The 52,007-nt window shown below is 49.2% G+C and overlaps 4 protein-coding genes across 6 annotated transcripts; 1 reads left to right on the forward strand and 3 right to left on the reverse strand.

Annotated features, from left to right (window-relative positions):
• Nucleotides 1–285: 285 nt before the first annotated feature.
• On the reverse strand, nt 286–8,893 carry LOC108923176 (voltage-gated potassium channel subunit beta-3-like). Its single transcript, XM_018733777.2, has 14 exons — nt 8,846–8,893; nt 8,516–8,559; nt 8,345–8,382; nt 8,142–8,221; nt 7,998–8,042; nt 7,778–7,822; nt 6,937–6,980; nt 6,531–6,617; nt 6,186–6,271; nt 5,243–5,363; nt 5,002–5,096; nt 4,751–4,871; nt 4,573–4,661; nt 286–687 (listed from the first exon to the last, which is right to left on the reverse strand). The coding sequence occupies exons 1-14, from the start codon at nt 8,848–8,850 to the stop codon at nt 598–600; spliced, it is 990 nt and encodes a 329-aa protein (XP_018589293.1). The 5' UTR covers nt 8,851–8,893; the 3' UTR covers nt 286–597.
• A 2,699-nt stretch (nt 8,894–11,592) lies between these two features.
• On the reverse strand, nt 11,593–15,510 carry trappc1 (trafficking protein particle complex subunit 1). Its single transcript, XM_018733776.2, has 5 exons — nt 15,448–15,510; nt 14,705–14,803; nt 14,372–14,442; nt 13,979–14,117; nt 11,593–12,373 (listed from the first exon to the last, which is right to left on the reverse strand). The coding sequence occupies exons 2-5, from the start codon at nt 14,801–14,803 to the stop codon at nt 12,245–12,247; spliced, it is 438 nt and encodes a 145-aa protein (XP_018589292.1). The 5' UTR covers nt 15,448–15,510; the 3' UTR covers nt 11,593–12,244.
• Nucleotides 15,511–16,840: 1,330 nt separating this feature from the next.
• Nucleotides 16,841–21,396, reverse strand: gp1ba (glycoprotein Ib platelet subunit alpha). Of its 3 annotated transcripts, XM_018733256.2 has the most exons (3): nt 21,360–21,396; nt 20,959–21,126; nt 16,841–19,458 (listed from the first exon to the last, which is right to left on the reverse strand). In XM_018733256.2, exon 3 carries the CDS (start codon nt 19,430–19,432, stop codon nt 17,195–17,197), a length of 2,238 nt encoding a protein of 745 aa, XP_018588772.1. In that variant the 5' UTR covers nt 19,433–19,458; nt 20,959–21,126; nt 21,360–21,396; the 3' UTR covers nt 16,841–17,194. The 3 variants fall into 3 exon arrangements, with proteins under 3 accessions (XP_018588772.1, XP_018588771.1, XP_018588775.1); XM_018733255.2 differs by lacking the exons at nt 20,959–21,126; nt 21,360–21,396 and adding an exon at nt 20,057–20,810; XM_018733259.1 differs by lacking the exons at nt 20,959–21,126; nt 21,360–21,396 and adding an exon at nt 19,527–20,048 and having other exon boundaries at nt 16,841–19,388.
• Nucleotides 21,397–22,987: 1,591 nt separating this feature from the next.
• LOC108922886 (calmodulin-binding transcription activator 2-like) lies at nt 22,988–44,678 on the forward strand. Its single transcript, XM_029257186.1, is given in 25 exon segments — nt 22,988–23,023; nt 23,093–23,233; nt 23,590–23,657; nt 23,960–24,095; nt 24,196–24,267; nt 27,614–27,782; nt 27,851–27,991; nt 28,088–28,797; nt 28,882–29,193; nt 29,238–29,551; nt 30,867–31,123; nt 31,823–31,957; nt 35,589–35,749; nt 36,789–36,967; nt 37,078–37,156; nt 38,566–38,878; nt 39,080–39,363; nt 40,024–40,095; nt 40,097–40,215; nt 40,342–40,567; nt 40,664–40,735; nt 40,983–41,003; nt 42,431–42,624; nt 42,728–42,802; nt 43,806–44,678. Coding segments are annotated over 25 exon segments (4,350 nt in total). The 3' UTR covers nt 43,870–44,678.
• The last annotated feature ends 7,329 nt before the right edge of the window (nt 44,679–52,007 follow it).

Consider the following 52,007-nt stretch of genomic DNA (forward strand, 5'->3'; position numbering starts at 1 on the left):
TAATCTCCGCGTTACTTAAATCGCTGTTGGACGAAGCTCTTCGGAACACAAAGTGACGAAGGCGTGTTCCCTATGAGAAATGCGTGTGCGCATTAGCAGCGTGTTTGAATGCGTAAAGAGGAAACTTCATGAATATTAACGCTCAGTGGAGCTTCCAGTATTCATAAATAAAGCCGACTGGGGACCCTCATATGCAGTTCATGGTAGACAGATGAACCACCGGAATGGCCCCCCAGCAGGACCATAAAGTCCTAACACTGAACACTGTTACAGGTGTGTGTGTGTGTGTGTGTGTGTGTATGTCACTGTTGAACCTGAAGGACAGTCCCCCATCCCCCGTCTCGTTCTAAAAAGGACCTGCAACACTCAATATGAAGTACAGCATGCTTATTAATATTAAACTGCGCCTATTAATATTTTAAATTTCCCTGCAGCGATGGATGAAGTGTTATAAAGTATGCTTATTAATACTCAAGTGCACTTACGAATATTAAAAGGTGCTTATTAAAGTGTGTGTCGCGTTGCAGGTGTGTGTCTGAGTGGGCGAGTGGGACGACACTGGAAGCATAACGCTGGTCTCTCCCGACTGGTCTCTCGTCAGGCTCGCGTCTCCTTTCTCGAATGTGGCTGGTTCCCGAGGACCGAGTCCATCTCATCCACGATCTCGGCTGTCAACTGGGACAAAAGCTGAGGGGGAGAGATGGGGACAGGCAGGGAACAGAGTGAGACAGAGCCGCTGTGTCCTGCTGCGTCCTGCTGCAGCTGTCACACAGCGCAGAGGTGGGGGTGAGACAGGAAAGCAGGTCAGCGAAAGATAGAGAAATTGGTAATAAATGTCCCAAAGAGGGGACTGAATGAAATCATCAACCTGAGACCCCCAGCAGAGTCCCAGTAAGAGGACAGAATGATGAGAAGTGCCATGAGGAGGAGGAGGGGAGGAGGAGCTGCTCCTCCTGGACCAGTGATAGTCATCTTCATTATTGGAGTTGCTCGACTGCGATGCGTAACCTGGTCCTGCAGTCACCCACAGTCATCCAGTCATCAGTGCTCATCCACAGAGGTGGGGACAGAGAGAACGAGGCACAAAAAAGAGCCTTTTAACCCCAGCAGAGTCCCAGAAGATCTTGTGAAGTGCTCACCATTACCCATGTCCACATTAATACTGCGCTTACGGGACAGCACTGTGGCCACAGCTGCTTACACTGTTGATCTACTTACAGTTGTTTACCCCTCTGTATGGCGGTGTAATTTTACGGGAGCAATTTAGGCTAGGTACCTTACTCAAGGGTACTACAGCTGGAGGTGGGACTCGAACCAATGACCTTTAGTTCCCAAGGCAGCAGCTGTAACCACAACACTACCAGCCGCACCCCCTACCTCTATAGAACATGGTATTAAATGCATGGTTTGTGACTCACATTTCTGAACCGCTTGTCCCATATGGGGTCACGGGGAACCGGAGCCTACCCGGTAACGCAGGGCGTAAGGCCGGAGGGGGAGGGGACACGCCCAGGACGGGACGCCAGGCTGTCGCAAGGCACCCCAAGCGGGACTCGAACCCCAGACCCACCAGAGAGGAGGACTGTGGTCCAACCCACTGCGCCACCGTGACTCATTTATCTTATTTTCTCCAGCTTTCTTGATTAACACAGCTCAGTCTGAAGGAATGTGTTTGGAAACACAGCGATACTGTTGCACTGGCGCTATGAGCACAAGTTTGTTGGAGTAGTTTCGATTAGGAATGTCCGCCCCGTACCCCTTAAATTGCGTGGAAGCCGTCGACCCTGTTCATTGTGCATTATATTTTGTGTTGAAGTTCCGTCGCTGCTGTTCGTGGTGTTCCAGGTAAGCGTACTTGTTTTGCTACCGCTTTTTCCCAACGCGCATTCGTGTTGTGTAACTGTGCGGATTGATAGACACAATCGGTTGTGTGTCTGTGTAGTGGTGTATGGCACTGTAATTAATTTGTGTGTTAAATAATATTTAGTGGGTTGTTAGGGTGCACGTTTTCGGGAACATTTCTGTGTCCCATAGCGGGGAGTGGGCGTGACTCCGTGGATTTCTGTGTTTGTGTAGCGTTGTGTGTCACTGTAATTATTTCGTTTGTTAAGTAGTATTTAGTGTTTTGTTAAAATGACTATTCTCCGGATCATTTCTGTGTCCTTTAGCAGGAGTGGGCGTGACTCCGTGACTTCGATTAATCGCGTCTGGTTGGTTGTTTGTTTTGGTCGCCATTGTTGGTGTAGTTTCAGTTTCGATTAGGAAGTCAGCTGATAGGCAGTAGCCCAGTTTAAATAGCAGCCGGTGACCCGTAGGGGCAGTGGTTGCGGCAGCCTCTTGGTGCGAAGACTCGGGGTGCAAAGACAAGGGAGTCTTCCTCTTCACCTGCATCATCTGTCCTTATTTGAATGGCATGCTGCCTCTATCACTGCCCCAATCACTCTTGTCGTGGCTGTTCTGTACCATCCCCCCGTTCCTCTCGGCCACTTCCTGGATGACCTTGACATCTTGTTGAGCTCTCTGCCAGGGGACGACACTCCGTTGATTCTCCCGGGTGACTTCAACCTGCATGTCGACGACATTCATGCAAGCGGCCTTCTGTCGCTCCTACAGTCCCTCGATCTCTCCCTGCCCCGATCCCCTGCTACTCACAAAGCAGGCAATAGTCTTGACCTTGTATTTTCACGCACCTGTGGCTGCATGTCTCTGACCACTTCTTCATTTCCTTTCAACCCTCCCTCACCGCTAACTCCTCGCCCCTTTCTGCACCCGTTGTCACCTTTCGCCGCAACTTAAAATTTCTCTCACCTTCCCGCTTTGCCTCTGCTACACTGTCCACTCTCCCTTCTGCTGCACAATTCTCGATCTATCTACAGATGATGCCACTAACGCTTTCCTCTCTGCCCTATCTTCCTGTCCCCTGTCTTCTAGACCAGCACGCCCCAGTGCCACCCCATGGCTGTCTGATACGTTACGAGCTGACGGGACCAAACTGTGGGCCGCAGAGCGAAGATGTCGTAAATCCAGAACTCCGTCGGACCTCGATGCCTAACAGTCACTCTAAGCTGCTTTTCAATCTGCTGTCTCTTCAGCTAAAACCTCCTTCTTCCACAACAAAATACACCCTGCATCTCAAAAACCACACACTCTTCACCACCTTCTCATCCCTTCTGTGTCCCCTCCCACCTCCTCAACCTTTTTCTCTCATTGCTGATGAATTTGCTTTGTTTTTCAGAGACACTCAAAGCAATCACTGAGAAGTTCTCAGCATCACCCTTCCTGGTTCGCGCTGGACCTCCCTGTGAAGTCATGCTCTCCAAATTCAAACTGCTCTCCGAATCTGAAATCTCTGACCTCCTGATATCACACAGACCCACCCCACCTGCTTGCTAGATCCAATCCCATCCATCGTTACTCCTACAGAACATTTCCCCGCAAATCTTCACCTTCATCTCTACGATCATCAACTCCTCACTCTCCTCTGGCTGTTTCCCAGCTGTCTTCAAAACCGCTCTAATTTCACCTCTGTTAAAAAAACCCTCCCTGGATCCCAGTCTAGTTGAAAATTACATGCCAGTCTCTCTCCTCTCCTTCCTGTCTAAAACCCTAAAGCGGGGCGGCCTGCGATCAACTGTCTGATTTCCTCACACGGAACCATCTCCTCGATGGTTATCAGTCTAGTTTCAAAGTTGGTCACTCCACTGAGACAACCCTTCTGGCCACCCTTGGGTCCTCCTCCTATAACTGTCCGAATCAAATTCAAGACCCTGGTTATTGCCTACAAATGGATCAACAGAACTGATCCCAGATATCTACAAGACTTGATCAACCGCTACACCCCGGCCAGACCCCTTCACTCGTCTACTTCTGCTCACTTGGTGGTCCCGTGCACAAAAGGTAAAGCACCGAGGTTCTCAGTTCTGGCTCCGTTGTGGTGGAACGACCTCCCCCCTCTCACTCAGAACTGCGGAAACTCTGTCTACATTCAAGAAGGGTCTGAAAACTCACCTTTTCTGGACCCAGTTCGCTCAAGATCTCTCCAGCTCATGTACGGTGTGAATGTTCATGCACTGTAACTTCATGAGTATCCCCAGATAAAGCCTTTATTCAGCCACTACTCTGGCATTTTATTTGTTTGTCTGTGTATCTTATAATATTAAATTTAAAAAAAAAACTTGGTAGGAAGGTATCAGGATTTGTCTTTCTTGTGTTTTATGCACCTACTTGAACGATGAACATTGGTGCAGTAAGTGGTAGGTAACAAACTAGGTTTACTTCAGTCACATGTCTGCAGCCATGTCTCTTTTAATTATGCATTAATTAAAAATCATCTCTATGTAATGCATAAACTGTACTTTTGCTGAGATGTACATCGCTTTGGACAAAAGCGTCTGCTAAATGAATAAATATAAATGTAGGTGTGGATCGTGTCGGGTTCGCAGTACGTGTTCCACACCGCCATCACATTCTGCAGCATGCCCCCCCCCCCCCCCCCAACCCCCCACTGGACAGTATGCAACAGGCTCAGCGTGCAGAACACACACACAGAGCTTCAGCGCCCAGTGTCCATACCTGTATGGAGCCCAGATTCTCCAGCAACTGCTCGGTGTTGGACGCTCCCAGGAGGACACAGCTGACACCCTCACTGCGCAGACACCACGCTGAATGACAGCACACCCACAGTTAGGGCTACACACAGAGGAGAGTCATACACACGCACGCACAGACATGCATGTATACATGCACATACCGATGGCCAGCTGCGCAGCTGTGCACCCCAAACGTTCAGCCAGCAGGTGGAGCTCTTTGACTTTGTCCAACTGCCTGCGGCCACTCTCACTGTCCATCCGCTCCTTCAGCCACTGGTAGCCCTGACATGAGGGGGGGCAGTGAACAGGTGTGTGTGTGTGTGTGTGTGTGTGTGTGTGTGTGTGTGTGTGTGTGTGTGTGTGCGCGCGCGCGCGCGTGCATGTGTATGTATGTATGAGTGTGCTGACTCACCTTCAGAGCAGCACGAGAACCCTCGGGGACACCCTCACTGTACTTCCCTGTGATGATCCCACAGGCCAGGGGAGACCACGTCATGGCCCCCACTCCTACCCGAGATACACACACACACACACACACATAGAGGATAAGAAAATGCTATGTAAACTATGAAGTAGAACACACCTACATTTTGTGTAAATGTGTAGCAGTAAAGAGCTCTGGGCTCACAGTCTCAGGATGCAAAGCCACTGACCAATCTTGTGGTAGAGCTCCGGCAGCTGCGCCTCCACCTTGTCTCTCTGGAAGTAATGGTACTCGGCCTGCTCACACACCGGGGGGATCAGGTTGAACTGCCGCGCCACAGAATACGCCTCCTAGTGGTAGCATTGAGGAACAACAGGAGGAGCCTTAGCAGGTCTCTCCAATTTCGAGTGACCCTCAGTGAAGGTCTGACAGCATCGAGAGCATGAAACCATTGCGTAACATTTATTCATTTAGCTGACACTTTGCACACAAGGGAGTTACGCTAATTTACCCATTTATACAGCAGGGCCATTTTTACTGTTAGGAGGAGCTAGCAGTACCGGACTGGCTATGCATTTGAGTACATGCTTGGTCCATTTTCCGAAAAGACTTACAGTCAGGCGGGGCTCGAACCTGCTGTCGAGGGAGGGTGGGCCGTGGTGTTGAGTGGGCGTTTATATGTGTTGTGTATGACTGTCAGCTGGGCGTAGCCAGGGCTTTGGTCTAATGCTTCTCTCCCCAATTTTTGTTGTGACGAGTATTTCAGTGGTTGCAGTAACCACTGTAACCACTGCGGCCCCTGCTGCTGTCGTGAACCTGTGAGACACTTCCCAGTGTGTTATTCACAAGGGGGGCGGGGCTATAGCTGATGAACATGCCGCTCTTGCAATTAAATGGGACGAGAGCGTCTTTATTACCCCATTGGACAGTGAGGAAAGAAGAAAGCGTTTGTCTAGACGACAGCCCTGCGGCACCAGCACTGCACACAGGGGACTCCAGTAAAGTAGGCGACAGAGGGAGAGAACCTGCAGATGCTCACGAGACTCCCAGCTGCAGGCCACAAGGAAAGTGCAAACATGATGTGCAGACAAAAGGTCGGGGGGCTGCTGGTTATGGGTCGCCTCACACCTCAGAGAGCAGGGTCCTGCAAGGGACATGGGACAGACACTCACCATGATCTCCACGGTGCTCCAGCGGGACGTCCCCCAGTACATGGCCAAGCCCTGGTTGATGACGAAGGTCATGGCACGGACCACCTCTGCCGAACACACAGATGACGTAAACTTGGACAGGGCAGTCAAATACATCATGCAAATAATGCAAACATCAAATCAATTTAATTGATTCTAGAGCGTAATTCACCTTTAGGCTGCATGCTTTGCAGTAGCGATCATCTGTTGTCATGCACACTGACACAAGTGCATGTGCATGTATACACACACACACACACACACACACACACACACACACACACACACACACACACAGATGTGCAAACCATGCTATGAAGACCTCACCTTCCATTGGACTGGAGATGTCTGTGCGATTTGCAAAAACAATGTCCACATACTCCAGTTGCAGTCTAGACAGCGATCCCTTTAGGCCTGAAAAGCAGTTCAATGGGCCAGTGATGGGACCACTGGGACCAAGGTTCAATGGTCCGGTGGATTCTGTGCTCCAGTGTATATTTATTCTCCACACCAGTGTCACTTTTGCCTTCCTATAAACAATGGCACTGCATGGTCCTAAGGACAGTGACACCGCTGTTCTCATGACAAGGAACACAAGCTGTGGCCTGTTATCTGTATGAATTCACCATGGTAAAGGCTTTAAATGAAAGCAGTGAGATGGAAAAGGGGCAACTGGATCTTTATAATGGTGGGAGATCAGAAAGGCGACAGTGTGCACTGAAATACACCGTACCTTCGATAATGTGCTTCCTGGAAAGCCCCCTCTCTGTCTCCGCCCTGCAGGTTCAAAAAAGGTACTGTCACCATTTGTAGATTATGCCATTCCCTTAGCAAGGAGATGTTCATTGTGGCACGAATCTTCTTGCTACTTTTGGTTCTTCTCCAGACTCTAATGACCGTGTAACATAGTAAGGTGTCAATGAAGTTCAAACATCACTCAACGTCTGCAGAAGAGCACATAATTCAGAAGTATGCGGGCAGCTGGTGGCATAGTGGTATAAGCTGTTACCTTTGGACCTACAGAGAGCCAAAGGTTACAGGTTTGAATCTTACCTACTGCAGTACTACCCTTGAGCAAGGTACTTACCATGAATTACTTCAGTAAACATGCCCAGATATAAAAATGGGTAAATAACTAAGTAGCAGGGGGGCGCGGTGGCGCAGTGGGTTGGACTGGGTCCTGCTCTCCGGTGGATCTGGGGTTCAAGTCCCGCTTGGATTGCCTTGCGACGGACTGGCGTCCTGTCCTGGGTGCGTCCCCTCCCCCTCCAGCCTTACGTCCTGTGTTGCCAGGTTAGGCTCCGGCTCCTCGCGACCCCCGTATGGGACAAGCAGTTCAGATAATGTGTGTGTGTGTGTGTGTGTAACTAAGTAGCTTAACACTAAGTCGTTTTGGAGAAAAGTGTCAAATGAATAACTGCAAATGTACATGTGGCCTCTTGTAAATATAAACATATTCCTTAAAGGATACTGTACACTGTGTCAAATCACCAAGAAGTTGCAGAAACTCTCACTGACTGCATGTGACAGTGAAACAGCAACACTGGAACAAGCAATGATGAAGAGACACTTACTGACCACCCCAGTAGATCTTGGTGGTCACCACAAAACTGGAGCGCCTAGCAGAGGGCAGGAGATGTGGAGAAAATAGGGAGATCAGAGAGCCTTGGCTGAGATGGAACAGAGAGACCAGCAGATGGAGAGACCAGACTGAGATGGAACAGAGGGACTAGAAGGTGAGGGAGACCAGGAGGGAGGTACAGCTGTACAGATCACTACAAAACAAAGAGGCACCTCCATCCTTTCTTCTTAATGATGCTTCCCAGGGTGAGCTCTGCCCTACAAACACAAAGGTACAGTGAGAGATGTGTGTGAGAGAGGAAGTATGCACGTGTGTGTGTGCGTGTGTGTGTGTGTGTGTGGGAGAGCAGTGCTCACCTGCCCGTTGCGTACACCTCTGCTGTGTCAAACAAGTTTATGCCGTTCTCATACGCAACTGTTACCAGGTTCTCAGCCATCTACAGAAAACGTACGCACACACACACACACACACACACACACACACACACACGAGTGAGGCACCAGCACCCACTGATAGAAAACATGTTAGTGACCACACACTGGACCCATACTGGACTTACCTCATCTGAAACCTGAGCGCCAAAGGTCACCCAGGTCCCTGGGAACACAAAGTAAACGTACCATCATGAGACCACCCCCCCACACACATAGATATGGAAGCACACACACAGAGTCAACCCTCCTGTGTTGTTGTGTACTTGTGTGCTTCGTGAATAAATTGTGTTACTCACCCAGACCCAGACAGGAAACTCTGAGACCTGACTTCCCCAGGTTCCTGAAACACATTCAAAACTTACAATGTATTTCTCAGTGAAAAGAGCTGGTTTGCAACACATCTTCCATGCTTCCTGTCCGTCGACCCTCACTAACCACTGGACCAGAAGTTCCTCACCAGCCATCTTTCTTTGCCTCAGAGTACTTTGCATGAAATGAAGCTTCAGTAACATTTAAACAGTGATCTGTACCATGAAAAGCTGGACCTGCTCCTGTGTGCAGCTACTGATCATGGATAGAAAAGATCTTGAAAACCAGTTCGGTCCACCAGGAGCTCCAACCCTCACCTCATCACTGGATGTATACCCGTCTTCCACCCGAGTTCTTCATCACGTTTCCCCCAGTCCTCCACTGCGGCTCTTCATTAGATTTCCATTTGTCCTCCACTTTGGCACTTCACTGGCTTTCCATCAGTCCTCCACCTGAGCTCTGCTTGGGGTTTCCATGGGTCCTCCACCTCAGCTCTTCATTGGGATTCCATGGGTCCTCCACCTTGGTTCTTCACTGGTTTTCCATCAGTCCTCCACCTCAGCGCTTCACTGTGTTTCCGTATGGATGATGCTGGGAGTGTAGTGAGATGAGAAATGCTTTCTTGCCACACAATGGGTTTTGTAGTACCGGCAGAGCAGTGTTTTAATGCTACAAAGTACATAAACCTTGCTGCTGACCAGGTGTCTTTCTTCGTATTCAGTCCAGCCCTTCTTTCATGGAAACTTCCAGCAGGATGAAACACGCATCATCTCAAGGTGGTTCTACAAACATGGCTGTGCCTTTAGTTCATTCCAGTGGACAGGGACTGCACACTGACACTACAGGGATGTCAGAGTGATTCTACACTGATCATAATGTGCACAGCAAGGGCTCAACGTTTGTTACTGTCCTCCTCTATAAACACCTGACACATATTTATTTAAGTTACCTACAATTATTTACCCATTTATACAGCTGGTAATTTTACTGGAGCAGTTTAGGGTAAGTATCTTTCTCAAGGGTAGTACAGCTGGAGGTGGGATTCAAACCTGTCACCCTTGGGTCCAAAGGCAGTGGCTCTAACCACTACACTACTGTCCCCCACTTAGGGAAATATTAATGATGTAGGAATGGCGGCCGCTGCAGTGCAAGAAGCAGAAGTTCCTCCCATCGGTCCAAAGAGGCCACACCCCTCCTGCTCCATCACCACTCATGCATGACGTCCCACCCGTCCCTGCCCCTGACACCTGCTTACCTGTACTTCATGCTACTGTGCCGTCCAACTGCTTCTTTCATGTGGGCATGTCCCTGGGGTGCGGTGCGCCCACCCGCTCCAGCTCTGGCCTTGGCCTGCCCCTGTTGGATGCCCCCTGGTGGTCCAGAGCAGCCGCTGCCCGCCGAGGTGCCTCTCGCACCACAGAGCCGGTCCTCGCTGCCACGGCTCTTGAGGCTGTGCTCCGTACAGGCGATGGACACCTGCATGGCACCCCCTGCAGGCTCAGTGCGTCCTGGTCGGCAGCGCACAGTGACACACACACACACTCCGAGCTCCCCAAGACGGAGCAGAAGCACCTCTGTAACTGTCAGTCCAGTACGCTTGTCAGTCCGACCACCTTCAGCACGTGCGCGTAATGGCTCTAGGATCTACTGACTGATTGTTAGCTGTAACTGTAACGCAAACGGTCCCCCAGGGCCTCTTCACGGCGCACGTCAAAGCGCGGAGTATGATGTGTGTCACTACAGCTCTGAGTGTATGAGGAGCGCGTGTCCGAGAGACGCTTCCAAAACGCTCCTCCCCTGCTATAGAGACCCCGCCTCCTCATGGCCCCATGTGTGTCCACAGACCACCCCCACCCCCGCGCAAGACACAGTACAATAACTATAGGCTGCTAGAAAGACACAGTAACAGCACAGTAAGTGTTCTCATATCTTGACAATTGTTACATCGAGATGAAAGTCATACTGGACATAGAAACTCTCAATCGTTTTTTTTTTTAAAAAACTCACCTTAATATCTCTTAATTCCACAGACACAAAGTGTAACTCCCCCAGAATTATTTCTGAAGATGATCTCTCACTTTATTCCAACATTATTTTACCATCCAAGAGCACAAACTGCCCCTGATGGAGAACACAAGAAAAGCGTATGAAACGGACACAACACGCTTGCAGTGCGGCCTGTCCTACCCTCTGATGGGTACTAGGTTCGCACCTACAGCCCGACACCACAGTGGCAGTGTGATCAATGTGATGGAGGAGCACCGTGCACCAGCACACTCATCGGCAGACAGGACACACAGCTGGACAAGGTTGTACATTTAGCTGATGCTTTGCTCTTAAGCAACTTATAACTATTTACCCTTTTATACAACTGGGTAGCGTCATTGGAGTAATTCAGGGTAAGTACCTTGCTCAAGGGTGCTACAGCCGGAGATTGGATGCGAACCTGCGACCTTTGGGTCCTAAGGCAGAAGCTCTAACCACAATATACTGGAGTATTCCACAGCCCAATGTTCCAAACCCTTCTGGCTGAATGCAGGGCTCTGTTGAGGCCAGCGCCACAGGGTCACAGCAGGTCTACAAACAACACTGACCACTTGGCACTCAGTTCAATGGTCCATCGCTCCAAGAGAAGGTGATCACAACTCCTTGTGCAAACAGGGCCTCAGTCTGATGAGCAAATCAGTGTCAATCACAGCGCAACCTGGGTTGGAACTGACATGACCCAGCGGGTTTTGAATACACAGCGAGCACCAAGGAGTAACTGACGCAGCAGAGCTTTGCTTGGGGTATCGCACAGGGGATTTTTGAGTGTGGGTGTGTGTGACCGCGTACAGTGGGCTGCTGGAAGAGCCCTGTCGGAGTGTGATTGACTCCAATTGTTTACCTGCCCCTGTGGAGACAGAAGGGGATCTGTCTGTCAGTGTCTGGCAGTAATGCAATGGCAGCGCCACCATGAGGTCACTTCTTCCATGGGTTCTTATCTGTCTGATAACTGTCATTCGCTAGAATCCAAACATGCTTTAATTAATAAAAATCTACAATGACTCTGGGAACAAACTGCTTGTTATATTTCTTTTTTAATCATCACAGATTAAGGGTCTGGATTCATGTTTGTAGGTTTGTGCAATAAAAACAGAACTTTTTTCAGATGCACAAAAACAGCCTCTGTGGACTCAAAAGCAATCCATAAATGGTAAAGTCACGACTTTTCAGATTAGCATAACTATGCATATATTTAGCACAGAGAACAGGAAAGGAGACACTGAATTTACTTATCCAGTGATCCACAGAACTTCATGTGAACAGGTGTCTCGCGTTATGACTGCTGCTGTATGAACGTTTATTCTAATTCAGGAAATGGTCCAAATGTCAGTACAGTATAAATAGAAACAGCACTTTTTTAAAGACACACTCGGCAGTGAGTGAGCGAGTCAGTCTCCCAGCATGCATCAGGACATTTCTCTCACCAGTCACATCACTGCGCTGCCTCTTCACTCTGGTGCCTCCAGCAACATCTCGCCAGGTGTTCAGCGTGAATGTGAACATGTACGTGTGTGTGTGTGTGTGTGTGTGTGTGTGTGTGTGTGAGAGAGTGAGGTGGGGGAACATGTTTCTGTAAATCCCAATGTACATAAAATATTTTTCCATTTGGTTTTCACCGCCTCCTTGCCCTGAAGGTCCGTATGTGAAGCTGCTTTCCACCCCAGTCCTGCTCAGGCAGCGCGTGCACTGAAAAAGGGCAGCGCTCTCACAAAGGAGTCCAGGCGGGTGCTGAAGAGCTCACTCTGTATAGGCTCCCCAAGAGGACACAGCGGGTTCTTCACCACGTACTCCACATAAAGCTGGAGAGAGACAGGATACAGAGCATCGACATTTTCAACAACTGCATCACAGAAATTAACCTGAATACTATTTTGGGTTCACGCACACGATAAAGCGCACTAATAATAGTTAAAGTCTCCAAAACGAAATGACAGCCTGATATATAGCAGCAAAAGCCTGGGGTCCATTTCCCAAAACCATCTTACAGGAAACAAAAAAGTGCTTGTTTTAATTGTTGAACATAAACAAGTGTTATTCACGTATTTGCTGAATATAATAGTCTCATAACCAACTCTGCGCAACTACTTGTCTAGGCAATGGTGGCATCCCATCTGGATATGAAACTCTCTCCTGTGTGGCCTTCCTGCTACTGCCATCAAACCTTTGCAGCTGATACAGAACGCTGCTGCTGCACGGGTTGTGTCTGACTTGCCGAAGCGCTCGCATGTATCTCCTTTACTCATTTCTCTGCACTGGCTTCCTATAGCTGGCCAAGTCAAATTTAAGACCCTGGTTATTGTCTACAAATGCATCAATAGAACTGCTCCCAGATATCTACAAGACTTGATCAACCGCTACATCCCAACCAGACTGCTACGCTCTTCTACTTCTTTTCGTTTGGTGGTCCCGCGCATGAAAGGTAAGGCATGGAGGTTTTCTGTTCTGGCTCCACTGTGGTGGAATGACCTCCCCCTCTCACTCAGAACTGCTGAAACTCTGTCTACATTTAAAAAGGGTCTGAAAACTCACCTTTTCCAGACCCACTTTGCCCATGATCTCTTAAGTTCATGTAAGGTATAAATGTTCATGATGATGCTTGGATCAATCTATTACACAGCTACTCCTGCAATGTAACGTAAATGTTTATATGTATCTCAAAAAAAAATAAACCTACTAGAAAGGTGATTAAGAATCAGCGATATTCTGGTAAAGTTTTATGCAGCTACTCGTGTGATGAACGTCAATGCACATGTAATGCACAAATTGTATTTTCTATGAGAAAAGCATCTGCTAAATGAATAAATGTAAATGTAATGTAAATATATATGTAAAAAATGGAAATATTCAATTCAGTTCAATTGAATTCATTTTTATAGAGCGCTCTTCTCACGCGGTAACACAGAGCACTTTAACACAGGCAAAACGGAAGAAAAACAGATACAAAGAAGACAGTCGACTAATGGCTACCATAATAAAGTACTTTTATAGAGCTATAAGTATACCTACTGGCCACCGGGGAAAGGAACAAAAACTCCCAGCTGAAAGTTGAGGGAGAAAAAAACCTCTGGGGGTTCACGGGCCAGTGGTTGCCCACCCCTCCTGGGCATTCTAGATTAAGGAACAATTGTAAGCCAGTTTAACAAGTAATAATGATATTGTTGCTAAATGGTATCTTGGATCCCCAGCTCAGCATGGAACATCTTGTTCATCATGGCAGTGACATCATCTTACTACTACAAAGGTTGTTGGGATCTTCCATGAGAAAGCAGAGCACAGTAACTGAAATCCTTGTCACCAAGTTGCACCCCTGCTTCTGCTGTCCCTGCTGTGCGTGAGCATGCGTGCGCACACAGAGAGAGAGAGCGAGAGAGCGAGAGAAAGCCCCTAAGCACAGAGCTCCTCACCGTGCTGTAGATCTGGTGCAGGATGTCCCTGCAGTTGGGAACGCCCAGGTCGGTGTTCATGACCACCTTCACTCCTGTCGGTGTCTCGTAGTAGTGGAGCTTGTAGCGGCTTGTCTGGAAGGACACAAAGCCGTCTTTCCTGTGGACACGTACCAGTCAAGGAAGAGAAGAAAACTGACACATTTCCAGAGGGAAGACGGTCACACGGATACTGCACCATTAGGCCTCCAACAAAAATCATCAACACACACACAGCAGAAACAGACCACTTGGGTGGATATGCCAAGATTTTATGTTTTCAAAATCATGCTCTGTGTGTGTGTGTGTGTGTGTGTGTGTGTGTGTGTGTCTGGAACCACCACGGGGTCTGATTCCTGATTTTGGTGAAGATACATATCGAGAGGAGACATCTTGCTGACGAAGGAGCGGATTGAGAAGAGCATTCCATACATGAGCTTGAACTCCTAGGGGAAAGAGGAGAAAGTGTAGGAGCAGAGAGTGAATGCAGCAGGACTCTCAAAAAGAGACAATCACAATGACAATGCATGACAGTAAGGGACACATGGAGCGGTGGATGCGCACTGGAATTCATAGGACACACACACAGGGCGAAGGGGGGGGGAGCGGCTATATGGGACGGACGGCAGACAGGGAGCGGAGGGTCAGTCACGGTGGAAGGAGGGACAGGCGGCAGCCTTTGCTTTGGCTTTGCTCGGCGCTCGCCACCTCGTCCTTGGAGATGCCCGCCTGCTTCTTGCGGTTCCATTCGCTGTAGTGCAGACAGACGCCGCTGCGGTCGAACACGTACAGGTTGTGGACGGTCATCTGGGGACACGGGGGGGGGGGGTTTGAGGAGGAGGAGGAGGAGGAGAGAGCTGTGACTATCAACTCCCGCCCGTAGTAGACTGACTCTGTACTTTGGAGGCCAAGGTTGCAGGTTCGAGTCTAGACTAACGTCGTGCTACTATCAATTTATATAGCGAGCAGAGTTGGAGTCAAACGGCCGGTAAATCGCAGTGAAACTAAGTCACCAGGCGTAACTTAAGAACGGCGCACACAGCAGAGAGTCAGAGAGTACGATTACGAAATCTGCATCTGGAATGTAAAAAAAGTGCTGATACTAGAACGTGACGGTCGGTGCGGTTACAGAGAGAAAGAAGGTCTGAAAAACTGCTAGTAGCGGGGATATGTACTGCGAACAAAGTGCTATTTCATGATTTTCAACACTGAACATTATCGATTATGTCGCTGCAGACACAGTTCTGAGTTTCAGTTTACACAGCGGCGCTCGGCTCGCGCCTCACACTTAAAATTATTTTTATTTTTGAACTCGTGTCCGGGACGCTTCAAATGATCACATTCAAACAAGATCGTGTAAAAATGTATTACATCGACATTTAGGTCCACCTCAAAGTCACCGATCAATCGTGTCTTTTTATAGAGAAGAAAATAAATGCCATATTATTTACCTCAAGTTAACGAGGGGATTCAAACGGCAGCTACCGGTAAAAGCGGAAGTGCTACTTCAAAATAAAAGACCGACTGCAGCCAAACACTTCCTGCTGAAATATTTCAAAATAAAAGACTGATTAATTGAAAAAAGACAAACGCCAGAAATCCTCGAGTTTAGCGCGCGACTACACTTTCAAAATAAAAGACACAAATAATTGCTTTGCAAAATGTAAAAATATGCAGACCAAAGAACAGTTAAGAAAAACATATTCATAGTTACCACGGGCTACTTTTATTTAAACTGCTGTTTGACAATCCAAATAAAGACATTTAAACGGTATTTTAATTAATTCTGAAAAATTTCTGAAGCATATTTCACCAAGATTTTGATGACGTGAAGCAGTCATTTGCTGTGCAGACGAACCCTCGGTTTCCATGGAAACAGAGGGACGCTCTTCCATTGCAACATTCTGTATAGTTTCATGCACTGAAGTACAAATGTGAAATGCTGTGTTAATCACTGCTGCAAAACTAAACTGATAAAAAAGTCTGTTCCTTGAGATCTGTCAGATGTGTGATAGCGGATTTCTGTTAATTCCAGTTAAAATTCCTGGGTGACATAAAAGCGAAAAGACAAAAAGACAGTTTTAGAACTGAGTAATAAATGACTCATGCTTTACACAGAGTACATGGGAAAAGATGAACATACCTTCTAAAATGAATGAATGAATGAATGAATGAATGAATGCAACAATCCTGGACACTTGAAAACTGAGCCATTTACACATGACACGAGAGAAAAACTTAGAAATAATTGCAACACACGATTTCGCTATTAACAAAATCATTTATCTTTATTGCTTTGGCAAAATAAGACACTAGGCCACATAAAGTGAACACAAAATTATAGCAGTTATGATTAAACAAATTATACCCACCTTTAATTCAGATTTTTGAAAAAGCCTGTGCTAAGGATCAATAATGAGAAAATAAGAAGAGAAGAAGTCATCCCACTCATTTGGACATTTAATAATTTTTTGCCCATACATTTTCCCATAAATTGCCTCCCTGAATACCCAAAAGGGTAAGAAAAGTCACAGATGCTCCAATACAGCAACATGTTGAAGGCAGGTGACCAAACCCAAGTTCAAGCCTTTGCTTTTTAAGCATGATAAGATCTGAAATAACACACAATTACATATGTATAAAGCACCTACATACTGAGCCATTTACACATTCCGTGAGAGAACCTATAAATAATAAGATAAAAAAATAGAATAATAAAAAACCTAGAAACAGAAGCTTTTCATTGATATGTGACAGTAAGATCAACACATTAATAATTGATTAGATCCCTTATACACATCAAACACTTTCTAATAGACTTAGATTACAGTGAATGACCTATTATGAACATAAAAAAAGTGGAAAAGTTTTAACTTTTATTTCATTTTTTACACAAAATCGTTTGCCATAGGTCATTGCAAACCTCAATACATTATATGTAATGGTGCATGTTCTTAATTGTAACGTGCATTTCTTAAAGAACTTGTGTTCCTGGCAGTCACGACAGATGTGTACTTTGACACTTATACTTTATGTGCCACAAAACAACCTGATTGCCCAGAAGAGAAAAAAGAGAGATTCTTTATAGTAAGCAGTTATTCTAAGTGCTAATAAGCAGAAGAAGCAGAGTGCCGGTGGAGTGTAAGAGGACGTCCTTCTCTCAGAGCTGGGCAAGCAGCTCCCGTGTGTTGTCCTGCTTCAGAGGAATGTTTCACTGGTGCTGTCGCTGTTTGCTGGTGGAAGTCTTGCACCTCTTGCAACCAAGGGCATCAGGGACCAGTGGTCGTCCACACCCGTTGCCACCGCTCCCTGCTCACCCTCTTGAGCTTTCCACTCCCACTTGCCCACCACCCACTCGTTCCCCGCGTGTTCTGCCCTGCTCTCACTCATTCTCCGACCTTCATCCGTCTTCTCCGCCTGCTCTTCTTCTACCTTCTCCTCCCTCAAAATGAGGCTATACCTCTTTTTCCACTCCTTGCTTTGCTTCTTCTCATGCTCTCTAGTGCTTTGCTTCCAGCTGTCCTGTATCTCTGTCCACCCAGGTGTCTGTCCCTCTTGGCTGATAACCCTATACAGCGTCTTCTGGAAGACTTCATCCTCTGTTGCTCCCCCCTCTTCCCAAACTTCTGTCCCTCTCTGGCTCTTGAAGACTGCATGTTCTGTTTCCTTGCAAGTTGTAACATTTTGGCTAGCAGCTCTTGAGTCCACCTGGCCTATCTCTGTGGACCTCATTGCCCCACGGCCGTCCTCACCGTCGTCAGCTACAGACACAAGCAGCACTGAGCGGAAGACAGCCTGAGCCCCTCCCGCTGGCAGTGAGATGGCACCAGTTCTGTTGGGCGTGTTCTTCTCTTTGCCCTCTCCTGACTCTTCAGCGGGAGTCTCACTTATTGTCTGGTAAACCCTGAGTTGCTTCCTCTGTGCCCTTGTTGACCGAAGGAGGGGCAGGTAAATGCGGAGGTGGCCATGGAGGAGCCAGAGGAAGGCTACACACAGCCAGAGCCCGAGAAAGATGCAGAGGCATAGGTAGCCAAGGAAGAGCCACCAACAGTACACTCCCAGTGGCTGCCCCCCCTCTCTGCTGTCTCTCAACTTGATCTCGTACTGAAGCCCAGCAGAGAAAGTAGGGCTTCCGGCTGAAGGATCACGCAAGGTTGAAAGTGCGGTGGTGGCTGAGAAACTAGGGGACGTACTTGGTGTGGAACTTGAGGTCTCTGTCAAGTCTGTCCCAGTGATGGCATCATAGACCCATGTGGACCACCTCCCTGTGACTGGTTCATACTGAACTTCTCTGGTTGTTGTTGAGTTTGTTCCATAGAAAAACCATGAATACCACAATTCTTTGGTTGTTTTGCTGTAATTCAGATGAGTTGTTGATGAGTTGAAAAAGAACCACGTGTACAGCTGTGTCACAGTCTCGTAGAAAATGTGGCTGGAGGATGTGTGGCTCCAGGGCACTGAAGGAGCCATAGCGCTGTTGGGGATTGTGTTAAGAGCTGTAAGTCCTGCAGTTGATGTGTCTGTGGTCCACATGTTAGACTTTCGGTACGACCCTGTAGATAAGGGTGAAACATGCAAGAAATCTCCACGTGGACCAAAAATATGTGGGGACTGGGTGCTTGCCTCAGTTAGTGGAGAGCACAAGTCCTCTTCCTTCAAATCGATGATAGGTTGGTCATGCAGCTTGCTTGGACTGTAACACTTTACACTTTCCGGGTCGTTTACAATGTTTGGACCTTCACGGATGTACACATTTTCTACCTCACTGTTCAGCCATGCTGAGAGGTAGCTCACCTTGCAGCTGCAGTGCCAGCGGTTCTTAGACAGGTAGACGTAGGGAATGCCTGGCTTAGAGTCAAAGAACTGGTTTGGCAAAACGGTTAAATGGTTGTCCTCCACATCAAAGGTCTTGAGAGCTGTGGAGGGTATCAAGGACAGCAACTGTGGAGGCAAGGCTTGGATGTAGTTCTGTGAGAGGACCAGAATCTCGAGCTGTGTCAAACCACTGAAAGTGGCAGCATTCAAGGTGTGCAGCTTGTTGGCCTGCAGGTGGATCTCCATGAGGCCAGCAGCTGCCGCAAAGGCATTGGGCTGAAGCACTTCGAGCTGGTTACTTGAGAGCTGCAGTATTTTCAGCTTGGGAAGGAGAAACTCAGAGCTTTGCTCCAATGTAGACACCTGGTTCAGGGAGAGGTCCAGCTCATAAAGCTCGGAGAAGTCCTTGAAGGAGGTCCATAACAAGGAGATGAACTGGTTGTCAGTGAAGTTCAGAACTTGTGTGGTCAGCTCTATGGCGGAGGGGACGTTGCTCAGGCCCATGGAGGTGCAGCTCACACGTGGACGGTTGTCATGGTTTTTGTCACGTACACAACTGGCACGTGTCATCGGGTAGCTGTGAGCCAGGAGGAGGAATATGGAGACAAGCAACGGATTCATTTTGCTGCAGATGGCTGGAACGGAAGCTTCAGACAAAATAACACAAAAACACAATTTAAACATGGAGGTAAAATTAAAGTGTTTGCTAACTGACCGCTGACCACGGTTGAGGCATTTCAACAGCTGCTGCACATCCTGACCGTTGACGCATCAGAAATTTGCTCTTCTGATGGCAAACGTGGTCAGTCTGGGCAGCCAGCAGGAGTGTTTTTTTTTCTAATGTAATGTAATATTTAAAATATAAACACAATATGATTATGACAAAGTTCCTGCCTCCACATGTGACAATGTCATTTAATATCAATAAGCGCCAACAACATTTTCCTGCTGTTTTTGCCATTTCAGTTCACATTACAATAATGCAAGATAGAATAAAATAATAATGAAAAAAATGCAATATAAGAGGACAGACAGATAAAACAAGAAAGTAAGCTGCAAAAGACAAATATACCTGAAAAATGAATAATAATAAAAACTTGAGTGCAGTATTTGAAAAAATGTCATGTGTTAAACATTATTTACCTTCCTTTCACCTTCCTACACTAAAAAGCCACTACCAAAATATATTTCCCCCACTAAAGTACTTTTACCAGTAAGTAAAGGAAATTAAAAAATGTCTTTTACCCTGCTTGTCATCAGCGTTTCAGCGCCGCGACATCTCCCTTGGAACCCAAACTGGTCGATCTCCGTCAAGGGAGGCTGTCGTGGTTCAGATATCTGCGAGTGTGTGAACGCGTGTGTGTGTACGTACGCATCCGGAGTGCGGTGGGGGCAGTAAACCATGCAATCGTCCTGCAAACAGACTTCCTTGTGTCCAAATTCAAACCCTGTGTCTATGTGCTGCTCTCTTCAGACACTCCGTCAGCTCCCGGTGGCCCCCAGGGTCCCCTTCTCCACCCCTGGTCTTGTCTTGTGGCTGACCACACACAACGTCCGGCCACTCAATCTGCACAGAGCACTTGGCCTGCGGTGAAAAGAGATGCCCACGGAGGAAACGCAACGACACGTTGATATGGTCACTCAGCAGAACCAGCTGCCACAGCACTGCAGTGACCCTGTAACCGCCTTAAGGAAACTGTCAGCTGCCGTACCCTACGCTCCTGTCCATCGGATAGGCCGAGTGCGTGCGGGAACGGCGTGTGCGTGGAGCACTGCGACCGTGCACTGGAGCAGCGGATGGACGCATGCAATCGGTACCTGTGTTGCTACCTACTGTACACTGAACTTGGTGCTGTTGCTGTTGGAGCTGCACACATGGGCTGTGTGTAGTGGGGGCAGCTGGTAGCGTAGAGGTTACCTTCGACTGCCTTCTATCCAAAGCTGCAGGTTTGAATCCCACCTCCAGCTGTAGTACCCTTGAGCAAAGTACTTACCCTGAATTTACCCTAGTAAAATTACCCAGCTGTACAAATGGGTGAATAATTGTAAGTAGCTTAACACTGCAAGTCGCTTTAGAGAATCAAAAGGGTCAGCTACATGAACAGATGAATACATGAATGAAGGTAAATGTACTGCACCTCACGCACCTTCGACCCCACGGCAGAGACGAGAACGGTTACTGCGATGTACCACAGCGAGCACCTTTACCGCGATCCTTGCACTTGTAGGCTACGGTCAAGCGACCTGTGTGAGTGACGAAGGGCTGCGCACATCTACCGGGGTCATGGGGTTAAATCAGCGTAATTCAAGTCTCGCTGGTGAACAAACACGACAAAAATAAATCAATTTTAAAATACAAGAACAGCATAAGTAGAGTGAACAAGCAGGGATTCACATATTATTATTAGTTTTTATAGAGCGCTCTTCTCACGTAGTGACACGGAACGCTTTAACACAGGCATACAGCAAATAAAATTGATACAAACAAAGAAGACGGTCAACTAATGGCTGCCGTCATGAAGAACTTATCATAGAGCTACAAGCATACCTACTGGCCACCGGGGAAAGGAACAAAAACTTCCAACTGAAGGTTGAGGGAGAAAAAAAAAACCTCTGGGGGTCCACGGGCCAGTGGTTGCCCCACCCTGCTGGGCATTCTAGAAAGTAACAATTTGTAAGCCAGTGTGTAACAAGTAATTATAATGTTGGTAAAAGTAGTAACATGATAAGTAAGTAGTAACATCATAACACACACAAGAGTAATAAGAAGGGGGTGTTTACAATTTGTCCAAAAACAAGGGAATCATCTGCGACGTTCTTAAGGCTTTCTTATTTGAAAAGAGTGAAGAAGAAAGTGTGAAAGAACGAGGGATCATAGACATTTTTCTCTGGGCAACTGAATGCATTTTGCTTTATGAATATAAAATATTAAATGTAGCCAGTAAGAGATCAATGTCCACAGCTTGGCCCGGGTGATGAAAAGAAAAACACAGAGAAAGTCACGGCAATATTAAGGCGAGTAAAGAGAGAAAAAGAATTTGCCACAGAAATCTGGCCCCCGGCCGAAGCGAAATATACATCATCATGCCGAGCCATGATGACACGAGGAAGCAAAAAGCAAATGAAACTAAGTGACGAGGATGGATTCTTTCTCGATTCTTCCCGTCGCAACTGAACAAAAAGACAAGAAATCACCGCGTCCGTTACATTTCCTGTTTTGGACAACAAAAGCACTTGCAGGGAAGGGTGACGAACGCCGCGTTCACACAGTGTGCGCCTGACGCGGCGAATGATTGATTCTGAGCTGCCCGGTGGCGGTTCGTTGTTCGCGCCAACACAACTGAGGCGCTTAGACCCTTTCGAGTCCAGTCGCAGGGCGCGGGGCGCGGCGCGCGACACGGCCGAGCGTCACGGAGGCCCGCGTGAAGGAGAGGGGCGCCGCTGCGCTTCGCGGGCTTCGCAGGAGCGACCGTCTCCGTCGCCGCGGCGCTCTGCGTGATGACGTCACGCCCAGGAGAAGATGGCGGAGGGGGGGGTCGAAGAAGGCGGGAGGTGAGGAGGTCCGGAAGCACTCGGTTCACTCTCACTTCCGCTCGCGTGTATGGCGCGCGCTCTTCGTGTTCCGTGTGGACGTGGAGGCGGTGGAGAAAAACTGAAATATAAACATTGATCAAGTGTGTGTGTTACGATCATAAACATACACACACACAGCACTCAGTTACAGCGAGCCGAGTATGTCTTAATTATCGCGTCACTCAGTCAGTGCCACTTACGCTCAGTCTGTGGGTGTTAATGGCAGCGGTGTGTCCATCCACCATGAATGATGTCACACGCTGTGTGTGAGAAACACGTTAGTGACAATGTCTTAATCTCATGGCAGTTAGTTGGTCAACGTCAGACACTAGTATGTCTGTGAGTCCTCAGCATTTCACCCTTTGAGGGCCTTTCTCAGCTCATCCCTGAATAATATGTGTCGAAGCGGACCTTCCGCCTGTTGATAGTGTGCCATCTGTCTCTCTCTCTCTGTGTGTGTGTGTGTGTGTGTGTGGGCAGGGCCAGGGCTGGTGGGTGGAGCCCCCCGTGTTGTGCGAGCCCCCCGTGCTGTGCGAGCCCCCCGTGCTGTGCGAGCGCCCCCTGCCGGCAGGAGGAGCCCTGTACCGCTGTCCCAACTTCAGCATGAGCACCAAGGAGAGCCCAGCGGAGTGCGGCGAGGCTCTCGGCCTTTGTCCTCCGTCCTTCCAGTTGGAGCAGCTGCTCGTCTGAGAAACGCGGCTAGGGTAGAGCACTTTGTGTCTCCGTGTCTGCGCAGAGAACGGGAGCGAGAAGCGCGTGACGCCGGCGTTCGGACCGAACAAGCTGCTCGAGGCCCCGCCCTGCTCGGCCGTTCTCCCAAAGGAGCGTTTCCGGTGGAACGCCGATGAGGTGAGGGCGGGCTGTCGGGATGGAGTTGGTGAGCGGGGACGCGGGAGCGAGAAGCTCGGGTGAGTCGTGGTACACTCTACACCCTCCGCTGTACAGAAGAAAAGGTCATGTGACTTGATGTGATTGTGCAGCAAAGTAAGTCAGAGTTATGATGGTGCTCGCCCTCAATGGGCTTCACCGCGCAGCCTGTGTCTCCAGAAGGGATGCCGTTGTGCAGGCGACTTCACGTTCTTCACACTCTTTTAGTCGTTGCAGTATGGGGGTGGGACAAAAAGCGGTGTGAGCACAGGGCTCAGAGATGTTGGCAGTGTCCCCAAGGAGGAAAGTCAAGAGTCACAGATGTCCCTGTTTCGCAGGAGATTGCATCCTACCTGATCTCATTTGACAGACACGAGGAATGGCTTACCTCCACGCTCAGGACTAGGTGACGTGTGTGTGTGTGTGTGTGTGTGTGTGTGTGTGTTCGTTCATTCTCTTAGCTGGTGGCGTAGTGGTTACAACTGTTGCCTTCAGGCCCAAGAGGTCGCAGGTTTGCGCCTAACCTCCAGCTGTAGTAACCTTGGGCAAGGTACTTAGCCTGAATTGCTCCTGTAAAATTTCCCAGCTGCATAAACGGGTCAGTAATTGTAAGTAGCTTAACAGTGTACGTTGCTTTGGAGAAAAGTGTCAACTAAATTAATAAATATAATGTAACTTAGGCCCTCTCTTTAAATGTCCCCTGGCCAGGCCCCTCAATGGCTCCGTCATACTGTACAACAGGAAGAAGGTGAAGTATCGGAAAGATGGGTACTGCTGGAAGAAGCGGAAGGACGGGAAGACGACAAGAGAAGATCACATGAAGCTCAAGGTTCAAGGTGTGGAGGTGAGCGCCCCCTGCTGGACACACCCGCAAACAACTTCTGTGGTGGGTATACGGTATGGTGATCACTTAATGTGCTCCTCATTCTCGGTCTCTTCCAAAGTGTCTCTATAGCTGCTACGTCCATTCCGCCATTGTCCCAACGTTCCACAGGAGGTGCTACTGGCTTCTGCAGGTCAGAGTGTTTGTCTGCTTTGAGGGATCTTTACTGTGAGGGACCTTCAGTTCTCTCCCTTCACAGTTGCGTTGAGGACCTGTGTACCTGGTGAAAATCCTTCGACCAATGACCGTAGGTGTTCCAGCTTCAGAGACGGACTCAGGTGGCAACCTGACAGGGCCAAATTGGCCCATAACTTCCGGAACATGCTTATTAAATAAGATCCATGATGTAATCAGTAATCAATCTGGAAATGGTACGGCACATTCCAAAGCAGACAACATTGACGCTCAAATGTCATGCATTGCTCAACACTTTGTTTCTCCACGTTTTGAAGTTGTCTGTGTGATGACACTGGTCCTCAATGTACACACCCCGTTGTCTAACACACTTAATTCATAACCCTCTATTTATTCACAGTCAATAGAAGGTTAAAAGTACTAATGTTATTTTATTCATTTGTTCACTAGTGCTATAAAAATCTTGGATACTATCCAGTCATGGGTAATAAAGCAGAGTACTTTTTTATTACAGCCTTTTATTTTAAAGTTTTAAAATGAAAGATGATTTTCAAAAGGGGCAAATGGTAGCATAATGGCCAGCAGTAGTGGCTCCGCTACCCCATACTCCCTAAGCACCTCCCACAGAAATTCCCGGGGAACACGATCATAGGCCTTCTCCAAGTCCACACAACACATGTAGACTGGATTAGCAAATTCTCATGCCCCTTCAATGATCTGTGAGAAGGGTAAAAAGCTGTTCCGCTGTTCCACGGCCAGGGTGGAGTCTGCATTGTTGCTCTTCAATCTGAGGTTCAACTATCAGTCAGAGTCTCCTCTCCAGCACCCCGGCATAGACTTTCCCAGGGAGGCTGAGAAGTGTGATACCCCGATAGTTAGCACACACTCTCCGGTCCCCTTTGTTAAAGATAGGGACCACCACCCCAGTTTCCCAATCCAAGGGCACTGTCCCCGAGGTCCATGCAACATTGCAGAGGTGTGTCAACCATGACAGCCCTGCAACATCCAGGGCCTTAAGCATTTCCGGGCAGATCTCATCACCCCTGGTGCTTTACCACTGTGGAGCTTACCAACTACCTCAGTGACTTCCATCAGGGAAATGGACTCTGACAGCCTGAAAGCCTCTGGCCCTGACTCCTGTAAGGGAGGCATATCACTCGGGTTTAAGAGTTCTTCAAAGTGCTCCTTCCACCACCTGACAACGTCCTCATCAGAGGTCAGAATTTCTCCACTCCTGCTAAACACAGCCTGAGCGAAACTCCTCCGACCCCTTCTGAGCTGCCGGAAGGTTCTCCAGAACCTCTTTGAAGCCGACCGATAGTCGTTTTCCATGGCCTCTCCAAACTCCTTCCATGCCCGGGATTTTGCTTCTGCAACCGCAGCCGCTGCTGCCTTTCTCGCCTGTCGGTACCTGTCTGCTGAGTCAGGAGTCCCCAGAGCCAACCAGGCCCTAAAGGCCTCCTTCTTCAGCTTGACGGCTTCCCTCACACACCGGTGTCCACCAGCGGGTTCTCGGGTTGCCGCCCAGGCTGGCACCAACAAGCTTTTGGCCACAGCTGTGCCTCGCTGCTTCCACAATGGAGGTTTTACACAGGGTCCATTCAGACTCCATGTCCCCTACCTCCTCTGGGACATGGGAGAAGCTCTCCCGGAGGTGTGAGTTAAAATCATTCCGGACAAGGTCCTCTGACAGTTGTTCCCAGCACACCCTCATTAAACGCCTGGGCCTACCGTGTCTGTCCATCGGTTTTCCCCGCCATCTGATCCAACGCACCACCAGATGGTGATCAGTTGACAGCTCAGCACCTCTCTTCACCCGAGTGTCCAGGATATGGGGCCTCAAGTCAGATGAAATGACTACAAAGTCGATCATTGATCTTTGGCCCAAGGAGCTCTGGTACCAAGTACACTTATGAGCATCCTTGTGTTCGAACATGGTGTTTGTTATGGACAAACCATCACTAGCACAGAAGTCCAATAACATTTCACCATTCGGGTTCAGATCGGGCAGGCCGTTCTTCCCAATCACCCCCCGCCAGATTTCCCAGTCATTGCCAACATGAGCATTGAAGTCCCCCAGCAGGACTATGGAGTCTGTAGGTGGGACCCTGTCCAGAACCCCTCCCACCTTCTCCAACAAGGCCAAATACTCTGAACTGCTGTTTGGTGCATAAGCATACAGTCAAAGTTTTCCTCTCTGCAACCCTAAGTCACATTGAGGCAACCCTCTCATCCACCAGGGCAAACTCCAACTGTTTGGCAGCTAGCTGGGGGCTTGTGAGTATCCCCACACCCTGCCTGGCACCTCTCACCTCATGCAACTCCTGAGTGGGAGAGGGACCACCCCTTATCAAGGAGCTTGGTTCCAGGCCCAACGCTGTAAGTAGAGGTGAGCCCAACTATATCTAGTTGGTATTTCTCAACCTCTCACACCAGTTCCAACTCCTTTCCCCCCAAGGGAGGGGGCATTCTATATACTAAGAGCCAGTTTTCATCACAAGGGGCCATGACACCATGCACCACCCTTCCACCTCTAGCTATGCATAGCACCAGACCTCAATGCTAGATCTTGCAGGTGGTGGGCCCACATGGCCCCCCCACAATACCTTTTCAGGCTGAGCCCAGCCAGGCTACATGGGCTACCCAGCCACCAGGCACTCACCTAGGAACACTACCCCCAGGCCTGGCTCCAGGGGTAGGTCCTGGTGACCCTATTCCAGGCAGGGTAAACATTCTCTTGTTTACTTTTTTCATGGAGGTTTTTGGATCATGTTAGTCCAGATCTTCACTCCCCACCTGTTCACCTTGGGAGACCCTACCAGGAGCATAATACTCTCAACAACATAGCTCTAGAGATCCCTAGATCACATAAGCCCTTCCACCACACCAAGGCCCCAATCCAGGAAGGGATCTGGGTAACTTGACTGGAGAAATTGAGGCTAAGTACACTGCTCAAGGGTTTTACAGCAGCAAGTGAGATTTGAACCAGCAACCTTCAGATCCAAACACAGTAGCTCAAACCACTGTGCTACCAGTTGCCCCTTCAGTCACTAAGACCCAAGCGAGCTGAGTTAAGGCGGTCCCACACTCCAGTTCTGGCTCAGTGTTCTTTACTGTGTTGTATTGGTGCACATTGGGGGTTGGGGGTGCACAGGTTGGATTCAGTGCAGATAAAGAAATGGTAATCTGTTTCAAAGTTTGTATCTGGACTGATGAGCATATCTGAGATGAGGAGCGAGTGTATTGCCTTGTTTCTGGAGGAAGATATAAGACAGGCATGTGACAGCAATGAGCCATCTGCAGACGGTCTTTACCTGTGCAGTAAATAAATGTGTGCTTTCCAGCTCGTTCCTGGGTTCCAGAACCCCGACATGGTGCTGGTGCACTACCTGAACGTGCTGTCCCTCGAGGGCTGTGGGGCGATGAGCGGGCCGCTTCTGTGTGTGTCAGGCGACCGGCGGGACAGTCAGTGCTGGACTCGAGAGGAGCTACACTCCCAGCTCAAACCCATGTGTGAGTATCTGAGCCTCCGGTGCGGCCCACTGCCGTCACGCCGTCACCCATGTGCCTCTCCACTCCAGTCTACAGCACGAAGTGGTCCTGCAGCGACAGCAGCGGCGCCCCCGACTTCTCCGTCGATCACCTGGTACAGAATGTGCTGGAGACACGACAGGCGAAACCACAGCCACGCACGTGCTCTTGCCTGTGCAGCACCACACTGGGTGAGGAAGGGGGAGGGGGGCTTCGTTGTACACAAACGGTTGGTTGGATGGTGTCGTGTGACCGGCCGTATTCTCCACATCCCACCCCTTTTGCAGCGGTGCCTGGGGCCAACATTCCCCACCACTGTGTGAGCACCAAGCACCAAGGCAGCGTGGGCGGGGACAGAAAGGCAGCCGGGTGTCTGTTGCTGAGCCCTGTTACCCCCTCCACTCGTTTTGGTGGTGACAGAGAGACCTTGGCTACAGTGGCCCTGCCCCAGAGTGCCTTCATCGTCATGGCAACTGCTTTTGGCAGGAGCCGAGAGAACCTGATGCAGAACCTGAACTTTAGCGGCACTGACATAGCACACCCCTCCATGGCGCACCCTGCGAGCTTAGTCTCCGCTGCAGCCCCCTCCCTGGCAGTGGCAGCACCCTGCAGCTGTGCAAAGTCCCTCCTCAGCAGCACCCCAGGTGTGGCCGTGCTCAGCCTGAATCTGCCCTTGAGGCCCATCTCCGGAGGTACGTTCACAAGTGACCGGCTCGTGTCGGGGTGCAATTCTCCTGGCTCTCTCCCTCTCCCAGCGTCCTCCCCTTGTTGCCCCCTGGCCTTCGACCCCGACTCTTTCCTCAATAGCTCCAAGCGAGGCCAGGCATATGGGGGCACTTCCCAGTCGAGTTGTGTCTCTGCGTCGTTAGCCCCTGACATCCCTTCTCTCGCCCTGCCCCTCTGCCCTTCCTCCCTTCCCTCGTCGCCATCCCGTTCTCCCCTGGCTGAGGTGGGTTGTGGTAGGAGTAGTGCGACCGGTCTCCCTGTTTCCATGGCAACCCCATAGACGCTCTCTCCCTCACTGGTCCTTCCTCTGTCGCCCCTTGGCCTGGAATCTGCCCTGGGTCTGGACCCCCTTCAGATGTTGGAGGTGGAGTCTCAGGATGAGGGGCCCAAGAGAGTGGAGTATCAGGAGCACCAGGAGCACCAGGAATGCGGTCAGAGGCCCGTCCCGGAGCAGCCACTCACTAGACAGGAGGCCCGTCCACATTCAGAGCAGCCAGTGCAGCTGCGACCTTCTGCGCAGTCTCTGCCAGGGGGGAGTGAGATCGGACTGGGCGTGCCACTAGGGGGCCCTGCGGCCGTGGAGTCCCCTGTGCCCGTGAAAGAGGAGCAATCCTTCCTGGCAACGCCCCCTAGTGTTGGGCCAAGGCAATGCCTGTGGAAGCAGCCAGTGAGGATGTCTCTGAAGTCCAAACCCATGGGGACATCTCCCAGGACAGCCAGCTCCCTGACCTGATGTTGGAGTTCTTGGGTGGGGGGCAGGAGCAGCAGGATGAGCAGCTAGAGGCGAGTGGCTCCTCCCACACACACCCGTCACCCCCGTTTCCTGCTGCGGTGTGCTGTGTGGCGCCCCCTCCACTCAAGCCGGCCCCTTCCTTCCTGGCCTTTCCCTCCCTGACGTCCTCGCTGCAGAGTGGCGCAGGGGCAGAGCAGCGGCACCTCGCCATCATAACAGATTTCTCTCCTGAGTGGTCCTACCCAGAGGTGAGCACAGGGCGGCATGGCTATGTGCGGGGCTCTGGGGATGTGTGTGTTCTGCTCAGCGCAGGCTGCCTGTTGTTGCCACATTGGATCACATTGGATTTGGCCCCTCCCGCTGAACATGCCCTCAATTTTGCAGTCTGTAAATTTTTGTGTGGTGGTTCTGTTGTGGAAGCTAACATCATGTTGCACAATATTCATTGTTATGTTTAGGCAATTCATGTGTGAAAGATAGTTGATGCATTGGGTTGTACAGCAACCTCAGGAACCTAGAGCAACATCAGGGCTAAAATGAAAACCAAGGTGTGACATTAATACAGTATTGCTATCTGTCACTGTATCTGTTATGAGTAGCTTTACGCTGAAATTACTCTCCTGAAATTATTGGGACTAAAGTTGTAGGTCATTTACGACTTGTGCTGTTCATGGCTCTAGAGTCACCTTCAGCGCTAAGACAGTTGCCTTGTTCTTCTCACAAGAGGATCCGAAGACACGACCTCTGATATCAGCTGCGCTTCAGTTATCCTCTTCCATTTGCTTTCAGCTCAAACAAAAGTTTAGGGGCCAATGGGAATGAGAAGAGTTGGCAGAAACATGGACTCCTGACCTCTGACCTCTGGTCCCTGATCCCTCTCTGTCTCTCGCTCTGGGGGTCTATCTCTCATTGGGGAGGGGATACAAGGATTTTTTTAACGGCTCGTACCTCAGGAGTGCCAAGCACACCAGACACGTTGTGTGTGTTGTCAACGTGCTCAGCGGCTCAGTGGGACACGCATTGTCATGGTAGAGATGTTTGCGTGTCAGTTATATTGTGTGTTATATCCACCTGCGCACCACTACCACTCAGTAACATGAGTGACAGATACCGATATACAGATTTATTTGCAGGTTATGCTCTCTAAAAATATAACGATGTATTTATGCAAAAGATAGTTATAATAAATAAAAGTACACTCAGATACATGACAAGCTTATGAGAAGATACTGTCTACCGTAGTAAAAGGGCACCCCGATCAAGCGCAGCGCTACTTTTGAGCCGTTATGCAGTCGTTATTGTAGTTCCAGGGCGGGCGTGAAAAGAGTTGATGCGAGAACTCCGGGGGGGCTTTGCTCCGCCTCGCCGAGCCGAAGAGGGACGCGACGGTACCGCGTTACGGGGGCCCCGAAAAGTGCCGACGGAGCGACGGAATCACGAGGGAAGGAGAGGCGCCGGTGCGCGTCGCCTTGTTTCTACACACAGCGAGCTGCACGGCTGCTGCGCGAAAGGAGCCTTTTATAGCGTCGCCGTGTTTTTAGTTTACACGCGACGAGAGAGCACTCGGCGGTGAAGCACTTCTTTGGCACGAGGTTTCTGTGCTTCAGAGGGTCTGTGAGTGTGTGTGTCTCTGTGTGCGCGATGTCTCACTCACTGTTTGGTCCTTTCTGTCATGTCACAGTGACCAGTTGTGACCGGTTCTGGCTTTTTTTGAAACTTGGTGCTCTGCTTCCTCAGGGTGGTGTGACGGTGTTGATCACAGGGCCCTGGACAGAAACATCTGGATGCTATTCCTGTGTGTTTGACCAGAGTACTGTCCCTGCCTCTCTGATCCAGCCAGGAGTCTTGCGCTGCTACTGCCCAAGTGAGAACACCACACACACACACACAGAGGAAAGTGGAAAGATCAGTTTATGTTATGACGTGTGCTATTCTATCGTGGAAAATGTGCAAGGATGGAAATCTGAAAGAGCTATACAAGAGGAAAATGGCTACAGATGGTGTCGCAGCTAGAGCTGTCACTTTGTAGCCAGAAGGAGCTGGGTTCATATCCCACTGCTGTAGTACCCTTGATCAAGATACTTAACTTGGAACTGATACAAGGAAAAGTAGCCAGCTGTGAATGCGCATATCAGTGTAAAAACGCTGTCCACGCTATAAGTTAGTGGAAAAAGTGGTCATGTCAGTGAGTAACTCAAAGAGCGAGCAGTGTACTCAAGTGTACTCCACCCAAACCTTGACTTCTCCTGATGTGATGCACTCTCCGTCTTGTTCTCTGAGGTGTATGTCACTTTGGAGAAAAGCATCCTGGAAATGAATAGATGTGAACGTGAACATGTGGAGCAGAGTAAAAATGCTCTGCGCTGCACTTCGGGACACCAAGAGAGGGGGCGCCGTTGTGTCATCTTTTGCTCTGTGCCTGTGTTGAGCATTGGACTTGTGAAATGCCTTCTCACGTTGCAGAGCTTGAACTAGCTTTGAGCACTTGTCCATCTCTCGGCCAAGTCCAAGAAGGACACGATGGGCTGGTAACTGACCCTCTTTCCCCCCCGGGGCTGCTCAGCTCACGAGGTCGGCCTGGTGGCCCTGCAGGTCCTCGAAGGCATGGCAGCAGTGTCCTCCTCAGTCCTCTTCGAGTACCGTGCCCGCAGCATGGCCTCTCTGCCAAGTTTGCAGCTCGACTGGCCGTCACTTGACGGTAAGTGGACCGAGCAGCCCCTGCGATCCACAGGTCAGAGGTGTGTGTCCAGGGTCCGGGGCAGATGACTGTCATCCTTCACCCTTCCATCTTCACCGAGGGTTTCCAGGGTTCCAGGAGCTGCTCCTCCTCCGACTGGCTTGCCTTTCTTCAGTGTTTAGTGAAGTGTGGGTGTGGATGTGGGGGAGGAGGGGGTCACTGAGCAGCTGAGGACCAGAAAGTAGGATCATCATATGTGTGTGTCTGTGTGTGAATGTATGCGTGTGTGTGTCTGTGTGTTTGGCCCAGTTGTTTTATGCTCACTTGTTGTCCTCCCATCCTCCTACTTTAACAAGACTGAATTAGAGCACATTACCACAGGGCCTCAGAGGACCGCAGTGCTGCTGGCTCAGGAAGGTTTTAAACACACACACACACACACACACACACACACACACACACAATCTTTACCTTTACTTGTCTGTTACACACTTTTCTTCAAAGTGGCACACGAATCAGAGTAAACAAAGGACATCAACAACTGACAAAGAGCTTTAGGCACGCACGCATGCACGCTCACACACAGCTTATGTGTGTGACGCCACCATGTTGCTGGTTCACATCCCTCCAGTAGCTCCTATAGAAGTGACATTTGAATAGCAAATACACAGATAATCGTAGCAGATGATGTTAAACTCATTTATGAAGCTGCCAAGGGATCAGGAAGGACTCAGCAGCTCTGAGGGACATACTCTTTATTGAAAGGATAACTCAATGTGTCAGTACCTAGCACGTGAATACTGAGTATTAGTCCAACACACACCTACTGTACAGGCCACAGGTATGCAAACCCTCTTCCTAAAGCTGCTGCAGGGCCCCTTGCATTGTGTGTTGAAGCAGCAGGGTGATGTGATAGCAGAGAGAACAACGCCCCCTTCTGCTGGACAGTAGTGTGTGCACTCTGGCAGATTCCTGGGCTCAATACGAGTATGTGAGCCATGACTGCTTGGGGAGGAATATGAAGTGGGTGTATATGTGTGTGCGTTTGTGTGTGTTGCACCCATACACTTCTCACACGTGCATGAAGAGGATGAGTTCCTTGCCAGAGAAAGGCCTAGACTCGTCCATGAGGGGGATGGCGATGGGGACAGAGGGACACAAATACTGGCAGGATCTGGGAGGAGAGGATTACATTTTCCGAAGCGCAGGATTTCCCCGGTGCTACTCACTGATGGATGGCATGGAGCTGTTTTCCACTGTCAACACTTAGCCACCGCCCCACACACACACACACACACACACACACACATATATTGAGTGCTTTCCAGTGAGCTTCTTTGTGGAAATGAGTGTAAGGTTTCTACACAAAACACACTGGGACCCTGCCGGTATGTTATTAGTGTAGCTTTAAAAATGTCACAAGATTCAAATTTCACAGGAATAGCTGTGTGTGTGTGTGTGTGTGTGTGTGTGTGTGTGTGTGTGTGTGTGTGTGTTGTTAACTGACGCCTACAGTGTGACATCTAAATATGTGTATGTTTGTGTGTTTTTATGCCTCTGGGTCTCTGTAAGTGTGTCAGTGAAGTCTGTGTGTGTGCTGCCCTAGTATGCAAGTGATGTCAAAGTGTCCAGCTCAGCCTGTTGCTATTTCTGACTGTCTCTAACCCAGTTTAAACCCCCGAATGGGGGGGTGAAGCGCGTCATTGGCCAGTTTTATCTCCCTTTGAAGAGCCCCCCCCCACCCCCCAGCCCCGCCCCGTCACGTCCCCAAGGGCACCTCTCTCCCATCTGTCATCCATCGCTGCCTGCACGGAGTGCCATGCCGCATTGTGCCAGCTGGCCAGTGTGTGTAGCAGCGTTCGCCTCAAGAGCTGGGACTCCCCCGCGCTTGGACCTGCACTCGGACCCGCATTTGGACCCGCACTCCATGTTCTTGCCACAGATGCTGTCGGGCTCCTCCCTTCTGTGGAGTTGCTACTCATCTTCCTTGCATGCTGCTCCATCTCTCCTCCTTCATCACGGTCTCTCTCCACAGTGGACCCTCGCCCTGTTTAACTGTCTGTGAGTGTGTGTGTGTGTGTGTGTGTGTGTGTGTGTGTGTGTGTGTGTGTGTGTGTGTGTGTGTGTCTGCGTGCGCATGAGAACACCCCCGTGCTCTGTGCCGCTTCCTCTTCTCACGTAATGATTCCTGTGGCTGCTGCTGGTCTGTGTGTCGCCCCCCCGCAGGAGGTGTGAATGGCTCCGCGTCCTGCTCAGTGGTAACCACAACTCTGTGTGTGTGTGTGTGTGTGTGTGTGTGTGTGTGTGTGTGTGTGCGCGGCGTGAGGGAGTAACAGAGAGTTGCTGAGTGGTGTCATTTTTCACAGGTCCATTTAGAGTCCCCTGTTCACCATCATCATCCTTATTATTATTAATAACTGATGTTCATATGGAGAGCTCGCTGTGCTCCGGCTCTGCTGTAGAGTCCAGGCCACGGGGGGCAGGAGACACGCAGCTTGGAGGCTCCGGGGCCCTGGTGCCGATTTTTGGGTTTTTGAGGACTTTTTTGGGAAGCTGCCCCTCCCCTCCTCCCCCCTGGGGAGCAGCAGGGAAACTGACTGCCAGCAGAAATGGAGAGTGCAGAGGGCACACGTGGCCTTACAGTGCTTACAGGTACGCCCACAGGTGTGTCTGTGTGTGTCTGTGTGTGAGACAGGTATGCGGGTCTCCATCTGCACTGGCCAGCACACAAACAGCGCACCTGTGGAGAGGAGCCCAGTGAGGGGGACAAGAGGGCGGTGTGTCTGGAGGCAGCGCAGGGTACCCACTATGCTCTGTGACCCTGGAAAGGTGTGTGGCTGATCTGACGAGTTTAGAGGTAGCTCTCTGGTGGTCATGCTTGCAGTTTGTGTGTGTGTGTATGTGTGTGTGTATGTGTGTGTGTGTGTGTGTGTGTGTGTGTGTGTGTGGCTTTCGTCTGCTTTGTTGCAGATGGTGCTTCTCTAACTGTGAACACTGGCTGCCCTGTCCTAGTGTGTATCTGAGCTGCATGTTCTAACATGCTAAGCACATGCAGCTCAGATACACACCTTTGGACCTAGAGGCTCACATTGAGTTTGTCTGCTTGTGTTTTGCTGCTGAGGGACCAAAGGAAATGAGCCAATGGTGGCGGCAACCACTACAGCTACAGTGCAGTACTGCTACACCAGTAAATGTGACACACAGCTCGACACATGGCTGTGGGGTGCATTGGTCCAGGTGTGTGTGGGCAGGCTGGGAAATGGTGAATTGTCACTTAAGGCCACATTTCCAAGCCGTTACACTCAATAGCACTACGTTTGTTGAGGGAATAAAACTTTGATTTTGAAGTAAAAGGAAAGTTTATGAGTAGAGGAAAACACCGCAGGAAGGGTAAAAAAAGAAAAGTGTGGTATATTTAACACTGTGGCCCTTTGTTGGAGAAACACGGTTCCTAAGTACTGAGCTCTTCTGCAGTGTCATCAGGTGTTGGGTCACCTACAGGGTCACGTGGCGCGCTGTGCATGGAGGGTTTCATTATGGGGTGACAGGTGCTGTCCTGCACACGGGGACCTTCCTGTAAGCCCGAGACCCCCTGAAGGACCCCCCAGTGGACCCCCAAGTGGACCCCTGACGAACCTGTGCTCTCTAACAGATAACCAGTTCCGCATGTCCATTCTGGAGCGCTTGGAGCAAATGGAGAAGAGGATGGCGGAGATGACGTCCCCCACCGGTGGCACCGGTCAGCAGCCGCAGGGCACCCAGCGTGGCCCCGTCCCAGAGGCCCCCGTGGCGGACGAGAGCAAGCAGAGCCCGGTCAGTGTTGGAGTCGTGGAAGTCCTGCGTTACGTGGAGCGCGTGTGGCGTGTCGCGTGTGGCGTGTCGCGTGTGGCGTGTCGCGTGTACACGAGCCCGATCTGTTTGTGTGCCAGATGCTAATGGGGGTGTTCAGGTAGCGCAGTGTCTCACTGAGGACGCTGCTCCTTTAAATCCTATAGAATGGCCCAGGGACCCCCCCACAACAGGTGCTTCCACGTGCCTCGCTCACTTCCCCTCTTCCCGTCGCGTCCCCTTTATATTTTCCATCCTTTAAGTCGTCCCCCTGATCTCGTTCTCCATGCGTTCTCTGCTCATGTCCCTGCTCACGTCAGCCGGTGGCCCCCCGCGCACCCCCACCCGGCGCGCATTCTCAGCAATGCTCGCCTGTTCCTTGTTGCTCATTTTTAGCTGTGTCCTCTTGCGTCAAAGATGAGGAAGGGAGAGTTGGAACGCGGAAGAGGTTTCCATTCCGGTGGAGGGAAAAACTCGAGGGAGGGGCACAGAGGCCTGGGGGGCAGCCATGGATTTAATGTTTCCTATCAGGTGGCTCTGAATGGAAAAGAGATGGTCCTCCAACTGTGTGAGTGAAAATAGAGACGGGGAGACGGGCCTTGAAATAGGAAAGGAGAGAGAAAGGATGGCAAGGCTGCTGCTCTTGCACTTTGTAGCGGGAGGCAGGTGAAAGACGGAATGTGCAGCGTTCCGCGGTAACGGACAAAGGGGGGGAAGGATCGAGTCAAAGTCAAAAGTGTCGCTGAAAAGAACTACGTGTGAGAAAAGGACTTGAGCGGCGGAGTCACTGTCACTCTCTTCATCTCTTGAGTTGGACCTCCCAAATGGACTCGCTGTACTGGAGCACTTTGCTCTCAGTGTGTGTATAGGTGTGAATGACGAACATCTATGTACTTGCTACATCTTTAACATAACTAATACAACAGCAGTGGATGTACTGTACACTTGGTGTTGTTGGATTTGTCCTCAGCGCCCTTCTTTGTGTCTTTGTGTCTCTCTCTGTGTCTCCTTCTGTGTCTCCCAGTCAGGGTCATGGTTCGAGCAGCGCATTGTGGCGCTTTTTGAACGCATGATGGCAGGGGGCCGGTGGGGCGGGGGGAGTGAGAAATTGATCCACTCTGTGAGACACAGAGGAATGACCCTACTTCACCTCGCTGCTGCCCAGGGATACACTAAACTCATACACACCCTCATACACTGGAGGTAGGTACGCACACATCCTTGCCTGTGTTCCTGAAATGTACTCGCTGCAGTCCATTCGTACATGCGTCAATGTTTCCTCCTCCTCCTCTTCGTCCTCCTGTTGTCTCGAGGAGTGTGAATTCGGACAGTCTGGATCTGGAAGAGGAGGTCGACCCCCTTAACGTGGACCACTTCTCCTGCACACCACTAGTGAGTTGTCCCCAGATTCTTGGGTTACACTACAATATGAGAAAATGGAGAAATGAGAAGATTTGTTCTCTCGTCACTGTTCAATGTTCAGTTCAGCTCAGTTCAGTGTATTTTTATAGAGCCCTGAACAAAAGCATAAGACAAACAGACAAAAGATAGTTGGCTATATATTAAATTGGCACAGTGTCCATGCGGGTATCAAAGCTATTAGTATGTCTACTGGTCACGGAGGAAAGGAACAAAAAGTTCCCAACTGAAAGTGAAGGGAGAAAAAAACTCCGGGGGCCCAGGTGCCAGAGAATGCCCCCTCCCTCCACTCCTCCTGAAGCCAATGCAGCAATGTAAGTACTGCTTTTATATGGTCGTACTTCCTAGTTCTTGTAACAATTCTCGCAGCAGGATTTTGTACCAACTGTAGCCTGGATACAGTATGGTGCGGACAGCCCCATAATAGCACATTGCAATAGTTCCATCTGCTTGAAGCTTCTACCTTTGGTGCTAAAGATTGGCGTGATTGTGTCAAGAGTTTCAGCATCGCCACCCACCACAAGTACCTCTGTTTTACTGGCATTCGGAAATAAAAAATTACTCATACATAATTTTATACTGGTGAAACAATTAGCTAAAGACACCACATGTGATTGGTCATCATTTACATTTATTGATTTTGCAGATGCTTTTCTCCAAAGCGAACACAGTATTTTCTTTGAGATGTACGTCATTACGTTAGGAGAGACGTAGCTGCAGAGGTGTGATTCTTAAATACAGTTAGTTTGTTTTCCTCACCATATGCACTGATGTTTGTCACAGAAGTTCGACGTTCATCAGGCTTAAAGGAAATGTATAGCTGTGTGTCATTGACATATGAGTGGAAACTTACATTGTATTTGCTCATAATATCACCCAATGGTAACATGTAGAGTGAGAACAATAATGGACCCAACACAGAGCCCTGAAGCACACCATATTGAACATATAATTGCTCATGTAATCGATACGTTACTAGTACTATTTTCATCAAGATGTTGCACGATTTTGGTCTTACTGTTGTCAAACGACAACGGCAGGTATCGATCAAAGGGTAACAAGTAATGATCGGGAATAGTTTTGTTTAGAGGAATAATATTTACATTATGAACGTGTACGCCGTAAGTTATGATGAGATCGAGCGTTTGGTTACGGGAATGAGTAGGACCGTAAACAACTTGAGTAAAACCGGCGGAACTTAAGAGAGACTTAAATCTATTAGTGAGAGAATCTGACAACAAGTCCATATGAATATTGAAATCACCCATCAAGCTTATTTTGTCATGAGTGATGAATAAAGGGGCTATAAAGCTACAAAATGTTACATTTCGTGCATAGATTTTGCCAGTCTCTGTATATTAGTTATTGCTTCCTGCCCCCAGATGTGGGCGTGTGCACTCGGCCACCAGGGGGCAGCAGTGCTACTGTACCGCTGGAACAGCTTGGCACTGGGCATCCCGGATTCTCTGGGGCGTCTGCCGCTGACTGTCGCACGCTCCCGAGGCCACAGCCACCTGGCCCGCCGCTTGGAGGAGATGCATGCCCAGAGCACGGACCCTGAGGAGCTTTGGCTCGAGACCACAGACCCAGGGGAGCTCCGGGTGCAAAGCTGCCACTGGGGCCACGCCAGCACCTGTCGGCAGCACCCGTTCCTGCAGCTTCCCCTCTCCCCGATCTCTACGAGTCCGGACACAGGTGAGAGCTGTGAGTTGGGAAGCTTTTGGCTTGTTTGCATCACTCTGAACATTTTCTCACACTATTTCAAATACAGTGAAGCTCTAAGTGAGAAGCAATAAGGTGTCGACAGATGGGCGAGTGGGTGTGTCTCTGGCCAGCTCTGCTACTGCTGCTTTATACATCCACAGAGATCTTCACATGTTGCTCCCTGTGTTCCAGGTCTCAGCTGTTCCAGTAGCACAGCCTCGCCCTCCCCAAGCTCTGCTTACTCCAGCTGCTCCATGCTCTCCAGCCCCCGTGCATACAGCCCTCCTGAGCCCATGGACATTTCTATGCCTCCCCCCCCCCATGCCTCTGTGCCACTGCTGGCTGAGGTCCCTGACACCAGTAACCCTGGTCTGCCTGCCCCCCGCCGGGACCACACTAGCTTTGAGGCAGAGCTGCTGAGCTACAGCGAGAACGCAGAGAACGAAGACCTCATGCCTTCAGTGGAGGACCTGCAGGTGTGAGACACCGCAAACACACACGCACAGATTGAAAACCTAGACTTCACATTCCGTGGTTCACACATGAAGCAAAACTTCTGCACAGATTCTGATAAAATTAAATAATTTGAGACATGTGGAATGTGAAAAGGTAAAAAATTAGTTTTTGAAAAAATATGCCCCTGACACAGGGGGTGTGGTGGCGCAGCGGGTTTGACCGGGTCCTGCTTTCTGGCAGGTCTGGGGTTCAAGTCCCGCTTGGGGTGCCTTGTGACGGACTGGCGTCCCATCCTGGGTGTGTCCCCTCCCCCTCCAGCCTTATGCTCTGTGTTGCTGGATTAGGTTCTGGTTCACCCTGACCCCACTTGGGGCAAGTGTGTGTGTGTGTGTGTGTGTGTGTGTGTGTGTGAGAGAGATGTACTGGTGAATTTAGGCCAGAATGTCAGCAAGACTCACAAGTGGGGGACAGTTGGTAGTGTAGTGGTTAGAGCTATTACCTTTGGATGCATGGGTCACAGGTTTGAACCTCACCTCTGGCTGTAGTACCCTTGAGTGAGATATTTACCCTCAAAATTGCTTGTGTAAAATTACCCTGCTGTATAAATGGGTAAATAGCTGTAAACTTGTAACATTGCCAAGGTGATATCAGCTCAAAGGCTGTTTCACTGCCCTCTGCAGGTGGACATGGTGGCCCTGGCAGAGCAGATTATTGAGGCCACGCCTGAGCGCATCAAGCAGGAGGAGTTCCCTCGGGGGGGCCGAATCCCCGCTAAGAGAGAGACGAGGCAATTCTGCCATTCAGGACACCATGCCTTGGCTGGCCTCCTACCTGGACAATGTGGACAGCCAACCCAGCTTGTCGCTGCCCAGGTAGATAGAAGTGTCTGCTCTCTTCCTGTAACGCTGCTTTTCCCTCAGCTCCGCGCCTCCTCCTTCCACGTCCACCACCCATACGTGCTGTAAGTGACACACTTTTGTGCCACTCGCTGTGATCAGCAGGTGTGTTTGCCACGCTCCGCTCGCACAGCCCCCATCGCCCCTCAGCACCCTAGCGCTGCGGTGGCTGCGGCCCCCCAGCAGTGCCGCCTGGGCCGAGTTCCTCAGTGCGTCGGCCAGCGGGTGCGTGGAGCGCGACTTTGCCCTTCTCACGCTGAGCGACAGTGAGCAGAGGGAGCTGTATGAGGCGGCACGCGTCATCCAGAACACCTTCCGCAGATACAAGGTGTGGCGCCCACAGGAGTCTCGGCCTTTTGGGGGAAGGGTGAGTGGGCGAGCTCTTAAAGAGGCTACTAAGGGTGTGTTTCCCTCCCGCTGGCAGGGCCGCCGTCTGAAGGAGCAGCAGGACCGGGCAGCAGCTGTGATCCAGAGATGCTACCGCAAGTACAAGCAGGTGCCGTAACAGGTGGAGGCGGTGGCAGTGGCTGGAGCTCTGTGATCGCAAGGGCACCGTGAGCTATCTTAACAGCAGCCCAGTCACAGTTCTTCCTCTTCCCAGATGTGTGTGTTGAGACACAGCTCACCAAAGGACGCTCGCATGTCATGTGTTTGTTTGCGTGTGCGGATCCTGTGCTTTGGCTCTCTTGAGTCACTGCCTCATATGAAAGCCACACTAATGCTGCGTGTGTCTCTCTGGCCAGCTAACGTGGACGTCGTTGAAGGTAAATGTCTCGCCTCTCCTCGCAGTGCTCTCTCTGGTCACTGACTGTGCACATGGGGCTATGTGATGAGTCCATGCACCCGTACACACACGAAACTAAAGGAAGTGACATCACCATTGCAGTGGTGCCCTGTGACGTGTTCTGCAGTGGGTCGTGTGCTCTGCTTGCTGCCCCTCACTAACGCATTGCAGAAGCTTACATTTACTGACTGTGATGTCTCTCATATTACCACATTGCAGTACACTGGCTCCTCGGGTATAGCTCCAATGTCGCTTGGTGATCGGTAACTAGACGAGGAACGTCGTGCGCGTCTATGGGATGAGTCGCTCAACAAGTGGCATCGAGTAGGAGTTTGTGGAGATGTATTTTTCACTTCCACTCAAGTTAGTTTTATTTTGAATGTAGCTTGAAGTAGCTAATCCTAACCTTAATTAAAAAAAAGAAAAATTGAGAGAAAAAATCTAAGTGGTATGTTTTTCTTTTGTGTGTGTGTGTGTGTGTGTGTGTGTGTGTGTGTGTGTGTGTGTGTGTGTGTGTGTGTGTGTGTGTGTGTGTGTGTGTGTGTGTGTGTGTCATTAGGAGGGGGTTGCTGTGGTGCAGTGGGTCTGTCCTGTGCCTGCTCTCTGGTGGGTCTGGGGTTTGAGTCCTGCTTGGAGTGTCTTGCGACAGACTGGCATCCCGTCCTGGGTGTGTCCCCTCCCTCTCCAGCCTTACGCCCCTGTGTCACTGGGTTAGACTCTGGCTCACTGCGACCCCCACTTGGGTCAAGCAGCTTCAATCAGTGTGTGTGTGCGTGTGTATGTATTATTAGGCTTTCATGGATTGTGACTTAATTTACCCACAGTTTACTAGTTTGCCATTTTACTCTCACAGAGATGAGAAGGTGCCCCAGTCACACAGGTTCTGTCCTTAAGCTCGGTCAGACCTTCTTGGAGTTCCTGCATTCAGGCACTCACTGTGTGTCTTGTTTGTAAGCTGTGACTCTGCTCCTGCTGCATTGTCCATGTTGCTTCATAAATGACACTTTCTCTGTTTGTGTGTGTGTGTGTGAGCGAGAAAGAGACAGAAGTAACTCCAGACTGTAGTTTATCACACCAAATTTGTAGGAAGGTGATGAGGATTAGTCTATCCTGAGTTTTATGCGCCTGCTTGAGCGATGAACATCAGTGCATAAAGTGGAAAGAAACAAACTAGGTTTATTTAAGAATCACATGTCTGCAACTATGTCTCTCTTTCTCCGAATGTAATGTACGAATTGTATTATCCATCAGATGTACGTCACTTTAGCAGACGCTTTTTCCAAATGAATACATGTAAATGTAAGTGTACCTCTGTGGGCTTACTGCTCCTTCGCTCACAGTACTATGCTTGAGTGGCTCCTTCCTCTGAGGTGTGAACCCGTGTCCCTCGTTGTCGCGTTACCCCAGTATGCCCTGTACAAGAAGATGACCCAGGCAGCCATCTTGATCCAGAGCAAGTTCCGCAGTTACTACGAGCAGAAGAAGTTCCAGCAGTCACGGCGGGCGGCTGTGCTCATCCAGCAGTACTACCGCAGCTACAAAGAGTACGAGAGGCTGAAGCAAGGGCACCGCGCGCCGGGGCCACTTAACCCCAAAACCAAGTGAGACACTGAATTGGCACATCGTGTGCCCTTTCTCCTTACTTGCAGCATGTCACACGATCCTCGTAACAATATGAACCCCGAAGCCTGCTCTCTGTCCCAGGAGCTCGTTTCTCACCAAGAAGCAGGACCAGGCAGCACGCAAGATCATGAGGTTCTTCCGCCGCTGTCGACACCGGTAAAGCACATCACCCTCCTCGTCTCTCACTTGCTTTATTTTCTTATTTTCTTATTAACACTTTTGTAATGTCAAGTGACACGTGAAACATTTTAGTCTATTCAGCTGACTGCAATAAATATCAAGTATTACTGCAGCATAGCAAGCAGTCAGCATAGATGAGAAATGTGCCATGAGAAGAGGTTTTCTTAGGAATTACAACCTTGGTGAGATGGACACCACACAGGGCAAGCAGCTGCTCCTGCACACCTTGTGCGTCCCGTGGCCGTCTCTCTGACAACCTGTGACTTTTTACTGTAGCATAAAACTGTCATGTGTCATAACAAGGAGCCGTAATGCCTTACCTTTCTGTTTAAAACTTGAAATGATAACAGAATTCTCTCAAAAGGCAGTGTCATTAGAAATGATTCTGTTTACTCTTCATCCGTTGCCATTCGTACGCTCAACGGGACAGGGTACCAGTGATAACAGTAATTGTAAGAATTGCCGCATTCGAGTTCTAGTTATAATGTTAGTCCTTACTTGATATCATGGCTTTAAAAGCAGCTTCTCTGGGCTTTACAGTAAAGGAAAAAGATATTTGGCTTGCAGCTCTTGGGCACTTAAAATATTAGAGCAGAAGTAAAACATTAAATCCAAAGACTAGGAGAAAGGTTACTTCAAAGAACAAATGCATTATGTAAAAGTGATTTTGAACATGTGTGTCTTAAGCCTGGATTTAAAGGTGTCCCGAGCAGTTCTAACTGAAAACCGAGTCCAAAATATCAGATGTCCTCTGTGGTTAAAAGGCAAGGCAGGAATTTTGCAAGTTTGTTGAAAAAGTTTTGCAACTCAGAAACGCATTCTTTATTTATGCTTGACATTTAAATGAGTGTAGTTAATGCTTTGGGATAATTCTCTTTACTAGCAGGTTTTCAGGACTAAAATTATTTAGTGATTCAAGCCTTTACATCCAGAGACTCTTGTAGTTGTTGATGTGTTTTTTTCTCTGTGTCCTTTACAGGATTAAGGAGCTGAAACAGAGCAAGGAACTGGAGAAGATGCAGAAGAAGGGCCTAACCACCTAGTATAGTCTCTCTTTCTCTCTCTTTCTTTGTCTCTCTCTCTCTTTCTTTCTCTGTCTCCCTCTCTCTGTCTGTCTCTCTCTCTGTCCCCCCCGTACATACTTCCTCTGCCTTTGCATAGTGAAACACACTCCTACACACAGTGCTGCTGTCAGTAAGATCTTCCTCACTCTGCCTTGTTTTTCTGCTCAGAGATGAGGGATCTGAGCTCCTCTGTCTGTCTGTAATTGGCCTTCAGCGGCGTGAAGCCAGGCGGCCAAAGCAAGCGTTCCTCTCGTCCCGCGTGGTACTGAAGACAGGAGCTGCAGGGAAGAGCAAAATACGCAGCACTGCCCTTTACCTGCCTACCTACCACTTCCCACAAATTTTACGCTGGAATATGGTCAATGTAAAGTTTTGAAGACGTATTATTACCTGAGCTGTACACTTAATCCCTGCGCAGTGTTGGAGTGAAGCGACGCACATGATGTTGGAAAGGCCTCGTGGAACTCTTCTGCACATGGCTTCGGTGACACGGTGCACCTTTCTGCTGCTTCTTCATGCCATTGTGCCTGTGCTGGGGCTGTCGATGGGACACGCTGCTGCAGGACTCTGGGCACAGGGTCAGCGCTGAGCATGTGGAGCAGCTGCGGAGCCACAGGGAACAGAGAGAGCAAGAGCGACTCGACCCCGAGGGGAAGAGCGGCTGCGCTCTCCTGGTGCAGCTGTGGACACACTTAGGGGAAATGTGGTATAATAGCAGTACAGTCAGTCCCCGGATTACGAATGAATTCCGTTCCTCAGTCTGTCTGTAAGTCAGATTTTGACGTATATCGGAACAGTTAGGTATGGTGGGTATCTAACATCAGTTAGTCAAATATTTGTCTTAGTATATAGTATATCATGTACCTTTCTGTCCATGAAAAACATTAAAGAAACACTTCCGGATACACTAAAACATCTTTAACAATACAGTAATAATAAGAAAAAATAATAACAATAATACAATGAAATGATAATAACAATAATAATAAATGTAACTACAGTATTTATAATAGAGAGAGACAGAAAGAGATAATAAATGTTGCTATCTATTTATAATAGAGAGAGAGAGAAGGAGAAAGAGAATGTGTGTATGTGTGTATGTGTGTAGGTATAAAAAACATTAAAGAAACTTTGTTTGCTTTTTCAGTGTTTGTTGGTCTTTCACCTTTTTCCGATTGCTTTATTATTTCCACTTTAGTTCCAGTCACGATCATTTTCCTTTTCTTTGATGCATCACCATCACATTGCAGCACGGTGGCACAGCGAGTACCGTTGCTGTCTCACAGCGCCTGGGTGGTGCAAGAGGACGTGGGTTCGATCCCCGCCCAGTCTGTGTGGAGTTTGCATGTTCTCTCCGTGTCTGCATGGGTTTCCTTCGGGTGCTTTGATTTCCTCCCACAGTGCAAAGGCGTGCTATTTAGGTTCACTTATAGTGTGTGAGTGACAAGAGTGTATGTGTGTGTGTGTGTGTGTGTGTGTTCCACTGATGAATGGATGAGTGACCCAGTGTAATTAGTGTATCTAGCAGTGTAAGTCACCTGGGTGAATAAGGTGTGTGGGCTGATGATACTGCATAGAGTTCATTGGAAGTTGCTTTAGACAAAAGCGTCTCCTAAATAAATAAATGTGATGTTGAATAAAATATAATTTACACTTGGGTGCCATGGTTAGAAGGGTAAAAACAAAAAAAATTAAAGCCAAATTCAGTAACACTTGAGGCACTGTTAACAGAAATGTGGTCCGACTGAAAAGAAGGAAGCGTTAGTCCTACCTTGGGCTCATGAGCTGGTGAACTGCTGTAGACACGCAATGTTTTGATGCGCGTCGCAAAGTAGCGCCTGTTTATTACAAATCTGTGTAACTCAAATTTTTATTATAATAGGCTTCACGGCGGGTGGGTCGCAACTACGGGTTGTATGTAAGTCGGATGTTCGTAACCCGGGGACTGCCTGTGCTGATCAGTACTGGAGTGAAGTTGTTTAAAGAGCCTTTTCGCAAATTCAGATTTGCACTTTCCTCTTTACACTCTGTTCTTGACTTTCAGCCCCTTGCCTGCCTGCTTTTCACCATGTTTTTACAGCGGACGGTTTCCTGTGGTTCTGGGTGCCTTTTTGTCTATGGCCAAAGAGCGGTGGGCCGGGTCCACGGGCTGCACGTCTGCACAACTGCCGTGGCCACAGTCTCGCATTGCACCTTTAAAGCCAAAAGCGAGCAGCATTGCTGAAATTGTACTGTAATATTTGTAGAGGAAGAGCTGGATTGTACTGACTTTTAATTAATATGCATAAAATGTATATACTGTAAAAAAAAAGTGTGTGGAACTAATTAAGGTAAAGAACATTAAATGTGGTTTGCATGACAGATATGTGCTTTGTTTTATAGCCTTGATTTTGAAGACGTGTTTGAGTTGGAAGTGCACGTTGACTTAGTGTTGGGGTTAGGGGTTAGCGTTACACTTCACCTGTACACTGGAAATGTAATGATCCTTACAAAATATGCGTATCACTGCAGGAAATATACCTTTTTCCAGATGTTTGCTGGACTGCAATTTTCTGTTTTTCATTATTGGAACATACAGCCATGGTCAGTATGAAAAGTGAAAGGTGAGGCTCTGAGGCAGTTTGAACACTTTGCAGTAACATGGCATTCTCCTTCCTGGGAGGTCTTCCTGGGGAACCACGATGGCGCCCTTGCGCTGCTCACAGACACCAACAATTACAGAACCATTTGTCCTATATGACGAGAGGTGATGTGGTGAAGGACAGAGTGCGCCAGGGCAGAGAGACCATCATCCAGGACCATTGGAAGAATTTCCTTAAGAACAAGAGCCCTTCATGACGGAGAATGAGCTGAGATGAGCTCTGAAGTCCCTGCTGCTGGAACAGACGGCATCGCTACGGAAACGTGCCCAGCGCATTCAGAAAGACGTATTCCCGTCCCACGCCGAAGACAAGGACCGGGAGCGAGACGACGGCAGCTCCCGTTTCCGTGTGCTCTTCTAAGGCTCTTACATCGATGGCGCTTGAGACACACTTCATCGAGATGTTGCTGTGAACATTTCACACATTAGCTGTTTTCTATAGTCTGCATTTGGCTCCACTGGTGGCTCCAGATGCTTGTCCTCCTGTGACCCGCAGGCTGTGCTGCGTGGCCCTGTCATGCCGTTTCCTCCTCCGACAGTCCTCAGCTCCCCAGAATTCCACCACGGAACATCCAACCATCCTTTCCTTTTAACATGCTGATGATCTGACAATTTTGTTCGAAGCAACTTACCATGTTTTTACTGCAGTCACTCTGGTAACTATACCTGGACTGAGGGTATTACAAGAGGAGAAGAGTGTGGGATTTGAACCTGCAACGTTCCCATTGTGATATCAGGTCCTTAACTGTTACCCGTCCTGCTGCCGTCTAAGCTGTAAAACATCTGTAGCCTCAAGTTCAGTTGAAACGAATGGCACCGAAAAGTTAACGCTTCCATGGTGTCGTCCCTGAGAGCGACGGGAAGTAGAGTGAAAGTGGCCTCTTTGCCTGCGACCCGACACAATGGTGCAGGAGGAGCCGGGGTCAGCGGGGTCGTCGTGCCGGATGCGCTGGGAGTCGAACCTGCGGCACCGGGACTTTCCATGACCTCGGTTTTTGCAGCCTTCAGCTGGAGCACGTTGCTGACCTCGCAGCCAGGCTGCGCGCACGTGTGTGTGTGTGTGTGTGTGTGTGTGTGTGTGTGTGTGTGTGTGTGTGTGTGTGTGCGCGCACGTGCTGGGACGAGTGGATTGTGGGAAAAGAGCGAGAGACACTAAAAGCGAGGAGCTGGGAGGACGAGAGGAGCAGCCGACGTCCGCGGAGCAGCAGTGCGACAAAGTGAAGGACCTGTTAACTGCAGTACGGACTCATCAGGGTGTGAGAGAAATAGAAATAAAAACGCAATATAGCGGTAACTTATGCGCGCGCGCACACACACACACACACGATGAGAGTTTTGCGAGCAACCTGCTTGTCCTGCCCCTTCGCCTGCTCACATCCACTTGGGGCTCCCAGCACCAACACGCGCCAACGCAGGAGGAAGAGGAAAACGGAAGGCACCAGAGGAACCAGAGGAGGAGGCGGGACACTGGAAGACGGGAGGTCGACGGAGGAGCAGTTGGTCACGGCAGAGGAAGAAGAGCGACCGCGTTTTCCAAGCACATGAAGCGGGCCACGTGCAGGAGAACTGCTCTTTTCGGGAGCAGCGCCGCTCTCGGCACACGTGACTCCCGCACGCCGTAGCTGCCAAGTTCACGGTGAACGACTCGCGAGGGTGCGATTGACCACATCTGCCAGGAGGGGGCTCTCCCTCCGTTTCTTCTCTCAGTGGGGGGCGGGGCCACGAGGGGTTGAGGGGGGCAGGAGGACGACTGCGTGTCTCACGGAGGCACGGTGGGACGTGGCCTCCGCGCTAATACGAGGACAGAGAGGGACGAAGGAGGCGAGACGGACAGCGCATGCAAGGAGGGCGGGGCCATCGGGGGGACCAGGTGCAAACAGGGGTGGATGGTGCAAATTGCGGAGACTGGCAGCATGAGGTGGGAGGAGGGCGACATGACTCTGCAGTACAGCGATGGTCCGGCTGGGGAGGACAGGCTACCTGGTCGCCATGGTGACCGTGAGACTACTGCAGAGAGCATGAGGAGGTGAACCGCTGCAGAGCCGAGAAATTCGCTGCACACCGAAACAAAGCCGCCTGGGCCATAGGTGGCATCCAGCAGCGCCCCCTACAGGCCGCCCCCTGAACGGGCGACGTTCAAACCCTGGCCGTGACTCGCACCTTTTTTGAACCCGATGCTTTCATCAGAACTGTGCAGCAGCCTCAGCGGCCAAATTGATTTGAAACACAAAATTCACCAATATTTACATATCTTTACATATGTTTGAGACACACAGCTTCGCCTGAAAGGACGTGCAAATAGAGACGACCGACAGGCGAGACTGCGTGCGTGAAACAGAGGTTCTGTTGTACCGCAGCTTGGCCCCACCCCCACTGCCCCCCAGCCCAAGGAAACAATTAATCCAGAGAGGAGGTGGGAAAACAAACTTCTCTGTGTGAGTCAACAGAGTGAGATGAGATGAGGGAGCAGCTGAGAAAACAGCGGCCGAGCGAAGTGGGGAGCGGTGGGTGGAGGGGCCTTGGGAATTTATGCAAAACCATAATTCGTATGAGGGGCAAATGACAAAGGGAAATATGAAGGGAAATGTTTGCATACGCATTGAGACATGCAAGTCTGGATTGGTGGCACTACTCTGACCTTTGACCCCCCGGCACACGCACACACACGGCACACTCTGGGTTCATGGATGCTGGGGTGAATCATGCTCTACACAACCAGGGAAGCACTACCTGGTCACCGAAACCCCACCTGCACCGGTGTACGCAACCGGTCCTTCACACCTGTACGCACCTTCCTGATGGCGCCCCCTGCAGGACACACAGCTCAGTTATTCCGCCGAGCTGCGTGTCGACCGGCCTCCTCCACGACGGTGTGGTGTGAAAAATTGTTTGTTCAAGTAGTTAATATTTCCAAGTGATTAATATGTTCTAATGTGATGCAAGAGTTAAGATGTTCAGGAAACGAATGCTGTCTGTATAACGCAATGGAGAAACGATGATACGGAAAAACGAAACGCAAAGAAAGTTTGACCTTTAGGACGCGTCCCGACACGTTTCTTAAACCGGGACAAATTGTTCGGACTAAAGATCACTTTTGTGTCGGATGAGAGGGAAGTTTCGAAAGTGTTGCTATGCCTTATGACGACGTATGTATGAGCTTGCAAACAAAAGGAGGCAACGCAAACCGATTGGAGAGACAACCAGCCTCTCCTATCGGTTCCAGAAAAGGAAATATCATTTCTTTTACAACAGGCTCCTGTGTGCGTACAGACACGCACACCAAAGCACTAGAACCTGGAAGTTAGGGAAATCAGGTGGGGTTCTCAGGTGTGCAATGCCCTGCCAGCAACAACGGCTGAACACGTCTTTGCTCTTCATCGCTTGCCGTCTCTTGTGTTCAGTAGAGTGGCTTTCAAGGCAGAAGAAAAATGAAAGATATTACAATAAATTCTTAGCTAAAAAGAGAACATGTCATTTACTAAAAGTGCAAAAATGAATCTGAATGTAAATAAATAAAAGTCAATGTTCATCTCGTTTCCACCTTCTTGCTCAAGGTTTATCACTGCGAGCGGAACTGAAAAGAGTTTCACTGTAAGACGAAGACGACGTTTAGTTTCCGTTCAGTTTCCATTTGATTTTCGTGCACTGTTTCCGTTTCGTTTCGGTTCTCTGCTTCCCCTTCTTTTCCGTTCACTGTTTCCGCTTCTTTTTCGTTCAGTTTCCGCTTCGTTTCCATTCAACTTCAGCTTCTTTTCCGTTCTCTGTTTCCGCTTCTTTTCTGTTCAGTTTCCTCTTCTTTTCTGTTCACTGTTTCTGCTTCTTTTACGTTCAACTTCCGCTTCTTTTCCGTTCAGTTTCTGCTTCTTTTCCATTCCGTTTCTTCTTTTCCGTTCACTTTCCGCTTCATTTCCATTCAACTTCAGCTTCTTTTCCGTTCTCTGTTTCCGCTTCTTTTCTGTTCAGTTTCCACTTCATTTTTGTGCACTGTTTCCGTTTCGTTTCAGTTTGCTGTTTCCACTTCTTTTCTGTTGACTGTTTCCGCTACTTTTTCGTTCAGTTTCCGCTTCATTTACGTCAACTTCCGCTTCTTTTCCATTCCGTTTCTTCTTTTCCGTTCACTTTCCGCTTCTTTTCCGTTCAACTTCCGCTTCTTTTACGTTCAACTTCCGCTTCTTTTCCATTCACTCTTTCCATTCTCCATTTCCGCTTCTTTTCCGTTCACTGTTTCTGCTTCTTTTCCATTCAGTTTCCGCTTCTTTTATGTTCAGCTGCCGCTTTTTTTATGTTCAGCTTCCACTTCTTTTCCATTCCCAGTTTCTGCTTCTTTTACGTTCAGTTTCCGCTTCTTTGTTGTTCACTGTTTCCACTTCTTTTCCGTTCAGTTTTCGCTTCTTTTCTATTCAACTTCCATTTCTTTTACATTCAACTTCCGCTTCTTTTCCGTTCAGTTTCCACTTCTTTTTCATTCACACTTTCGTTCACTCTTTCCGTTCTTCGTTTCCGCTTCTTTTCCGTTCACTGTTTCCCCTTCTTTTCCATTCAATTTCCGCTTCTTTTATGTTCAGCTGCTGCTTTTTTACGTTCAGCTTCCGCTTCTTTTCCATTCCCAGTTTCCGCTTCTTTTTTGTTCACTGTTTCCGATTCTTTTCCGTTCAATTTCCGCTTCTTTTTCGCTCACTGTTTCCGTTTCGTTTCCATTCTTTGTTTCCACTTCTTTTGTGTTCAACTTCCGTTTCTTTTCCGTTCAGTTTTCGCTTCTTTTCTATTCAACTTCCGTTTCTTTTACATTCAACTTCTGCATCTTTTCCGTTCAGTTTCCACTTCTTTTCAATTCAGTTTCCACTTCTTTGTCGTTCACTCTTTCCGTTCTCCGTTTCCGCTTCCTTTCTGTCCAGTTTCCGTGTCTTTTCCATTCAACTTCCGCTTCTTTTCCATTCAGTTTCTGCTTCTTTTATGTTCAGCTGCTGCTTTTTTTAACGTTCAGCTTCCGCTTCTTTTCTGTTCTCTGTTTCCGATTCTTTTCCGTTTAGTTTCCGCTTCTTTTACGTTCAGCTTCCGCTTCTTTTCCATTCTCTGTTTCCGCTTCTTTTCCATTCCCAGTTTCTGCTTCTTTTACGTTCAGTTTCCGCTTCTTTTCCGTTCTCTGTTTCCGATTCTTTTCCGTTTAGTTTCCGCTTCTTTTCCATTCCCAGTTTCTGCTTCTTTTACGTTCAGTTTCCGCTTCTTTTCCGTTCTCTGTTTCCGATTCTTTTCCGTTTAGTTTCCGCTTCTTTTACGTTCAGCTTCCGCTTCTATTCCATTCCCAGTTTCTGCTTCTTTTACATTCAGTTTCCGATTCTTTTCCGTTCAGCTTCCCCTTCTTTTATGTTCTCTGTTTCCGCTTCTTTTCCGCTCAGTTTCCGCTTCTTTTTCGTTCACTGTTTCAGTTTCATCTCCGTTCTCTATTTCCGCTTCTTTTCCATTCACTGTTTTCACT

This window comes from Scleropages formosus, chromosome 13, assembly GCF_900964775.1.
Source record: "Scleropages formosus chromosome 13, fSclFor1.1, whole genome shotgun sequence".
NCBI lineage: Eukaryota > Metazoa > Chordata > Actinopteri > Osteoglossiformes > Osteoglossidae > Scleropages > Scleropages formosus.

Excerpts from the sequence above, each read along its gene's own strand:
- trappc1 (XM_018733776.2), bottom strand. The coding sequence starts at position 14,803 with ATGACCGTCCACAACCTGTACGTGTTCGACCGCAGCGGCGTCTGTCTG. Across the intron at positions 14,118-14,371 it reads AAGATGTCTCCTCTCGATAT|GAAAGACGGCTTTGTGTCCT; the intron begins GTATCTTCACCA and ends ACGTGTCCACAG. Across the intron at positions 12,374-13,978 it reads TGCACCAGATCTACAGCACG|CTTTATGTGGAGTACGTGGT; the intron begins GTGAGGAGCTCT and ends GTCTCTCTCCAG.
- LOC108923176 (XM_018733777.2), bottom strand. Across the intron at positions 8,383-8,515 it reads AGTTTCCTGTCTGGGTCTGG|GGACCTGGGTGACCTTTGGC; the intron begins GTGAGTAACACA and ends TTGTGTTCCCAG. Across the intron at positions 6,981-7,777 it reads AAGATCTACTGGGGTGGTCA|GGCGGAGACAGAGAGGGGGC; the intron begins GTAAGTGTCTCT and ends TTGAACCTGCAG.
- gp1ba (XM_018733256.2), bottom strand. The coding sequence starts at position 19,432 with ATGAATCCGTTGCTTGTCTCCATATTCCTCCTCCTGGCTCACAGCTAC.